Source organism: Natator depressus, chromosome 23, assembly GCF_965152275.1.
Source record: "Natator depressus isolate rNatDep1 chromosome 23, rNatDep2.hap1, whole genome shotgun sequence".
NCBI classification, from domain to species: domain Eukaryota; kingdom Metazoa; phylum Chordata; order Testudines; family Cheloniidae; genus Natator; species Natator depressus.
Window position 1 is genome coordinate 13722383 of NC_134256.1, and position 71015 is coordinate 13793397.

A 71015-nucleotide genomic window follows, 5' to 3' on the forward strand; every position below is an offset into this window, starting at 1 on the left:
AATGCCATGGCTCATGAAGCCGTACACAGGCAGCCTGGACAGCAGTCAGGAGCTGTTCAACTACAGGCTGAGCAAGTGCAGAATGGTGGTAGAATGTGCATTTGGACGTTTAAAGGCGCGCTGGCGCACTTTACTGACTCACTTAGACCTCAGCGAAACCAATATTCCCACTGTTATTACTGTTTGCTGTGTGCTCCACAATATCTGTGAGAGTAAGGGGGAGACGTTTATGGCGGGGTGGGAGGTTGAGGCAAATCGCCTGGCTGCTGGTTATGCGCAGCCAGACACCAGGGCGGTTAGAAGAGCACAGGAGGGTGCGGTACGCATCAGAGAGGCTTTGAAAACCAGTTTCATGACTGGCCAGGCTACGGTGTGAAAGTTCTGTTTGTTTCTCCTTGATGAAACCCCCCGCCCCTTGGTTCACTCTACTTCCTTGTAAGCTAACCACCCTCCCCTCCTCCCTTTGATCACCTCTTGCAGAGGCAATAAAGTCATTGTTGCTTCACATTCATGCATTCTTTATTCATTCATCACACAAATAGGGGGATGACTACCAAGGTAGCCCAGGAGGGGTGGTGGAGGAGGGAAGGAAAATGCCACACAGCACTTTAAAAGTTTACAACTTTAAAATTTATTGAATGCCAGCCTTCTTTTTTTGGGGCAATCCTCTGTGGTGGAGTGGCTGTTTGGCCGGTGGCCCCCCCACCGCGTTCTTGGGCGTCTGGGTGTGGAGGCTATGGAACTTGGGGAGGAGGGCGGTTGGTTACACAGGGGCTGTAGTGGCAGTCTGTGCTCCAGCTGCCTTTGCTGCAGCTCAACCATACACTGGAGCATACTGGTTTGGTCCTCCAGCAGCCTCAGCATTGAATCCTGCCTCCTCTCATCACGCTGTCGCCACATTCGAGCTTCAGCCCTCTCTTCAGCCCGCCACTTACTCTCTTCAGCCCGCCACCTCTCCTCCTGGTCATTTTGTGCTTTCCTGCAGTCTGACATTATTTGCCTCCACGCATTCGTCTGTGCTCTGTCAGTGTGGGAGGACAGCATGAGCTCGGAGAACATTTCATCTCGAGTGCGTTTTTTTTTCTTTCTAATCTTCACTAGCCTCTGGGAAGGAGAAGATCCTGTGATCATTGAAACACATGCAGCTGGTGGAGAAAAGAAAAGGGACAGCGGTATTTAAAAAGACACATTTCATAAAACACTGGCTACACTCTTTCAGGGTAAACCTTGCTGTTAACATTACATACATAGCACATGTGCTTTCGTTACAAGGTCGCATTTTGCCTCCCCCCACCGCGTGGCTACCCCCTCAACCCTCCCCCCTCCCTGTGGCTAACAGCGGGGAACATTTCTGTTCAGCCGCAGGCAAACAGCCCAGCAGGAATGGGCTCCTCTGAGTGTCCCCTGAAGAAAAGCACCCTATTTCAACCAGGTGACCATGGATTATATCTCACTCTCCTGAGGATAACACATGAACGGATGTTGCTTGAACGCCAGCAAACATACACTGCAATGCTTTGTTGTACAATGATTCCCGAGTACGTGTTACTGGCCTGGAGTGGTATAGTGTCCTACCATGAAGGACGCAATAAGTCTGCCCTCCCCAGAAACCTTTTGCAAAGGCTTTGGGAGTATATCCAGGAGAGCCGCGAATGCCAGGGCAGAGTAATCCTTTCACATGCTTGCTTTTAAACCATGTATAGTATTTTAAAAGGTACACTCACCGGAGGTCCCTTCTCCGCCTGCTGGGTCCAGGAGGCAGCCTTGGGTGGGTTCAGGGGGTACTGGCTCCAGGTCCAGGGTGAGAAACAGTTCCTGGCTGTCGGGAAAACCGGTTTCTCCGCTTGCTTGCTGTGAGCTATCTACAACCTCCTCCTCATCATCATCTTCTTCGTCCCCAAAACCTGCTTCCGTATTGCCTCCATCTCCATTGAAGGAGTCAAACAACACGGCTGGGGTAGTGGTGGCTGAACCCCCTAAAATGGCATGCAGCTCATCATAGAAGCGGCATGTTTGGGGCTCTGACCCGGAGCGGCCGTTCGCCTCTCTGGTTTTCTGGTAGGCTTGCCTCAGCTCCTTCAGTTTCACGCGGCACTGCTTCGGGTCCCTGTTATGGCCTCTGTCCTTCATGCCCTGGGAGATCTTGACAAAGGTTTTGGCATTTCGAAAACTGGAACGGAGTTCTGATAGCACAGATTCCTCTCCCCATACAGCGATCAGATCCCGTACCTCCCGTTCGGTCCATGCTGGAGCTCTTTTGCGATTCTGAGACTCCATCATGGTCACCTCTGCTGATGAGCTCTGCATGGTCACCTGCAGCTTGCCACGCTGGCCAAACAGGAAATGAGATTCAAAAGTTCGCGGTTCTTTTCCTGTCTACCTGGCCAGTGCATCTGAGTTGAGAGTGCTGTCCAGAGCGGTCAAAATGGAGCACTCTGGGATAGCTCCCGGAGGCCAATACCGTCGAATTGTGTCCACAGTACCCCAAATTCGACCCAGCAAGGCCGATTTAAGCGCTAATCCGCTTGTCAGGGGTGGAGTAAGGAAATCGATTTTAAGAGCCCTTTAAGTCGAAATAAAGGGCTTCATCGTGTGGACGGGTGCAGGTTTTCATCGATTTAATGCTGCTAAATTCGACCTAAAGTCCTAGTGTAGACCAGGGCTAAGACTGTTGCCAATGTCAGGCAGGAGCGAGTTCCTGGCCCTGGAGTCATGTTGAGCAGACTGAGCTGCTGCTGTGAGACTGAAATACTTGCTCCGGGAGTCACGGGCCTGTTCCTGGCTTGTGGATTGGCGGGAGCCCGGCACAGGAGGGACTCAGGGCCTGACACATGGCTCCAGGGGGCAGTTGGCTCCCGGCCCCGCTGGGCACTGACAGGCTAGGTGCAGGGGGCCAGGCGCAGCACCAGGGAGGACATTGGGGAGGCAGGAGCACTGAGGTGGGGCTGAGCGGGCAGGTGCTGAGGAGCTGCGGCCGGCTGGCCAGCAGGGAGGAGGAGCAGCACCCAGCTGTGGAGGTCCTGGCTGAAGTGGCACTGTGATCTGTTGCAGGCTGGAGCTGGCTCCCCATATCCGAATGCTCTGCAGCGCCGGCGGATTCACATCTAAACCCGGATCTGGCTCCCAATTCACAGCTGGCCCCTCCCCCCGATCTGGAGTGGCTGAGACTCCAGCGCTCTGTGGAAGAGGCCAACAAATGCCAGCTCCTGGGGTGGGCTTCCCCCAGAGACAATCCCATGCTGGGAAGGGAGGTTCCAAGAGCTGGCAGCTCCACCACTCACACTCCCAGCTTCCTGGGAGGAGCCAGGAGCAGAGCTCCGGGTAGCACGCAAAGCCTGGATCAGCACCCCCAGGCCTGCGAGAGACCCGCACTGTCTGGGGGTGTTTGATTTCACAAGAGAGGGGGGTTTCCCACAGACTCTTCAACTCCCTCACCTCTCATGCTTGTTCCCATTTGCCTTTCAGCACCCCCACATGGCCCATGTTGGCCACCAGCTACCTCCTGGTCTGGGCACTTACCTGGCCCCATCATGCCAGTGGCTGAGCACATGGGTGTTGTCGTATTTAGGCTCTCAACCTCCCCTGCAGAGCAGGGACCTGCTCTCTCTAGTTAGCAGGGACCTGCTCTCCCTACTTACTGATATGCCAGGTACCCCAGGACATTATCACCAGCCCGTTCCCAGTCTTGGCATGGCAGTACATTTCCTTCCCAGTCCCCGTCCCCTGGCATTAATCCCGGGACTCCGCACTGGGGATGTGCACCTGGCAGCACGCAGCCTCCTGAGAACACACAGGCCAGGGTGCAGGGCGAGGGCTCCCAGCGAGAAACGGCAGGAGGGCAATGCTGGGAACCCCCAGGCCGTCTTCAGCTCAAGCATGAGGGCACCCCAGCATCCTGGAGAGCATGAATCTAGCTTCAGCTCAGCCTTTATGTCCCCCTGTTCTCTGTGCTAGATGGTTGGTCTCCCGGAGGGACGAAAGTGCCCATCAGGAGTTCCTGGCTTATCCAACGTCAGTTTCCCGCTCTTGTGAAAAAAACGGTGACTTCGCCTACACAAGAGCTGGTGTTCTTCAGACTGGGCTGGGCCTGTACACGTTCCCCTGTAGGGGTGTGTGCACCCAGGGCCCGTGAGTCGCAGACGTTTGCCAACGAACATTTGCCAACAGACGTTTGCCCCCTGCTCTCCCCGTGTGCTCAGGGACCACCAACAAAAGGGCACGTCTGCCACCTCCCTCTCAAGTCCTTCGCACCTGCATACTGCCAGGGGAACCTCCCCATTTCTACTGAGGCCTCAGGGACAGGGTTTATGATGAACCGGCTGGAGTTGATCTCCCCCCCCCCCCCCACGCCGCGTGTTGCACCCCTACGGCTAGCTGGGGATCCAAACTGACGCTCCCCGGTTTGAGCCCCTGCCTAGCCAGGCCCTGTTCCCTCCCCCCAGGCAGTTGTTGGCCCTGATCTCCTGCAGGCAGCCATGACACACAGGTGCTTGGGGGCTTGAGAGAAGGGCTATCACCAGCTGAATGACCCCTCCTGTACGGTGGGGACTGAGGTGCCCCCCAAGTCCTGTGCTATGCTGAGTCTGGGGAGATGGGCAGGTTCAGCCTCATTAGAAGGGATCGGCCAGACAGAAAGGCAGAATCGGGTCCCCGCACAGAGCCCCTCTACTACCTGCCTGTGTCCTAACCACCAGGACAGTGGCCAATCCCACCTTCAGGTCAGGTTCCAGCATCGGGCCCTGTCCATACCCACAGCGTGTGGTACCCAGCATGCGCTGATAGACTCCGGTACATGCAGTAAGTTCACAGACACTAGAAACTGCCTAACACCAGGCTGGGGGCTGGGGATGTGTAGGGTACAGAGCACAGCACCCCCTAAGGCCGGGCAGGAGGGCTGGGAAATGCATATGATACAGAGCACAACGCCCTCTAACACCTGTCAGGGGGGCTGAGAGATGGGGGGTGTAGGGTACAGAGCACAGCACCCCCTAACGCCGGCCAGGGGGCCTGGAAGCTGGGGGAATATGTAGGATCCGGAGCACAGCATCCCCTAACACCAGGCTGGGGGGCAGGGAGAGGGGGGATATGTGGGGTACAGAGCACAGCGCCCCCTCACACCAGGACACGAGGTCTCGTCCGTCTCAGGGCGGAAATGATCACACCCTTCGAATGGGGGATCTGCCACGGGCACTGGCAGGAGCGCGCTGCTTTACATTAAGCTTCTTTGGCTGATGGGCGAACCTCACCCCGCCCTGCGTTTCGAGTGTGAACAGCTGTCGATGGAAACCCAGACGGCAGAGATGGAGCAGGACTAACCGGGATCACTGAGTCTCGCTCTCACCCCGTGTCTACACTGTACAAGGGTGGGAAATAGCAGGTGCCTTTTCTTGCCCGATACGATTTTGGAGATGCCAACGCTAGCGACAGCTTTCTCCCTGTGTGGGTTGTGGGATCCAGGGGAGCCGTCTGTGTGCTCTGTACAGGACAAGGCGGTTAGATCGTTTATACCTCAATGTATCACTGTAAATACAGTCATTTAATATATCAAATAAAAGCAGAACAATACATCAAAAAGCATCAAAATGAAACAGAGGATTGCTATGTACAGGGGGGATTGCTATGTACAGGGGGGATTGCACGTGACTAGTTAACTGCTCGAGAGCTTTCATCACCGTGTACTTTCTGACAGGTTTCCGCGCCCTGTGTAGGGTTTACGTCCCGCCCTCCGTCCCCGTTTCCGGTCGTGTACGTTTTTGGCGCCGTCGGCCCTTTTGAACATTTCTTTTGTATTGTTTTCTGTGTTTGGCTGGGGGAAGGTTGCGTTCTTGTGTTTTGACATATTTAGAGAAAAAGTATGAACAAGTAGAAAGAAAGGCTGTAAGGGGTTCGCGGCTCCCTCCCTGTCCAACAGGGTGGGAGACCACGCCCCTTGCTACGATACTTCCGGGGTACCTTGGTTCAGGGGAAAATTAGCCCAGTGTTAATGGTTCAGGCCTGCAGTCAGGCCGAGCAATGGTAGAGAGTCTGTTTGCCTAGGGCCCTCATTCAGGGCAGGGCTGCAGTCAAGTAGAGGCTCTGGCCTACAGTCAGGCAGGCAGAGCAGCAGATGGTCCATTTGCCTGGCCCTTGATCAGGGTGGGGCAGCAATCAAGCAGGGGGGCTCTGGCCTACAGTCCGGCAGAGCCGTCGCCATCTAGGGGAGGTTAGCTCTCTGGTGGGAGAGTCAGCACAACCATCTGGCGTCCTGATTCAGGCGGGGGTGCCAGACCAATCAGGCCTCCTGACAACCAGGTGGGGAGCCTGCCACTCCTGACGGTGGCGTGGCGGTGGTAGGGGAACCCAGGCCTTCCCGCTCCACTGCGTCCCCACCCAGGGCCCTAAACAGCAGCGGAGTGGTCTGCCACTGGGTCAGCGGGGAAAATCCGATCACAACACGCTGGCCGGCTTGTAGTCAATAACACAGCTGAACCCGATTCGGCTGCCCTGGGCTCCTTCCTACACACCCATTCCGTGGGTACAGGGGTTCCAGGGTTGTTGTTCGCTTCGCTGGGGTAGACGGCTAGTGGCAGCCCCACCAGCTGCTTGGAGTCCCCGGCGTCTGGCAGCTCCGGCAGCCCCTCTGGCTCTCTGTCAGGATAGCGCTCTCCATTAGGGGAGCAGGGAAGAGACGTCCTGCTCCTCCAGCAGCTCTCCCCCAACTCAGCTGGAGGGGCGGCCTTTTATAGTTCCGCTTCCTGTCCCACCCCTCTGCTTCCGGCAGGGTGGCATGCGGTGGGAGACAAGCCTGCTTTCTGCAACCCTCCTGCCCCCAACAACCCACTTCAGCGAGTCCCAAAATCAAATCCACTTACCAGGGGCCTCCTCTCCTCTTTGCGCTTCGCCAACATCCGGGGTAGAAAAGAGCTCCTGGCCGCATGCATCTCTGACCTCCGAGTCATCTTCTGCCTCTGGGTCCCCCTCCACATCCTCCTCCAAGATTTCCTCCTCCTGGCTCAGTCCACTCTCGACTGACACGCGAGCCACCCAAGTATCCACAGTGGTGTTCGCAATGGAGGTGGGGTCGCCGCGGAGTATCATGTCCAGCTCTTTGGAGAACCGCCAGCTCATAGGCGCAGCACCGGAGTGGCGGTTTGCCTCCCGCGCCCTGTGGTCGGCGTTCCGCAGCTCCTTCACTTTGATCCTGAACTGCCGTGTGTCCCAGTCATCGCCCCTTTCTGTCATGCATCGTGAAATCTGTCCGTAGGTGTAATGATGCTGGTTCTGGTGGGACCCAACTGAGAGTGCCAGTTCAGGACAAACTGCTTCAAGCAGGGCAGTTACAGCCGAAGCCTGGGGGTTTTCCACCGCTAAGGCAAACCAAACCAGCCAAACAGAGCAGACTTTGGTATCACCCCACTGGCTCACCACAAGTCACACAAGCAATTCCCTTAGACGCTCCAGTTTCCCAGTATCACCAATTGTTATGGGGACAAATGGTTATGAAAACCAATACCCCAGGAAAAGAAAAAAGGCTCTCTTGATCCCAAAGGACCAAGCCCAAGACCCAGGTCAATATACAAATCAGATCTTGTCCCAAATCACGCTGTTGCCAATCCTTTAGAATCTAAAATCTAAAGGTTTGTTCATAAAAGGAAAAAGCTATAGATGAGAGCTAGAATTGGTGAAATGGAATCAATGACATACAGTCATGGCCAAGTTCTTGGTTCAGGCTTGCGGCAGTGACAGAATAAACTGCAGGTTCAAATCAAGTCTCTGAAGAACATCCTCAGCTGGGATGCATCTTTCAGTTCTTCTTTCAAAGCTTCAGTGTAGCAAAGTCCCTCCAGAGGGATGAAGCAGGACTGAAGACAAGATGGAGGAGCTGCAGCAGCTTTTTATATTCTCTTGCCATGTGGTCTTTCTTTCTTTGTCCCAAGACAAGCTGTCCATCACGTGGCCTGGAAAAACCTCCGAGTTCTGTCCATAGGCAGGTCCCTGCACACCGTGCTGAGTCCCAAGGCTTCTCTGCCTTCTCTCAATGGGTCAACTGTGTAGCTGATGGTCCTTAATCGGCCATCAAGCAGGCTAGGCATTGCATCCGATGAAGTGAGCTGTAGCTCAAGAAAGCTTATGCTCAAATAAATTTGTTAGTCTCTAAGGGCCACAAGTCCTCCTTTTGAACTTGTCTGGGGTGTCACCCAGAAGCATAGTACAAGTTTGAACCACAGACAGTATAGAGTCAATACTTATAACTTAAAATACAAACATGACACAAGCATATAGAGAGCATAATCATAACCAGCAAACCATAACCTTGCCTTAGACACCTTATTTGACCCCCCTTTATAGAAGATTTGGTGCCACTACAGGACCTTGGTTGCAACAATGATCTATATGGTCCCAGTTCAAGTCAATAACGTCACAGGAGGTATCATAATTGCTACGTCCGGAGTGCAGCTGGGACTGTACAGCCTCCTCTCCCCAAATGCTGATGAGGTCCAGCAGCTCAGCAGAGCTCCAAACAGGTGGATCGCCTGGTGCGTGGAGCAGGCCTGGCCACCTGGAAAGATGTGCTGCACGCATCACCGAGCAAACAGGAAGGGGACTTTCAAAATGGCAAAGGAGTTTACGGAGTGGGGATGATGGATGGTCACCTGAGGGCCGGGCAGTAGAGTTCAAACCGATGACCAGAGAGGCGAGAGCAGGCATTGTGGGACACCTCCCGGAGGCCAATCGCAGCGCCGTAATCGACCTCGGTGTCTACACTGGCAACGCAGCCCTGTAGCCCCGGTGCAGAAAGTTTTTTAAACTGGGCAGTGCTTTTTTTAAAGCTCTGCAACTGCCCTGTTTCCGCGCCCTGAGTGGCGTGGCCGTGCGTACACCTCACCAGTTGCAGCGCAGAAAGCTGCTTTACCGCACTGCAACTTGCCAGCGTAGACAGGACCTAAGGAAACAGTGCCATGACTTTAAACCTCCTGTTTACCGGAAAAAAACAAGGATGTGTTTTGGAGTGGAATAAAAATGTACGTTTTAAAAATGCTGTAACAGTTTTAACACACGATGAAAGTTATATTAAGCTTATTAAACATTTTAGATTTTTGTTGCATTATCAGACTGCTTTTGTTCCTAAATGTTTGCAGCCCACGGGCTGAGACATAAATACATGTTTCTGTGTTTGTTTTGGGTCTAGAAGCTGTAGTAAAAGTAATGCTTTATAAAAACAAAAAGGCTTTTTCATTTGTACTTTGTGTTTCTAAGAAGACAAAAAACATTTTAGTAATAAGTTTGACAGGGGCATTTTTGAATTAGCCAGTTTGTTTTCAAAAGATGTCTAGTTACCATTAAGCAAAAGCCAGGGCCGTAACGTTAATTAAAGGAAAGAGGCATGTAGATTTCAAAGCCTCCTGGTTACAGAAATGGGAATGGCCAGATCACCATTTACAAAATCTTTTTATTAACTGTTTAAATAAACTTACTATATAAAAGAATACAAAAAGAGACCCAAACCAAAACAGTTTTACCTTTAAATTGTAAAGAAAGCTTTAAAAATCAGGGTACTGTTAAAACCCTCATGTTGTTAAGGTTTGGATTTAGACAAAAAAGAAGAAAAAGCAGCTGATGTGAAAAAGTTCTGACAGAGATAAGGGGCTTGTTCTGTTCCCAACATACACACACATACGTTCTTCTTCTTTTCTCATGTTTTTTTGAAATGTAAACCAGGACAAACAAGTTTGCTTTAGGCCTGTTATATAAAATCTGCATGAAGCAGGATTTAAAAATAGCTGCCTTCCCCTGTTTAGCTCGCATGTCCTGTGACCAAAGTTGTTTCACTGTAAAGATGGCCAGAACATGTATGAATTTAAAACAAACAAGAACCCACAGCAGATTGCTTTTCAAAAGACACCCTTTGAACTTATTAAGAGTGTAAAATAAAGAAGCATCTCGGGGTTAAAACCACAGGCAGTTTACAAAAGTAATTTGTTAAAGTTAAATTAAGTTTTTATTGACTTAGGGATTTTAGTATGATTGTTTGTTGCATTGTTGCATTATCAGACTGTCTTTGCTTCTAAATGTTTGCAGTCCGTGTGCTGAGACCCAGGTACAAGCTCTTTTTTAACTGTTTAAATGGACTTAATATATCAAAGAATGCAAAAAGAGAAAGTTGGGGTTTTTTTTGTTGTTACCTTGAAATTGTAAAGAAAGCTTTAAAAATCAGGGTACAGTTAAAAACCTCACGTTTTGAAAGTATGGATTTCTACAAAACACAAGAAAAAGCAGCTTATGTGAACCAGTTAGCTTTTTTTTTTAAACCAGAGATAAGGTATTTGTCGCCCCCCTTCCCGCCCCCCCCCCCCCCGCCCGCCCCAAACACATTTTTCTTTTCTAGTGATTTTTTAAGTGTAAACCAAAGGCCAAATTTGACCTATTTGAAGCAGGCCCTTCTGTTTTTAAATTTCTTTTGCAGCAAAGGCAGAGGATCAAAACTAAATGTAAACCTAAAGGGCTGCCAAGTTTTACTGAACACTAGTAAGATCAACACCTGTTTACAGGAACGTTAATGGTAAAGAGAAAGCAATATTACCATTCACAATCTATTTAACACATTTGTAACCCTTGAAATGAACTCCCTTGTTCTGTAGTGAAATAAAGAGGCCCCTTTGTAACACGAACTGGTTTAAACTCTTAAGAAGGTGTCGACACTGCCCACGTTAAATCGCTGCCACGACAACGCTTTAAGGTGGCAGTGTCCTCGCGGCTCCAGCTCAGGAGGGTGTTTTTTCACACCCCTGAGCGGTGCAAGTTTCAGCGCTGTAAGTGGCAGTGTAGACAAGCCCTAATTAAAGTGTGAAATTTTAAAATAGGGAACACTCTCTAAAAACCCCTAAACTTATTTTTGTTGTTTGTCAGCCCCAGTGGGAAAAGTCCCATAAAATTTAAAAGGCCTTAAAGCCAATGGGGTTATCTATCTATCTATCTATCTATCTATCTATCTATCTATCTATCTATCTAGTGGGAAAGGTGCTTGGGGCCTGTTTTTTTAGATAAGAATAAGGCAGTTAAAGGGGTGGGTAGTGAGGGGAGGGGCGGGGAGGGGAGGGAGAGGGCTCTTGTTTAAAAATCTTGGGTTGATAGGATTGGTTCAGGAAAATGCATTCGATGATGCAGCTGTAGAACAGTTTCTGATTGGTCCGCCCGAGAGGCAGAGATAACCATGCTGGGGGCTGTGAGCCTTGGGAGCTCCCTCTTTTCCCGGGGGCAGTCGCAAGGGAAGAATTAGTAGGGGAAGCAAAAGTGGATGGGAACCTGTGAGGCAGTGACCATGAGATGGTCGAGTTCAGGATCCTGACACAAGGATGAAAGGAAAGCAGCAGAATACGGACCCTGGACTTCAGAAAAGCAGACTTTGACTCCCTCAGGGAACTGATGGGCAAGATCCCCTGGAAGAATAACATGAGGGGGAAAGGAGTCCAGGAGAGCTGGCTGTATTTTAAAGAATCCTTATTGAGGCTACAGGGACAAACCGTCCCGATGTGTAGAAAGAATAGTAAATATGGCAGGCGACCAGCTTGGCTTAACAGTGAAATCCTTGCTAATCTTAAATACAAAAAAGAAGCTTACAAGAAGTGGAAGATTGGACAAATGACCATGGAGGAGTATAAAAATATTGCTTGGGCATGCAGGAGTGAAATCAGGAAGGCCAAATCACACCTGGAGTTGCAGCTAGCGAGAGATGTTAAGAGTAACAAGAAGGGTTTCTTCAGATATGTTAGCAACAAGAAGAAAGTCAAGGAAAGTGTGGGCCCCTTACTGCATGAGGGAGGCAACCTAGTGACAGAGGATGTGGAAAAAGCTAATGTACTCAATGCTTTTTTTGCCTCTCTCTTCACGAACAAGGTCAGCTCCTAGACTACTGCACTGGGCAGCACAGCATGGGGAGGAGGTGACCAGCCCTCTGTGGAGAAAGAAGTGGTTCGGGACTATTTAGCAAAGCTGGACGAGCACAAGTCAATGGGGCCGGATGCGTTGCATCCGAGAGTCCTAAAGGAGTTGGCGGATGTGATTGCAGAGCCATTGGCCATTATCTTTGAAAACTCATGGCGATCGGGGGAACTCCTGGACGACAGGAAAAAGACTAATGTAGTGCCCATCTTTAAAAAAGGGAAGAAGGAGGATCCTGGGAACTACAGGCCAGTCAGCCTCACCTCAGTCCCTGGAAAAATCGTGGAGCAGGTCCTCAAGGAATCAATTCTGAAGCACTTAGAGGAGAGGAAAGGAAAGTGATCAGGAACAGTCAGCATGGATTCAGCAAAGGGCAAGTCATGCCTGACTAATCTAATTGCCTTCTATGATGCGATAACTGGCTCTGTGGATGAGGGGAAAGTGGTGGACGTGTTGTTCCTTGACTTTAGCAAAGCTTTTGACACTGTCTCCCACAGTATTGTTGCCAGCAAGTTAAAGAAGTATGGGCTGGATGAATGGACTATAATGTGGATAGAAAGCTGGCTAGATTGTGGGGCTCAACGGGTAGTGCTCAATGGCTCCATGTCTAGTTGGCAGCCGGTGTCAAGTGGAGTGCCCCAAGGGTGGGTCCTGGGGCCGGTTTTGTTCAATATCTTCATAAATGATCTGGAGGATGGTGTGGATTGCACCCTCAGCAAGTTTGCAGATGACACTAAACTGGGAGGAGAGGTAGATACGCTGGAGGGTAGGGATAGGATACAGAGGGCCCTAGACAAATTGGAGGATTGGGCCAAAAGAAATCTGATGAGGTTCAGCAAGGACAAGTGCAGAGTCCTGCACTTAGGATGGAAGAATCCAATGCACCGCTACAGACTAGGGACCAAATGGCTCGGCAGCAGTTCTGCAGAAAAGGACCTAGGGGTTACAGTGGATGAGAAGCTGGATATGAGTCAGCAGTGTGCCCTTGTTGCCAAGAAGGCCAATGGCATTTTGGGATGTATAAGTAGGGGCATTGCCAGCAGATCGAGGGACGTGATCGTTCCCCTCTATTCGACATTGGTGAAGCCTCATCTGGAATAGTGTGTCCAGTTTTGGGCTCCACACTACAAGAAGGATGTGGATAAATTGGAGAGAGTCCAGCGAAGGGCAACAAAAATGATTAGGGGACTGGAACACATGACTTTTGAGGAGAGGCTGAGGGAACTGGGGATGTTTAGTCTACGGAAGAGAAGAATGAGGGGGGATTTGATAGCTGCTTTCAACTACCTGAAAGGGGGTTCCAAAGAGGATGGCTCTAGACTGTTCTCAGTGGTAGCAGATGACAGAACAAGGAGTAATGGTCTCAAGTTGCAGTGGGGGAGATTTAGGTTGGATATTAGGAAAAACTTTTTCACTAGGAGGGTGGTGAAACACTGGAATGTGTTACCTAGGGAGGTGGTGGAATCTCCTTCCTTAGAAGTTTTTAAGGTCAGGTTTGACAAAGCCCTGGCTGGGATGATTTAATTGGGGATCGGTCCTGCTTTGAGCAGGGGGTTGGACTAGATGACCTCCTGAGGTCCCTTCCAACCCTGATATTCTATGATTCTATGAAGGGTACGTTCTCTTTCCCCTCCCCTCCGCTCCCCCTGCAGCTTGCTATACTTTCCTTGCATAATGACAGGTTTCAGAGTAGCAGCTGTGTTAGTCTGTATTCGCAAAAAGAAAAGGAGGACTTGTGGCACCTTAGAGACCAATGTATTTATTTGAGCATAAGCTTTCGTGGGCTACAGCTCACTTCATCGGATGCTCATGAAAGCTTATGCTCAGATAAATTTGTTAGTCTCTAAGGTGCCACAAGGACTCTTTTCTTTATACTTTCCTTGTCTCACTAACCAAAAAGGATCTCTTCCTGTTTTCTATACTCTCCTTCTCTGAGCCCTGGTCTACACTAGGACTTTAGGTCGAATTTAGCAGCATTAAATCAATGTAAACCTGCACCCATCCACACGATGAAGCCCTTTATTTCGACTTAAAGGGCTCTTAAAATTGATTTCCGTACTCCACCCCTGACAAGTGGATTAGCGCTTAAATTGGCCTTGCCGGGTCGAATTTGGGGTACTGTGGACACAATTCGATGGTATTGGCCTCCGGGAGCTATCCCAGAGTGCTCCATTGTGACCGCTCTGGACAGCACTCTCAACTCAGATGCACTGGCCAGGTAGACAGGAAAAGAACTGCGAACTTTTGAATCTCATTTCCTGTTTGGCCAGCGTGGGAAGCTGCAGGTGACCATGCAGAGCTCATCAGCAGAGGTGACCATGATGGAGTCCCAGAATCGCAAAAGAGCTCCAGCATGGACTGAACGGGAGGTACGGGATCTGATCGCTGTATGGGCAGAGGAATCCGTGCTATCAGAACTCCGTTCCAGTTTTCGAAATGCCAAAACCTTTGTCAAAATCTCCCAGGGCATGAAGGACAGAGGCCATAACAGGGACCCGAAGCAGTGCCGTGTGAAACTTAAGGAGCTGAGGCAAGCCTACCAGAAAACCAGAGGGGCGAACGGCCGCTCCGGGTCAGAGCCCCAAACATGCCGCTTCTATGATGAGCTGCATGCCATTTTAGGGGGTTCAGCCACCACTACCCCAGCCGTGTTCTTTGACTCCTTCAATAGAGATGGAGGCAATACGGAAGCAGGTTTTGGGGACGAAGAAGATGATGATGATGATGATGATGATGAGGTTGTAGATAGCCCACAGCAAGCAAGCGGAGAAACCGGTTTTCCTGACAGCCAGGAACTGTTTCTCACTCTGGACCTGGAGCCAGTACCCCCCGAACCCACCCAAGGCTGCCTCCTGGACCCGGCAGGCGGAGAAGGGACCTCCGGTGAGTGTATCTTTTAAAATACTATACATGGTTTAAAAGCAAGCATGTGAAAGGATTAATTTGCCCTGGCATTCGCGGCTCTCCTGGATGTACTCCCAAAGCCTTTGCAAAAGGTTTCTGGGGAAGGCAGCCTTATTGCGTCCTTCATGGTAGGACACTTTACCACTCCAGGCCAGTAACACATACTCGGGAATCATTGTACAACAAAGCATTGCAGTGTATGTTTGCTGGCGTTCAAACAACATCCGTTCTTTATCTCTCTGTGTTATCCTCAGGAGAGTGAGATATCATTCATGGTCACGTGGTTGAAATAGGGTGCTTTTCTTCAGGGGACACTCAGAGGAGCCCGTTCCTGCTGGGCTGTTTGCCTGCTGCTGAACAGAAATGTTCCCCGCTGTTAGCCACGGGGAGGGGGGAGAGTTGAGGGGGTAGCCACACGGTGGGGGGAGGCAAAATGCGACCTTGTAACGAAAGCACATGTGCTATGTATGTAATGTTAACAGCAAGGTTTACCCTGAAAGACTGTAGCCACTGTTTTCTAAAATGTGTCTTTTTGAATACCGCTGTCCCTTTTTTTTTCTCCATGAGCTGCTTGTGTTTCAATGATCACAGGATCTTCTCCTTCCCAGAGGCTAGTGAAGATTAGAAAGAAAAAAAAATCGCACTCATGATGAAATGTTCTCTGAGCTCATGCGGTCCTCCCACACTGACAGAGCACAGACGAATGCGTGGAGGCAAATAATGTCAGAGTGCAGGAAAGCACAAAATGACTGGGAGGAGAGGTGGCAGGCTGAAGAGAGTAAGTGGCAGGCTGAAGAGAGTAAGTGGTTGGCTGAAGACAGGGCTGAAGCTGAAAGGTGGCGGCAGCGTGATGAGAGGAGGCAGGATTCAATGCTGAGGCTGCTGGAGGATCAAACCAGTATGCTCCAGTGTATGGCTGAGCTGCAGCAAAGGCAGCTGGAGCACAGACTGCCACTACAGACCCTGTGCGACCAACCGCCCTCCTCCCCCAGTTCCATAGCCTCCACACCCAGATGCTCAAGAACACGGTGGGGGGGCCACCGGCCAACCAGCCACTCCACCACAGAGGATTGCCCCAAAAAAAGAAGGCTGGCATTCAATAAATTTTAAAGTTGTAAACTTTTAAAGTGCTGTGCCTAAAGTGCTGTGTGGCATTTTCCTTCCCTCCTCCACCACCCCTCCTGGGCTACCTTGGTCGTCATCCCCCTATTTGTGTGATGAATGAATAAAGAATGCATGAATGTGAAGCAACAATGACTTTATTGCCTCTGCAAGCGGTGATCGAAGGGAGGAGGGGAGAGTGGTTAGCTTACAGGGAAGTAGAGTGAACCAAGGGGTGAGGGGTTTCATCAAGGAGAAACAAAGAGAACTTTCACACCGTAGCCTGGCCAGTCATGAAACTGGTTTTCAACGCTTCTCTGATGCGTACCGCGCCCTCCTGTGCTCTTCTAACCGCCCTGGTGTCTGGCTGCGCGTAACCAGCAGCCAGGCAATTTGCCTCAACCTCCCACCCCACCATAAACGTCTCCCCCTTACTCTCACAGATATTGTGGAGCACACAGCAAACAGTAATAACAGTGGGAATATTGGTTTCGCTGAGGTCTAAGTGAGTCAGTAAAGTGCGCCAGCGCGCCTTTAAACGTCCAAATGCACATTCTACCACCATTCTGCACTTGCTCAGCCTGTAGTTGAACAGCTCCTGACTACTGTCCAGGCTGCCTGTGTACGGCTTCATGAGCCATGGCATTAAGGGGTAGGCTGGGTCCCCAAGGATACATATAGTCATTTCAACGTCCCCAACAGTTATTTTCTGGTCTGGGAATAAAGTCCCTTCCTGCAGCTTTTGAAACAGACCAGAGTTCCTGAAGATGCGAGCGTCATGTACCTTTCCCGGCCATCCCACGCTGATGTTGGTGAAATGTCCCTTGTGATCCACCAGAGCTTGCAGCACTATTGAAAAGTACCCCTTGCGGTTTATGTACTCGCCGGCTTGGTGCTCCGGTGCCAAGATAGGGATATGGGTTCCGTCTATGGCCCCACCAAAGTTAGGGAATCCCATTGCAGCAAAGCCATCCACTATGACCTGCACATTTCCCAGGGTCACTACCCTTGATATTAGCAGATCTTTGATTGCGTGGGCTACTTGCATCACAGCAGCCCCCACAGTAGATTTGCCCACTCCAAATTGATTCCCAACTGACCGGTAGCTGTCTGGCGTTGCAAGCTTCCACAGGGCTATCGCCACTCGCTTCTCAACTGTGAGGGCTGCTCTCATCTTGGTATTCATGCGCTTCAGGGCAGGGGAAAGCAAGTCACAAAGTTCCATGAAAGTGCCCTTACGCATGCGAAAGTTTCGCAGCCACTAGGAATCGTCCCAGACCTGCAACACTATGCGGTCCCACCAGTCTGTGCTTGTTTCCTGAGCACAGAATCGGCGTTCCACAGCATGAACCTGCCCCATTAGCACCATGATGCATGCATTGGCAGGGCCCATGCTTTCAGAGAAATCTGTGTCCATGTCCTGATCACTCACGCGACCGTGCTGACGTCGCCTCCTCGCCCGGTATCGCTCTGCCAGGTTCTGGTGCTGCATATAGTGCTGGATAATGCGTGTGGTGTTTAATGTGCTCCTAATTGCCAAAGTGAGCTGAGCGGCCTCCATGCTTGCCTTGGTATGGCGTCCGCACAGAAAAAAGGCGCGGAACAATTGTCTGCCGTTGCTGTGACAGAGGGAGGGGCGACTGACGACACGGCTTACAGGGTTGGCTTCAGGGAGCTAAAATCAGCAAAGGGGATGGCTTTACATCAAGGAGTATTTCAGGCAGGACTTCACGGAGGGTTCCAATAAGAAATGGTGCACCTAAGTTATTGTTCTTATTGGAACAAGGAGGTTAGTCTGGCCTCTGATTGATACATGGCTAGATTTACCTCGCTGCACTGTCTCTGTGAGTGACTGCAGTGTGACCGAGAGGAATGAGTCCCTTATAAAAGGCCGGGCCTCCAGCTCAGATGGGAGAGAGCTGCCAGATGAGCAGCACGTCTCTTCCCCGCTGTGGAAGCACAGACCTAACGGAGAGCGCTAACCTGACAGAGACCCAGAGGGGCTGCCAGATGCCAGGGACACTGAGAAGCTGTTGGGGCTGCCACTCACTGTCCTCCCCCAAAGCTCGCTGTTGCCGGCAGGGAAAGGGCTGGGGGGAGTCCTCCTCTCTGGCCCCTATCCCGGAGCAGCCTGCCTGCACCCCAACTCATCCCCAGTCCTGCCCCACCCCAGAGCCCACACCCCCAGCCAGAGCTTTCACCTCTCCACCACACCCTCAACCCTCGCCCTGAGCCCCTCCAACACCCCAAACACCTTATCCCCAGTCCTAGCCAGAGCCCTCATCCCCCCATACCTCAACCCTCTGCCCCAGCCCTGAGCCCCTTCGAACACCACAAACCCCTCATCTCCAGCCCTAGACAGAGCTCTCATCCCCCCATACCTCAACCCTCTGACCCAGCCCTGAGCCCCCTCCAACACCACAAACCCCTCATCTCCAGCCCTAGACAGAGCCCTCATCCCCCCATACCCCAACCCTCTGCCCCAGTCCTGAGCCCCCTCCAACACCACAAACCCCTCATCTCCAGCCCTAGACAGAGCCCTCATCCCCCCATACCCCAGCCCTCTGCCCCAGCCCTGAGCCCCCTCCAACACCACAAACCCCTCATCTCCAGCCCTAGACAGAGCCCTCATCCCCCCACACCCCAGCCCTCTGCCCCAGCCCTGAACCTCTTCCAACACCACAAACCCCTCATCTCCAGTCCTAGACAGAGCCCTCATTCCCCCCACACCCCAACCCTCTGCCCCAGCCCTGAGCCCCCTCCAACACCACAAACCCCTCATCTCCAGCCCTAGACAGAGCCCTCATCCCCCCACACTCCAACCCTCTGCCCCAGCCCTGAGCCTCTTCCAACACCACAAACCCCTCATCTCCAGCCCTAGACAGAGCCCTCATCTCATAGAATCATAGAATATCAGGGTTGGAAGGGACCTCAGGAGGTCATCTAGTCCAACCCCCTGCTCAAAGCAGGACCAATCCCCAATTAAATCATCCCAGCCAGGGCTTTGTCAAGCCTGACCTTAAAAACTTCTAAGGAAGGAGATTCTACCACCTCCTTAGGTAACACATTCCAGTGTTTCACCACCCTCTTGGTGAAAAAGTTTTTCCTAATATCCAACCTAAACCTCCCCCACTGCAACTTGAGACCATTACTCCTTGTCCTGTCCTCTTCTACCACTGAGAATAGTCTAGAACCATCCTCTCTGGAACCACCTCTCAGGTAGTTGAAAGTAGCTATCAAATCCCCCCTCATTCTTCTCTTCTGCAGACTAAACAATCCCAGTTCCCTCAGCCTCTCCTCATAACTCATGTGTTCCAGACCCCTAATCATTTTTGTTGCCCTTTGCTGGACTCTCTCCAATTTATCCACATCCTTCTTGTAGTGTGGGGCCCAAAACTGGACACAGTACTCCAGATGAGGCCTCACCAATGTCGAATAGAGGGGAACGATCACGTCCCTCGATCTGCTGGCAATGCCCCTACTTATACATCCCAAAATGCCATTGGCCTTCTTGGCAACAAGGGCACACTGCTGACTCATATCCAGCTTCTCGTCCACTGTCACCCCTAGGTCCTTTTCTGCAGAACTGCTGCCTAGCCATTCAGTCCCTAGTCTGTAGCGGTGCATTGGGTTCTTCCTTCCTAAGTGCAGGACCCTGCACTTATCCTTATTGAACCTCATCAGATTTCTTTTGGCCCAATCCTCCAATTTGTCTAGGTCCCTCTGTATCCTATCCCTGCCCTCCAGCATATCTACCACTCCTCCTAGTTTAGTATCATCCGCAAATTTGCTGAGGGTGCAATCCACACCATCCTCCAGATCATTTCTGAAGATATTGAACAAAACCGGCCCCAGGACCGACCCCTGGGGCACTCCACTTGACACCAGCTGCCACTCCCTACATTCCAACCCTCTGCCCCAGCCCTGAGCCTCTCTAACCCCCCAAACTTCCCAGCCCCAAACAGAACCCTCACCCCCTACACCCCGACTCTTGCCCTGAGCCCCTCCCAAACCCCTCATCCCTGCACCCCCTCCCTCTGCACCCCCTCCCATCCCCAAACTCCCTCCCAGAGCCTGCAGCCTGCACCCCAATACTCTGCCTAAGCCTAGGGCCTGCACCCCAGACGTCCTTCCTCACCCAAACTCCCTCCCGGAGCCTTGGGCAGGTGGGGGGCGAAGTAGGGGCGGGTTCTGGGCACCACCAAAATTTCTACAAACCTGCCACCCCTGAACCCATGTACACACGGAATGGCGTGTAGCAAGGAGCCCAGGGCAGCCGAATTGGGTTCAGCTGTGTTATTGACTACAAGCCGGCCAGTGTGTTGCTGTCGGATTTTCCCCACTGACGCAGTGGCGGATCGCTCCACGGCTGTTAGGGCCCTGGGCTGGGATGCAGTGGAGTGAGGGGGCCTGGGTTCCCCTACCACTGCCACCCGACCGTCAGGAGTAGCAGCCTCCCGACTTGGTTGTCAGGAGGCCTGATTGGTCTGGCACCCCCCTGAATCAGGACGCCAGACGGTGGTGCTGACTCTCCCACCAGAGAGCTAACCTCCCCCAGGCTGCGACGGCTCCGCCGGACTGTAGGCCAGAGCCCCCCTACTTGATTGCTGCCCCGCCCTGATGAAGGGCCAGGCAAATGGACCTTCTGCTGCTCTGCCTGCCTGACTGTAGGCCAGAGCCCCTACTCGACAGCAGCTCTGTCCTGAATGAGGACCCCGGGCAAACAGACTCTCTACCGTTGGTCGGCCTGACTGCAGGCCAGAACCATGAACACTGAGCTATTTCCCCTGAACCAAGGTACCCCGGAAGTATCGTAGCGAGGGCCGTGGTCTCCCGCCCAGACGGATGGGGAGGGAGCCGCGAACCCCCTACAGCCTCTCTTTCTACTCGTTCATACTTTTTCTCTAAATATGTCAAAACACAGCACGCTGTTAGGGCCCTGGGCGGGGACGCAGTGGAGCGGGAGGACCTGGGTTCCCCTATCCCCGCCACCCCACTGTCAGGAGTGGCAGCCTCCTTGATCGCTGCCCCGCCCTGATCAAGGGCCAGGCAAATGGACCTTCTGCTGCTCTGCCTGCCTGACTGTAGCACAAGCACGCAACCTTCCCCCGGCCAAACACAGAAAAATAATACAAAATAAATGTTCAGAAGGGCCGATGGTGCCAAAAATGTACACGACCGGAAACGGGGACGGAGGGCGGGATGTAAACTCTACACGGGGCATGGAAACCTGTCAAAAAGTACATGGTGATAAAAGCTATTGAGCGGTTAACTACTCACGTAGCTGGGCAGGGCAGGCGGCCAATGGGGAGGAAGCCATGGTCCGGCACGATGTGTTCCACCCTGCTCCAGGCGGGCTCTGGTGCACCAAACCCCCAGAGTAGGGAGGCTGGCTTTTACTCAGGCAGCTGGGCAGCTTCAATGACTGGGTTCTCCCTTGTATGCATCAGTCTCATCCTGTGCAAGAGTGTCCGTAGGCTGGTGCGGGCTGGACGATGTTTCTTGCAGGCATTGAGGATGAGCATTGTCTGCAAAGCCAGGCACCTGACAGAGGACTTGCTGTCCTGCTGCAAGCCTTTGAGGACTAAGATTGAAAGGAAGGAAATGGAGGTCAGAGCCATGGTGCTCTGGAAAGCCCTGGCACACCAAGCCAGGGCTGTACCTCTCAGCCCGTGACAAGAAGGCAGCAGGCTGGGAGGCAGGATTCAGGGGACTAGCAGGAACAACCACCAACCCTCACTTAACATCCCCACTGCCCTCCATAGCTGGGGGAGCCCCCAGACAAAGGCAAGAAGTCACAATGAACCCCATTCACTCACTATTTCCAGGACTTCCCCGTCCCTGCAGGATCTGATGGCCTCATCCCTGCCTGTATTTACGCTCCCCCTTCCCCCCAGTGCACAGATGGGCACTCAAGCCCAGAGAGGGGGAGATTCACAAAGGGGGCTTGGGCATTGTTAGGCTACGCCTAACTTCCGGTGCCCTGCTGCCCTCCAGGAAGTGCCGAGGAGGGAGCTCAGCCATTCTCTAGCTCTGGTTGGGGCCCAGCTGTGAAACTGCTCTGGGAGTGAGGAGCCTGAGCTATGTCACCCCCCCCCCGTCCCCCTTTTCCCCAACAAATGTGGAGGAGACGCTGCTCCGCCCTGCGCTTGCCCAGGGTTCCGGGCATGCAGCAGGGAGGTAGATGACCGGACGTCACCTCAGTCTCCTTTGGAGCAGTGGCTTGACACCAGGCACCCCACCTGGAGGTGACTGCAACAAACCCTGGGCTAGTGAGTGCAAGGGGGGGAGGCAGGACCCCACCCTTGCTGTGTTGCGGGGGCGGGGGGGGCAATCGTCTGCGAAGGCCAGCCAGCTCAGGCCCAGTTTGGGGATTTGCCAGGCCACAGCTCTGAGGTCAGGGCTAAGTGCCTGGGCACATGCCAACCACCAGACACCACAGGGTGAGGGGGAAGCTGATCGGGGGTTTGGGGATCTACATTTTGCAACCCTTTGTGGCTCTCGCCCAAGATCACATTGCTGGCGTCGGAGATTGAACCCAGCCCGTGGCCCTGGGCCATTCGTCCCTCTAGCGCTCAGTGCTCAAGGCAGATACCACTCACCATTGCAGATGGCCTCTAACTTCTCCTGGCTCTGCTGGTCCAGCTGCCGGGCAGTGAGGCCTACACACACAAACAGCTCATTACATCCCTGCGTCCCCAGAGAGGGTGTCAAAGCCTCTGTCACCCTCCAAGCAGTGGGGCTTTCCCCTGCCCCTTGTTGTCCAGGACGCACTCCTGAGTCCCCAGGGGAAAGGGCGAGTCCCCAGGGATGGCTGTGGGGCTGGTTGCCAAAGGAGAGCATAGCGCCTTGAGGTTCCACTACCATGAGCCCATGGTGGGGTGGGGGTGGGGGGGATGGGGACCGCATGGGGAGCAGTGGGGTTCGAGGGGGCCCATCAGCCGATCAGGGCAGTTTGGGGTGAGCTTGCTCCTGCGGGTTTCTGACACCCCTGAGCCTTCATTCGGCAATCAGGAGCCCAGGGGTTACTTCTCGCTGCCGGCAGGGACTGAGGAGAGCCTGGGACTGGATCCAGCCCCTCTGCTTAAGGGACCCCTCTGCTCTGTGGTTACCTAGAAACCTGATGGCCGCTTCTCGAATGGGATCCTGTGGGTCTTCCAGAAAGGCCATGGCCTGGCAGAGGAAGGTTTCTGCCCTCCCCTTGTAGCACGCCACCTAGGAGCCAGAAGAAGGGAGCACAAGGTTACTAAAGGCCTTTCCATCCTGCAGGCCAGGTTCCAGATCTGTGGAGTGTCCTGCTTTCAGCCCTCTTTCCTGTGCTGGGGGGATCACGCAGAGGGACTACAGCCAGGGCCAGGTGTGGTCCCGGGGCTGGGGCTCGGTGTGGGCACGGAGCCGGGCAATGGAGGGCTCCCTCACCAGGCAGTCACAGCCTCGCCAAAGCTCCTTCTTCTGGACGAGAGCACCGAGCTGGCTCCACCTGAGGAATTCCAGAGCACTCCTGAGGGTGTCCCAACACACCTGCAAAACAAGAGGGGTCGGGGCGAGCCGGCAACGGTTACGGGAGCTGGAAGCCAGGGCCGTCCCTCGGCATATGCGGCTGCATAGGGGACCGTGAAATTTGGGGCACCAAATTGCCCTAAATTTCATGGTGCACCTAGGCGGCTGCATGCTGCACATGCAGCAGCACCAGCCCCAGCGACCCGCCCTATACCTCGGCCAGCCCCGCCGCGGGCTGCGCCCACTACAAAGGGCAGGGCCGTCCCTGGGGGTGCCTGGACAACTCCCTCCGCCCTGCCTCTTCCCCTTCCCCCCTGCTCCGTCCCCAGCCCGCCCCCATTCCACCTCTTCTCCGCAAGCCTCTTCCCCCAGCAACCCCACACTCACCGGCAGTGGCAGGAAGTGGAGCAACCCGGTCCCAGCCCGCTCTACTCCAAAGGATTGCCCCCCGCACTCACCGGCGGTGGGAAGCGGAGTGCCGCGGCTGGGAGCTGGCAGAGTAGAGCGGACTGGGGCCAGGCTGCTCCGCTTCCCGCTGCTGTCAGTGAGTGTGTGTGTGGGAGGGATCCCTTTCCCCAAAGCCCCTCCCTCGAGCGACACAGCTGGAGCCGGGGCGAGGGAAGCAGAGCGGGCTACTCCCAGCTCTCCGCTAATCCCCCAGGCCACTCTGGGCCTCTGGGCCCCCCAAGAGTGGCCCCACACAGCTCCTGCCTCCCAGACCCTGGTGGGGGGGAGGGGGAGGCCTGGGACCCCACACAGCCCCATTGCGGGGTGGCTGGATAGGGCACCCGAATGGCTAGGGACGGCCTGGCTGAAAGCCACTAGCCTAGTTACCGGAGGCCGTGTGTGCGGAACGGTTCCCGGCCCGTGGCTGCTCGCGGAAGGGCGGAGGTGTGGCTAAGGCAATGGCTGGAGACCTGACTCAATTCCCAGCTCTTCCTGCAGGAACTCAGGCAAGTTGCTTCGGCCCAGGGCTACAAAGAGATTTAGGTGCTTAATGCCCATGGGCATTCAATACTTCTGAGGCGCTAGGCCTCACGCTGTGCCTTAGTTCCCCACCTCCTGGGGGGTAGGAGGGTGAATTCATTACTGCTGGGGGCATTTGGCTCCCAAGTGATGGGGGCCATGAGAGCGAGCGTGTGCACAGGCACCTGGGGCGGGGCGGAGGGGGGCTTGGGCATGTCATGGCTAGTAAGAGCTGTCCGGGCTGCTTGGCCAAGGGTACATTGGGTCTTGGGCACCATCCAGAGGCTGGGTAGCTCTGCTCCGGGTAGGGACCATGGCCAGGGTTGTGCTCTTCCCACCAGCACAGCCAGGGGAATGTGCAGAGGCCAGTGGCTGTAGGAGTGGTGAGCTGACCCCTCCGCCCACCCATTCTCTCAGCCTGGCTGCAGGGGGGGAGTGTTGGCCTCAGAAGAGGCAGGGAAGACTCAGCAGTTGGGTGGGGCGCCATGGTCATGGCGCTACTGGACTCAACGTTCAAGTGATTTTGAGCACCTGATTGTCACAGCACTGAGCACCTGCCCTCTGCCGGCCAGACCCTTGAAAGAGGGGTGTCACATGTTGGCCCCCCCAACAAATTACTGGTCACTCTGTAATGATCTCAGCTGCAGGCTCCAGCTCGTGGCCTCACCTGGGACACATTGGGACGCTCATCATGCAGGAGGAGGAGCAGCGGGACCAGGCTCCGGAGGACGAGCTCCTTCATCTTCCTCCTGCTGGGCCCCCTTACAAGCTCCAGCAGGTGTTTAAAGAGGGCGATGGAGAGCACCCGGAGTTTGCTGGACTCCTGCAAGAGAGGATGTGGGGAGGAGACGCTGTGATGGTCGTGCTCACTCAGCGGGGTGAGCGCTCACTGTGACAGAGATGTCTGCCCTGCAGGGGGTATTGCTAACTCACCCCCAGTCATACAGGCAGAGCTGGGGGCCAGAGTCTCATGAGCATAGCACCACTGAAGGCAAAAGAGATGCAGGTTTCCACCAGCTGAGGGGCTGGCATGGTATCTTCTTGGCCAGAAAACCTGTTCTGTTCCCCCCGGGCCCCACAGGGTTTTGGTTTAAAGGCTCACCCCAGGGCGAGATCCTGCATCTTCGGTCTGGGCTGCCCTGTCCCTTCGGTCAGCTGGGGATCCAGGAGACCCTGGGAACAGCTTTAGCTGGGCCTGTGCCACTGCTAAATAAAGAGTGGCTGGGTCCCAGCAGAGTTGGGGAGGGCTGAGGGTAGAATTTAGCGTTGTGAGAGCTGGGGAGGTGGGTGGTCCCTCCAGGAGCCCCCACTGGGGCGTTACCCCTGGAAGACAGTAATGGATGGGTCCCTTTCTCCCGCCCACTTTGCTGGCTCTCGCCGTGCAGTGGGGGACTGAACATCAGTCTGGTGAACACGCTGGCGGGGGCTCGTTTGTGGTTCCAAAAGGCCTGGGGAGAACTAGCCCCTCCTTTGATGCTGCCCTGCCATGAGAACGAAGGGGAGAGGAAAGGGCGGTAGCTGCAGAACCTACAGATGGAGCCGTTTCCTTATGGAGCTGACAGGCCAGCTGTGGGATTCCTGGCCAGGGAGGGGAGGAGCAGGATTTTCACCAGGGTACCATCACTTGTTACCCTGGAAGCCAGCAGGAGCATTGCGGCACCCTGTGCTGCAGAGGCCCCCTCGCTGCATGCAGGCTCAGGAATGCATGTCGTTCCCTCAAGGGGAGCCTCGTCCCCAGGCTGCCCTGATCCTTGTCAGCAGGCCTGCAGGACACCAGGGTTCCCACCCTTACTGCCATATGCTCTGATGGAGAATGGGCTAGCAGAAGAAGGCGGGAATGGGTTCATGTCATTTACGACAATGCTTTTTCTGGCTAGGGCCATAGCATAGGTCCCGCTAGCCCACCCGCCAGCCCCCATTCATACGTCTGTGGCTTAAAGGGTCTCCCGCGGGCCGCCAGGCCTTACATCATGAAGGAAAGGCAGGAGTTTCTCAGCCAATTGCACAGCCACGGGGCTGGCGCTCTGCCTGTCCATGCCAGCGAGGATGTCTCTCAGCACCGTGATGGCATTGGAGATGATGTCCCTGTCTGCCTCGTGTAGCCGCTCCACGACGACTGGGAGTTGGCGCTGGAGTTTCCCTATCTGTGTGAAAGGAGGAGCTGCTTTACGAAACACCCTCCGGTGACCCAACAAGACATTTCCAAAACAACGTCTGCCTCCCCTGCAGACAGAGCCACGGGAACTAGGAGTGCAGGGCGTGCTGCAGCACTCCAAGGTTTTACGCGGGGCTCTGCTCCTGGCCCCACACACAAGGTCCCAGCTGCCGGCCCTGCGCCAACTCCCAGCTGTGGCCCCAGCCTCGGCCCCCTTGCTCCATCCATCTCCCGCCCCCCTGGAGCCATGGCCCTGCTCCTGACCCCAGCTCTAGGGGTGGTGGGGTGTGTGCACAGGTGTAAGGGGGTGCTCAGCACCTACACTATCAAAAGTCTTCTAGCGCCCCGCCTCCAGATGACATGTTAGAGCCTCAAAGCCCTTGCACAGCCCCAGCTAGGATCGCAGGCAGCGGGGCCGGCTACCTGCAACATAAGCAGCTGCTTCCTTGTACCCCCGATCTCAGGGGGTGGTATTTATTAGCAGGTATCATCTGTGGAAACTTCTCTGCACAACACCTTGACCCCAAACAAATCAAGTGTATTCTTCTTATAAGGGTTAGAATAGTACCTCCAGCGCCTATCTGCAATCAGGGCGTGTGCTGGGGCCTTTCCAGGCACAGAAAGAGACATTCCCTGGCCTAGAGCTTACAGGCTAGACACACAAAGGAAGGATTTCTATCCCCATTGTACAGACATGGAACTCAGGCACAGAGAGGCGACGTGACTCACCCATGGTCACCCAGGGAGTCTGGCAGAGCCCGAAACTGAACTTGGGTTCTCCTGAGTCCCGGGCCTTACAGCCCAGCCTCGGCGAGGGAGCCGATTTTGTACACGAGTTCTAGGCTTGGTCTGTTACTAAAAGCCAGATTCAATCATTTCTGTATTTGGCTTTTGAACTGTTGAAAGACAGCCCCACAAAACCTCAGCCGGGATCAGGGGGAAAAGTGTCTAATACAGGCTTACCGATTCCGGAAGGAAAAATAAAACACAAGCAAGTGAAAACCAGGCTGAGGACATGGAACAATGGGAATGGTGGATAACAAAGAGAATTACAGTCATGCCCTCTCCATGTCTGATCGATTCATCGTCCGGCTTTAATAAACCGGACTGACCTGCTATTCTCAGGGGAAGTAAATTATCATTAGGGAGAGTTGCCTTCAGATTGTCTCCTCTTTGACCAGGCTGCCAGATCTGTGTATTTAAGTCCCAAGGGTTTTCTCTGCCTTCACTATACTGTGTCTATCACACTTGGTATGAGGTCTGAGCAGCAAAAGGCCCTTCTCGAGCTCTTCAGAGGAGCGAGTGCTGCGGGACAGAGCTGTGACGTCAACAGTTAAAACCTACGGGGCTCAAAAAGGGGATTCGTAGGAAAAAATGGTTCCAATTGAAGCAAAATGGCTCTGTCCGGGCGTCCCGGATCACTGGTGTCACCAGCAATCCCTGGAGCTCTAGAGTCCACAGCTCTGCTGCTACTCTAGTGCTAGGGTTCTTTGGATCACACACCCAGAGACGCACCCTGCAGGAGCCAGGCCCTGCCCTGCAGAACAACAGACAAAAGCCAGGCAGGGACTTGCCCAAGGTCACCCAGCAGGTCAGTGGCAGAGCCAGGACTAGAAACCAGGGCTCCTGACTCCAGGCCACGGCCAGGTCCCCTGGGAAGCTTTCAATGACCCCAGCCCTGCATCAGCTCCCTGATGAAGGAGTTGCCAAGACTTTGAAGGAAAGAGCTCAAATTCAGAGGGATCATGGTAAATTGGAGGACTGGGCTATAGACAACAAAATGAAACTCACCCAAGACAAAAGTGAGGTGCTACATTTAGAGAAGAAAAAGCAAATGCACAGAAACAGAATGGGGGATAACCGGTTGTACTGCTGAGAAGGATCTGGGAGCTGCGGTGGATCACAGCCTCAGCATGAGTCAGCAAAGCGATGCTGTTGCAAAAAAAAAAAAAAGCAAATGCAATTTTAGGTTGCATTAGCAGAGGTATAGCCTGCAAGTCATGGGAGGTGATAGTACCACTCTACTCAGTGCTGGTTAGGCCTCAGCTGGAGTACGGTGTCCAGTTTTGGTCACCAATGTCTACAAAAGATGTGGAGAAACTGTAATGGATCCAGAGGCGAGTGACAAAGATGATCAGAGGGATGGAACACAAGCCATACGAGCAAAGATTGAAGGAACTGGCTATGTTTAGTTTGGAAAAGAGGAGATTAAGGGGGGACGTGCTAATGGTCTTCAGATTCTTCGAAGGCTGCCAAAAAAAAGATGGCGAAAAGTTGTTCTCTCTTGCCACAGAGGGCAGGACAAGAGGGGATGGGTTCAAAAGACAGCACTGCAGATTTAGATTAAATCTCAGGAAAACCTTCCTAACTGTAAGAAGAGTAGGACAATGGGACAGACGACTAGGGAGCTTGTGGAAGCCCCTTTGCTGGAGGTTTATAGAAGGAGGCTGGAGCCATCTGTCTCGGCTGGGATAGACACAACAAATCCTGCATCTTGGCAGGGGGCTGGACAAGCTGACCTTGCGATCCCTTCTCACCCTGCGGTTCTATGAGAGCTGTCCCAGAGCACCAGGAGAGGGTTTTGGAGTGTTCTGCCTCGACTATAGCGCTGGCTAGAGTCACGCTCTCTCTCTTCGGCCCAATGGCGATACCCAGTGGGAGACTGAGAGACACCCTGAGGCCGTGGAGGGGAAACACGGCGCTCCTTCCCTTGCTGCAGGGGCTGGAACTTACGGCCAAGGGGGCGACGCCAACCTCTTGCTGAGAGACGTCGTGATGCTGGGGCAGCGGCCATTCCTGCAGCCTGTCGAGCAGCTCCCGTAGGACCTTTCCTGCGGTCTTGGGGTGGGATGTCAGCACCCTCCACATCTCCACAGCAACGCTGCAAAGAGAGAGAGCCGATTTCACCTGGCCAGAGCCCCGCCAGCCTCCTGCACCCACCGCCACCCGCACCTTGCTGGGTCTCCCGCCACCGGCCGGCCCTTTGTTGCCCTCCTGCTGCAGCAAGGGCCCCCACTGCCGGGGGCAGGCTGCATGGGGGCCGGGTCTGAGTGTCAGCCCCGGGGGAGGCCGAGGGCTGCCATCTGGGGTTTTGCAGGCTGGCCTGTCTCCACGGAATGTCAGCCTGCAAAACCCTCCAGAAGAAGCAGAAGCTCTGCAGGGAGCAGAAGGTCTCTGGAAGGTTCTGCACGCTCCTGACCCTGGCAGCGGGACCAGTCCGGGGACCTGGAGTGCAAGCGGCAGCAGCCCCAGCCCCGTACCTGTCACATGACAGCGAGCAGCCCAGCAGGGTTGTGACCACCTCCTCGCTGTACTGGTGGCCCAGCACGACAAGGGCCTTGAGCAGCTGCTGCTGGGCCAGCGGCTCGCTGATGGAGTCCAGGTTGTGGTATATGCTCGTCACAGCCTCCGACACCTGGAAGAGAAATGGGGAGATGGGGGCTTTGGCTTCCTCGCGCTGCTATTGATCTGGGGTGCCAGGGAGCTGCCGTACCTGAGAGCCATCTGCCCTCCCACATCCTCTTCTCCAGCTCCAGGCCTAGAACACAGGGCCAATTCCCGGCCTATCGATTCATAGACTGCGAGACCACAAGTGGCCATGGAGATCACCTAGACTGACCCCCCGCATTGCACAGGACCTGCCCCCCAGTAATGCCGAGCGCCCAGAGACAGAGTCTCCCACGGATGGCCTCCCCCAGCAGGCTGTTCTCACTGCAGCTCTTACCCTCTCCAAGCTTGGGCTGGGGACCCACAGGATCACATGCAGCATGTGCCTGGCCGCCACCGAGTCATGGACGCTGGTGTCTCTCATGCCCTCGATAGCAGTGAGGAGGAAGTCCATGCGCTCGGATGGGTTGAAGTACTTCCCAAACATCTGAAAGAAACCTGCCAGTGAAACCCCTTTTGCTGCCCAGTGCGGTTCCAGTCGGACCGAGCAGCCAGGAGTGCAGGCAAAGCCCGCTCTGCCGGGACAGGGCTGGGTTACTGCACCTGGGATGCACAGTACCCAAGCAGCAATCAGGAGCTGTCGTACATGGCAGAGGCCGGCGTGGCAGTGCACGGGGGCACAATACTGCACAGCACGGATACAGGGGCTGGCACTGGTGCGTGGACGCAATGATGACTTGGAGAGCATTAATCTCTGGGGAAGCTCCCACCACACCTGACAAGGAGCTGGGATCAGGTTTGGATGAGACCCAGTGCATCTTGGGATGTGGCACGGAAGGAGGCATATTGGCCCGCCATAGTAGAAGCCTTGCCAGCAGATCGAGGGAAGTGATTATTCCCCTCTATTCGGCACTGGTGAGGTCACATCTGGCCCCCCACAAGAGAAAAGATGTGGACAAATCGGAGAGAGTCCAGCAGAGGGTAACGAAAATGATTAGGGGGCTGAAGCTCATGAATTATGAGGAGAGACTGAGGGAAGTGGGCTTATTTAGTCTGCAGAAGAGAAGAGTGAGGGGGGATTTGATAGCAGCCTTCAACTACCTGCTGGGGTCGGGGGGCAGGGGGGCGGGTTCCAAAGAGGCTGGAGCTCGGCTGTTCTCAGTGGTGGCAGGTGACAGAACAAACATCAATGGTCTCAAGTTGCAGTGGGGGAGGTCCAGGTTGGATATGAGGAAACACTATTTCACTAGGAGGGTGGTGAAGCACTGGAAAGGGTTACCTAAGGAGGTGGGGAATCTCCATCCTTCGAGATTTTTAAGGTCAGGCTTGACAAAGCCCTGGCTGGGATGATTTAGTTGGGGTTGGTCCTGCTATGAGAAGGGGGTTGGATTAGATACCTCCTGAGGTCTATGATTCTGTGAGGTGGAGTGGGCCATAGGCAGGGCTCCGGCCCAGCTGGATGGGGTCAGTCACACGCCTGGGTCTGTCCCTTCCCCCTGACTCCTAGGGTGTTAATTTCTCTCTCCTGAGAACTCTGGGCACAACAAACCCCGGAAGCATTGAAAGTAGTTACCATGGCGATATTGCTGGTGTTGGTGAACCAGGTGACCCAGAAGGTGTTCTCCGCTCGCCACTCCCTGAAGACCTGCAGATACTCTGCACTCTGCTTTGCCAGCGTGGTGCCTGAACCAGGGAGGGGAAACAGACAGCAGGCAATAGAAATCAGAGGTTAGCTTTGGAAACGGGAGTTTTGCAAGGACGTTTACAGACAAGTACATCTAAGAAACATACTGTAAATTCAGGCCAATAAACTCCCCCCACCCCCGAACAAAACTAAACAAACTAACCCCCCTGGAAGAGTCAAAATAAACCAGGCAGAAGTGCAGCAGCAGTGTGAGGCTCTCCAGTGGATTGCACTGAATGCAGCATGTAGGATTACCAGTCCTGTGGGCAGGTAGCACATCTGGGCATTTGGCCCAAGGAGCTACTGCCCTCGGAGACCAGGAGGCCAGAGGATCTGAACTGGTGGAGCCAAGGGAGACAGCGAGGTACATAGAGGAGACTTTTAGGGATGCAGTAGAGTGGTCCCACCCCCAGTCTGACAGCCTCTGTGCTGCTGAGGAGGGTGAAAGTTTCTGGGAAGGAGAACATCGAGCTGGAGCAGAGGGAGATGATCCCATAGTTGGGACCCACCTGCCAGATGAAGTCAGGATATCCTCTCACACTGAGGCTGCCCCTCCTGAGGCGGGAAGCCCAGTTACAAAGAAAAGCCAGATAATAGTAATGGGGGATTCAATCAATAGACATATAAGCAGTTGGGTTTGTGATGAGTGGGAGAACCGCATGTTAAATTGCCTGCCTGGTGCAAAGGTTGCAGCTCTCACGAGACATCCAAACAAACTTCTGTGCAGTGCTGTGGTATGTTTAATGCTAATGTTTAAATCGGCCTCTGTACGAGATAGCGAATGTGACAGTGAATTTTATAAAAGTCTCCAGATGTGATCCCTGGCAAGCCTGACTTCAGCACCAGGCAAATTGTTGAAATGATAGGAAAGAAGAGAATTATCAGACACATAGGTGAACACAATTTGTTGGGGCAGAGTCAACATGGCTTTTGTAAAGGGAAGTCATGCCTCACCAATCCAACCAAAGTAAGCTGTCATGGGATAAGAGGGAAGGTTCTCTCATGGGTCAGTGGTTAAAAGATAGGAAGCAAACAAGAGGGATAAATGGTCAGTTTTCACAGTGGAGAGAGGTAAAGAGCGGGGCACCCCAAGGATCTGTGTTGACACCAGTGTAGTACAACATAGTCATCAGTGATCCAGAAAAAGGGGTAACCAGTGAGGTAGCAAAATTAGCAGATGATACAAAATGACTCAAGATAGTTAAATCCAAAGCAGACTGCGAAGAGCTACAAAGGGATCTCACAAAACTAGGGGACTGGGCAACAAAATGGCAGATGACATTCAATATTGATAAATGCAAACTGGACACCACAATCCCAACTATACATACACAATTATGGGGTTTAAATTACCACTCAAGAAAGAGATTTTGGAGTCATCGTAAAGAGTTCTCGGAAAACATCCACTCACCGTGCAGTGGCAGTTAAAAAAGCCAAGAGAATGTTGGGAACCATTAGGAAAGGGATAGATAATAAACCCGAAAAATGTCAGAATGCCTCGATACAAATCCAATGTGCACGCCCACACCTTGAATACCGCGTGTAGTTCTGGTCGCCCCATCTCAAAACAGATATACCAGAATTGTAAAAGGTGCAGAGAAGGGCGACAAAAATGATTAGGGGTATGGAAGAGCTTCCATTTGAGGAAAGATTAAAAAGACTGGGGGCAAGTCTACACTTAAACCACTCTATCGCCATAGCTGCACCGGCGCTGTAGCGTTGAAGAGAAGATGGTCCTCTGCCAACAAGCTCTGAATCCACCTCCCGGAGAGGCGCTAGCTATGTCAGTGGGAGGGGTGCTTCTGCCAACAGGGGTGTGGATTTTTCACAGCCCTGAGCAATGGAGTGATAACAATATAGGTCTGCAGTGTAGACCTGGGACCATTTAGTTTAGAACAGAGCTGACTAAGGGGGGAGATGACAGAGGTCTATAAAATCATGACTGGTGTGGAGAAAGTGAATAGGGAAGTGTTATTTACCCCTGCACATAACACGGGAACTAGGGGTCACTTTCTGAAATTAATAGGCAGCAAGTTAAAAGCAAAGAAAAGAAGGTATCTCTGCACACAATGCACAGGCAACCTGTGGAAATTGTTGCCGTGGGATGTTGTGAAGCCTAAAAGGATAATTGGGTTCAAGATAATTAGGCCATGCAACCCCAGACTCTGCATGTCCCTAAACCTCTGACTACCAGAAGCTGGGACTGGATGAGAGGGGATGGATCACTCCAAATTTCCCTTTTCAGTTCATTCTCTCTGAAGCATGAGGCACTGGTCGTTATCAGAAGACCCAATACTGGGCTAGATGAACTGAGCTGAGTCAGTATGTCCATTCTTATGTGAGTTATGAAGAGTAGAATATGGACAGGGGAAGCTAAAGACATCAGGGGAAACTCCATGGCTTGAAGGACTATGGATACTAAGGAGGTTTTTTCAAAAAGTGTATTAGGAACAAAAGAAATCCTAGCAATGGTGTAGACTCATTACTAGATGGAGACTGTTTAAAAGGATGCAGAAAAGGCAGAAGTGTTCAATAAATATGTTTCCCATGTTTGGAAACCCCATGTCAATGTATTTAGGAAGGACAAGGGTCTCCAGTGCTCTTACGTTTTTGCCACAGCAGGAAGGCGTAGAGGTGGTGAAGTCCCTCCATAGCCGATCGGCAGATCTCCGGCTCCTGCTCAGCACAGCGCAGAGTGAGACAGCCCACCAGCCGGCCCAGGACTCTGAACTCCTCCAGTCCCTGACGGAGAGAGGGAGCAAGGGGAGTCACTCGCCCCTGCAGGCCCAGCGCAGCATGTCCCCCTGGCATTGCACTAGCAAGGGGCTAGAACCGGGCGAGGCAGAGCCCAGCGCAGAGAGACTGGGGACAATGAGAGCAGGAGGAGCCATGGGGCCCATCACCAGGGACTGAGGGAAGCTAAGCAGGGACGGGAAGTCTGGGTAGCAAAGTCAGCAAACGTTGCCCTCAGGTGGGGACCTGGGTAAGGAATGAACTAACGTCCAGTCTCCATCTCAAGGGCAAGCTCCTAATCCCAGCCCCTTCTCCCATCCCCCTCCCTCCACTGACCTCAGGTCCAGGAGCGTGAGGTCACCTTGGACTCCTCTTCTCTGCATTCCGCCTCTCTCACTCCATCCTGGAGCTCCCCACAGCCCCCACTTTCTGCGCCGCACCCAGCCTGCCGGCTCTCTCCTGCCGGTTCTCTCCTGCAGCCTCCCCCTCTAGCCTCCCCCTCCTGCCAGACCTTCCCTTGCCCCTCCTGCAGCCCCTGCGCTCGCTCCCTGCTCTTCCCCACGTCGTCGCACCAAGCCCCTTGCCCTCCTCTCCTGGGGTCTGCACGGCCTCCCCTGACCCACTCCCCATTGCTCTGGCTCCTTTGGCCCCTCCCATCCCTTTCACTGTGTCCCCTTCCACCTCCCTCCTTCTCTTCTGCTGCCCCAGCCTCTGGGGGCATATCATCCAAGCGCCCCCCTCCAGCTGCTGGAGGGGAGGCCCTGCCACAGGGGGGATGGAGCAGCTGGAGCAGCTCAATGGCCCTGAGCACCCAGAGCAGGGGGTGTTCATCTGGCAGCCTGGCAGGAGCTGATGCCAAAGCATCCCGGGGGCAACTGACAAAGGGGCTGAACAGACACCTGGGTTCAGAGGGTGCTCTCAGGGCGATCCTGTGTAAATCCGCTGACCCTGCGGAGCAGACTTTGGTCCTAGGGGAACAGCGGGGAGGGTCCTTGGAGATAGAATTATGGGGCTCCACCCAAGGCCCACTGGAGTCAGAGGACAGACCGTCCACATCAGGGCTCATTAGATTGGACTCCTACCGAGGATCTTGCTGAGTCACTATTCCAGGCCCGGGTTTTCCCTGCCAGGGAGCGCTGCACCGCTAGGCTGCTCAGTGCAGTTAGGAGACGGCCAGAGTCACAGGCTGCTCACCTTGAATTGGAGTTGACCAGAGATGAATTTGGTCAGCCAGGTGATTCTTCCCACTGCCCTCAGCCGCACATGCACCTCCTTGGATGCGGTCCAGGGGAGCAGGACCTGAGAGAAACAGATTGGGACAAATTGCGAAGGAGAAGTACCAAAAAATAGCACAAGCACACAGAGTGAAAATCAGAAAGGCTAAGGCAAAAATGAGTTCTAACTGGCAAGAGACATCTGAGTATCTGAATATCTGAATATACTGATACTGAGTATCTGAATATACTGAATATTCAGAATATTCAGTATCTGAATATTCAGTAGACTGAATATCTGCCGAGGACATTTCCCTCTTTTTGGAGCACAAACCACCCACAGAATCGACTTCCTGTGGCCCCAGAACTAGAACATTGGGGGAATCTAGCTCTGGGCTGTGGCCAGTATTGGTGGGGCCCATGGTGAACACAAATGAATCCCGGGCTCAGATGAGGCTCAGTGGAGAACACGGCAGATCCCGCACTCCTCCACTTCCGCCCCATGCAGACGTTTTTCAGATATAGCGGGGGCACTTGGTCCTCCAGCCCAAGAACCTTTTTATAGAACATACTCTGAGGAGCAGAAGTCCCATGCTTGGGATTAAATGGAGCCTTGGTCCCAGAGCCCCACCCCAGCTACAGGACTCGTCCCCTTCCTGCCCCCATGCCTCCACACCTCCACGATGTTTTGCAGCACCACAAGGTTGGGCTTCTCATCCTCACACACCAAGGCCTTCAGCAGCTCATCCATGGTGTTCAGAGTCTGTGTACAGAGCAGAGGAGAAACCACAGCAAGTGGCGTTATCCAGCCAGGCCACGAACCAATGCCCTGGCGTGTGACACACCCCAGGCCACGACAGCCCCTGCTATTCCAGCTCACCCACTCACTTGTACCTGCAGGGGACCTACTGCAAACTCCTCCTGGCAACAGGACCCCACCCGCTTTTGCTGTCCCCAGGGAGGACACTGCACACAGTCTAACGCATTAGAAGAGTCAGGAAGGACTCCGCATTTGAGGGGGAGGGGAGATTTCCAGCCAAGCTTCACTTCCCCTGGCCTGTGTGCATCTCAAGCAGCCGATCTCAGGCCTGTGCCCCCAGCCATGCACTGGGGATGAATGTGCTTGGGAAGGGAGTGTCTCTTCCCCACTAACTGCCGGTGCCTGTGAAGGATAAATGCCTACTACTGCTACCCTATGAGGGAGTTACTCCTTTATCTGCGGCGGTGGGGCTTGTGCTTTGGTATTGCAGGTCCTGAGCTGAAGCGCTGCCAAGGAGCTGTGATCATTACACTCTTATGCCAGCGCCAGGTAACCCAGGGGGCAGGGACACAAGTGACTTGCAGGATTCCCCCTCGGTTTGGGGCAGCTCCTCATGGCTAGTTTGGGGCTTACGTTGTTGTATAGAGCAGCCTCCACGCCCTGGTTGGTCTCTGCTGGAGGCAGGGAGAAGGTGCTGGAAAAGCAGAGGTTGAGCAGGCTGGATAGCTCCATTCCCCACAGCAGTGGCTTCACTTTGCTAAGAGAAGAGACACGCGCGGATTGGAGGGCTGAGGCGAGACTGATGCACTGATGTTGGCCTCAGGCTCCCAGGACATGCTGGGCAGGCTTCGGGGAAGCTGAGAGCAGGGTGCCAGCGGCACTGAGAGAGAGCCCCCCATGGCGCAGGCTGTGCCACGAGCCAGGGCTCAGCCTGCCCAGCCTCTGAGCCACAGGGAGTCGCTGAGCTGCCGGTGTGATGCAGCTTGCACAGCTGGCGGCGACTCCGGTGGCGCCGCTCCAGCAGTGCCCAACTGCCCCTCTCCCCCCGGAGCCATCGCCTGCGGGTCCCAGAGGGGACCGGTCCAACCCCCTCGCTCCCTCCCCCACATCTTCACACGGCCACTTGGAGAGGTCGCCATGCACCGAAGGATCCTCCACCACCAACCCATTGGTGCCAGCGCACATGCACCAGCACCATGGCCTGGTGCCACGTCCCCGGGGGAATCAGAAGACGGGGAGGAGCAGAGGGGGGAATGCCCTGGAGAACTGGCCATGCCAAGAGGCTGGCGTGTCTGGCTGCACACAGCACTAGCTGGGGCTGCGCGGGCAGGCCGGGTACCTCAGCTCCATGATGGCGAGCATCGCTTGCTGACGCACCCCGCTGGTCAGGGAGTCGACGGACTCAAGATCAATCAGCTCCTGGGGAGACAATGTGGGGAAGTGCCAGCCGGGCTCCGAGCTCCCGTAAGGCTCCGACTGGGGAGCAAAGCGCAGGGCCTGCAACACGTGGCCTCGGCAGACAGGTCGTCCTACTGTGGGCTTGACGGTGTGCAGGGCTCCAGCTGGGGAGCGCAGTGCAGGGCCTGTGATCAGTGCCCCAGCATCACGCGCCAGTGCACTGCAAAGGCTCCATCAGCATTAGCACCCAGGGACTCCACCTGAGATCAGGCTCCTTGTGCCAGGTGCTGCACACACACAGTGAGAGCCAGTCCCTGCCCCAGAGAACTCACGAGCGAACTGGATGAGACAAGGCATGGGAGGGAAACTGAGGCACAGAGGGGGAAGTGATTTGCCCAAAGGTCTCACTGAGGAACTGAGCCCCAGCCCACTGGACCACCCACCAGCACACGCTGTCCCACGTTCAGGGAAGGGAGGTAAGCTCCGGAAAGCTTTCTGCAGCGCCGCAGAGCAAAGACTTTCCAAATCTACGGAGCAGATTTGTTGCTAGTTCCCTAGTGGGCACTGACTGCGCAGTGTTGGGGCTCTGTGCAGGGAGACTGGTGTATACAGAGCGACCCGGTGACTTGGGAAGCTGCGTGCAAGGCAACAATCTACGTTTCAATACAGTGACATGTTCAGGACCAAAGAACGCAGGCCACACTCACAGCATGGGGGGCTCTAACCTGGGAAGCGGTGACTCTGGAAAAGACTTGGCAGGCATGGTAATCAGTTGACCAGGAGCGCCCAGTGCGAGGCTGGGGCCAAAAGGGCTTATGCCATCCTGGGCTGTACAAACAGGGCAATCTCCAGTTGTTAGAGAGGTTATTTTCCCTCGGTATTTGGCACTGGTGCGACCTCTGCTGGGATCCTCTGTCCAGGTCTGGTGCCCACAATTCAAGGAGAATGTTGATAAATTGGAGAGGGGTCAGAGAAGAGCCACAAGAGTGACTGAAGGACTGGGAAACATGCCTTATAGTGAGAGACTCCAGAAATCAATCAGTTCAGCTTCACAAAGAGAAGGTTACAGGGTGCCTTGATGACAGTCTGTAAGTACCTACACAGGGAGCAAATGCTTGATAATGGGCTCTTCAGGCTAACAGACAAACATCCAACACGATCCAGCGATTGGCAGTTGAAGGTAGACAAATCTGCAGAGCTCTCCAGGCCAATCATTAAACCCGCCAAGTAACATAGCCCGAGTGTGCGTTTTACTCACCTTTATCTTCTCCACAAGGAGGGCTTTGCCGAGAAAAGCTGCCAGGTTTCTCTCTGGGTGCCTCGTGAGGGCGGCCCTGCTGATGGTGATAACACGATCGAAGAATTCAAGTTTCTTGGCCTCCTCCTATGCCCCGCAGAGATTAGACAAAAACAGGAAACTTAGCGTGGAAAGGAGCTGCCAGTGGGAGAGATGTCAGAAAGCTTCCCCCCAGCGCTGCTCAGGCTTTGATATGCCGAAGGCCAGAAGGCCATTCATCTCCCAACAGGAGTGACTATGCGGGGAGGGCAGGGCAGCTCTGTGTGAAACCAGACCAGAGAGGGAGCAGATCTCAAGGGGTAGGTGTCCAAAGAGGAACTGCAACATGGGGGCGAAGCAGCCAGACAGTCTTACTGGGGGGCTTGATAGAGTGGGAGGAACATCTGGGTGTGACACCCTGACACCCCAATATTCACCACTGTCATATAATTAGGATATGTTTGGTACCAAGTATGTCTTGTAAGATATCAGTCTAAAAGTCTTTATCTGCTAGACATTAATGTCTCATTGGATTGCATGTGCTATCGTTGGATGTGACGTTCTGAAGTTCAGCTGTGTATGTGTTCCTGAAAAACACTGTGAGCTTCAAAACAGCCTTTCAGGTAGAACAGCAAAAAAGCCAAACACTGGCTCCTGGAGGAAATGCACAAGCATTAGGGCTACCCCAGGAACTGCGTGCAATAGAAACCTCCCTGAGATAACGCGACACAACGGGACCTGTTGGACCCAGGTCACAGCAAAAGAGTTTTCCAGCAGGTGGGAAGAAAAGATAAAAGGGGAACAATGACGTCGCGGGCGGGGACGGGACGGGACCTCAGACTCCCTGCAATAAGATACCTGGAAACACCTGAGAGACAAAGATTGAACCATGAGAAGTGATGGTCCCAGGCTAGAGAGAGAGATTCCTAGCCTGTGCAAGAAAACCTGGGAAATCCAAGCTGCAAAACCAAGGCAGCTTCTGCCTTAAGAATCTGCCAACCTGTTTATCACTCAGGGAGAATTTGCTAATGTATATCCTATCTATCTGGTGTGTAAAGCTTCGTTTGTGTGTTTTCTTTATTTACTACGGTAATCTGCTTTGTTCTGTTTGCTATCTCTTATAACCGCTTAAAATCTACCTCTTGTAGTTCATCATCTTGTTTCTTGTTTACACCACAACCCAGTTTGTAGTATAAATTAGTAAGTGGGAGGAGGGGCAAAGAGTTGTTCATACCTCTCTCCACATCGAGGGAGGGGGCGAATGTCATAAAACCTTTGGGTCTGTACTCCAAAGGAGGTGGGCACCAGAGTACTGGGACAAGGCCCTTCAGCTGAGTCTTCCCAGAGCTGATCTCAGTGTCTGTGTCTTTCTGCAGCTGGGTGTGGCCCTGCCTGTGTGTATGGCTGGAAGAGGCTTGTGAGCCGAGCCCAACAAGACAAGATAATGGGGGCCCAGGCTGGCAGAACAGGTGGGCGCAGTGATAAGCCAGTACATCAGGTGGCACCTCAAAGGGGGGCAACCCATCACGCCGGGGACTGGCCAAATCCAGTGGGCACAAGTGGGCAAGGGGCATGGTGGGTGCCTTTTGTAACTCAAGACAGGATGTTTTTAAGATGCTGTAGTTTAAACAGGAATTATTTGGGGGCAGGTCTCTGGCCTGTGTTATACAGGAGGTCACAGTGGTCCCGTCTGGCCTTAGAATCCATGCCTCATCCGGAGAAAGACGGATGGTGCATGTGGACAGGGCAGTAGCTGAGAGATCAGAGGAGGGCTCTTGGTACCTGTTCATTGCCCTTGAGAAAGGCGTTGATGTAGTCTAGGGTCTCTTTCTCCTGCGAGTCTGGCCCCATAAAGCAGGAGGCATTCCCCCGTGATGGTGAATCTGATCAAAGACAGAGCAGTGGTAATACCTGAGGCTGCCAAGCTGCAGGCTGGGTGAGAGAGATCTTAGCAGAAACCCTTGCCCCCCGCTCTCACCCCAGCAGGGTAGCAGCCCCGATGCACAACAAGGTCTGGCACAGCCATCCCTGGTTTCCCCAACTCTTTGCTGCTCAGCCCAGCAAAGATCCGGTCAGAGCCCTGGTTCCCAGCGGCCACCCCACTTCCCCGCCACACCCAGCATGCAGGCTGAGCCTAGGGACTTGGGGAGCGCCACACCTGGAAGGAGGCATGATGTCAGGCTATGAGTGGTGTCCCCGCTCTCCGGGCCATTGCTGGAGGGGGCAGAGGGACTGGCAGTGAATTGGTCTGCTCCCAACTGCGGGAGAGGGAGGAGCTACCCAGTCTGCACAGGATACGGGGACCCAGGGCCTCCCCGTTCTGCTTCCTCTGACTGCCTCTCCTGCCATCCACAGCCACGGGGTGTAACCTGGGCAAGCCCTGGGCTCCCATCAACAACCCCGCCACCCAAATGCCCTGTGCTGTGCCATGCGTCACCCCCCTGCAAAGGAGCCAGCAGATGGGGCTGCAACATCAGGGGGCATCTCATGCTTTGGCCGGCGCCCTGCAATCCTAGGCTGAACAACCCACCGTGCACAGAGCATCCCCTTCGACCATTGGAAAATATCTTCCGACCCTGCAGTGTGATGGATGGGGGTGAGCAATTCAGTCAGTCTCCACCTGATGCTTCTGCTGCCGCCCCTAATGCCCCGATCAGATGTAGGGGCTGCAGCTGCTGCCAGCAGGAGGGGCCATTCCCCCCTGCCTGGGTTTTCCTGTCTCTCCATCTCATGGCAGTCCAGAGCTGTACAAAGGTGATGGAGTCTTCTCGCGCCACTGACACCCTGGTCTTGCAACCCCAACCCCCAGAGGGGCCAAGCCCCACCGCAATGCAGGGCCATGGCCTCTGCCATTTTTGCAGCCCCCTCCGCCCACCCAGGAGGCACCCACTCACCAGCATGGAAGGGCTGAGGCACACACAGCTCCTGCTGCTGCTGTGGGTTCTTCTGTGGACTCTTCCCTGGAGGAGGTCTCGTCTCCTCCCAGGCAAGGATGGGCTTCAAGGGGACCTTGCGGACTGCCTCAGCCATCCTGCAAGAAGCCAGGACAAGGCATTGCTTGTGAGGGGTGAGAGGCGACTGCCCCGTTCAGCATCAGGGCCAGTCCACGTACTGCCGTTCCACCAGCGCCTACAGCTGCCAGCTGAGATCAGGGCCCTGTTGCCCCAGGTGCTGCAGACAATCCCTGGGCCGTAGGGCTCAGACTCTAATTAGCCAAGGCAGCCAGCAGGGAAACAAGCCAGTGGATGGCCTCAAAGTCACCCAGGCAGTCAGCAGTACAGGCAGGATTAGAACCCAGGTCTCCAGACTCCCAGGCCCATCCCGCAGGCCAAACGGCCTCCCCCGGCTCACTCCCGCCTCTCCTTCTGCTGGTTCACAAACTGCCCAGCAGACAGGCTGCATCCAACCACTCAGGATTCTTCCTGCCCAGGGAAATTACCCTGATCCCTTCCCCCAGGAATATTGGGGCTGTGGCAGGTCCCAGGTGGGGGAGGCAAGCGGGGTGGGGGAGCGGGGGGCGGGTTGGTGAGCAGCAGGAGTTGCTCTGACACCACCGTGAAGGGGAAGGAGCAGAAGGCGGGAGAGCGGCAGGCAGGCAGGCTGTGCCGGGGCAGAGCTTTGTGGCGAATTCGCAGCTCCTCTCTCCAAGGCCTGTGTGGGAGCAGCCGCTGCAGAGAATCCCAGGCCTGATTCCCCCCACGCTGGGTCTCCTGAATGGCCCCTGCCCTGGGGGGCTCCATTCCTCACCCAGTGTCTCCTGCTGACTCGCCAGCAGCTGCACGGCAGGCATCCTAAGGCACCTCTAGTCCTCTCCAGAGCTCAGGGGGACTGTCCTGGCATCGGACTGTCCTGGTGAATGGAACAATGGCTCCAGGCAGTCGGAGAATGCCTGTTCCCCTGGCAAACTCAGTGCCATTCCCTCTGGAAGTGATGGTGTCAGCGAAGGTGCTGGAGGTGGTCAGGCCTCGTGGTTGGAGCTGGACTCAGGAGGCCAGGGCGTGGGTGGAGCAAGGCTGGAGCGAGAGCAGGGCTGGAGTAGGACGAGGGGCAGGGCCACCAGCTACCTCCAGGTCTGGGCACTTACCTGGCCCCCCATGCCAGTGGCTGAGCACACACGTCTTGTGGTATTTAGGCTCTCAACCCCTCCGCAGAGCAAGGACCTGCTCTCCCTCATCTGATCTCACACAGAAGACTTACAGAGGAGCGGGGAACTGAACACAGCTCTCCTGGGTCCCAGCCCAATGCCTCATCTAATAACCTGTGCCACCTTCCCGTGCCCTCCCACCAGCCCTGCCAAACCCTCCTCCTTGTTTTCGTCCCCTCCGGGCTCGACTGGTGCGACCCCTTCTGTTGAGCCGCCCCGGGCTCCCTCCTGTGCGCATGCTGCTGCCCACTTCCTCACTGGCACCAGGCTAGATGGCCGGCACCGGGGCACTTGGCAGATGTGCGCCGCCCAGCCAGGAGCTCGGGGAAGGCTCGGTGTGGTTGGCGATGCAATGGAAAAGCAGAGGTGGGCACTAGAAGATTCTCCTACCTGGAGTCAGGAGTGGGCAGAAGCCTGCGTGTAAATGGGCCACCCACTTTCTGCTGCCGGTGGCGGAGCTGGAACTGCTGGCTCAGCGTTCCCCAGCGGCACGTGCCAGCTCTCGGTCTGCCAGAGCCAAGCCTGGCAGTGAGGGGATGAGGCTGTGCCAGCCAGCAGGGGCGTGTCACAATGGGCAGGCCAGTCACAGACCAGCCAATGTGTGGCTCCCCAGCCATGGGATGCCTCAGCACAGACTTGCTCTGGCCTCGCCAAGGCTTTAGAGCCTGTCCTTCCTCACCGGGGTCATGGGAGGGACCTTCCGCTCCCCACAGTCACAGACGTTAGGCCAGAAGGGACCGCTGGGCTCCTGCAGACCCCAGGCCAGAGCCCCTCTCTGCGTCCATGCTATTGGAGCCAGGGGGTCTCTGGATCCCCAAGTGGGAGAATCAGTTCCATCCCGGTTCCTCCTTCTCGTAACAGTGCAGAAAGGGATTCATGAACTCTCCCCACCCATAGCTCCCAGCCCACAGGGGAGGCTCTTTCCACTTTCCCAAGCTGCCGGGTGCTTTGGCCATGGGGTGTAAAATGGTCCCATCTCTGCTTCCTCTCCCACCGCTGCAACGACGCAGAAGCTGCTTTAATAGCAGCCCCCCCCCCACCCAACTGAGTCTCAGATCTTGCTAACGCTCAGTGCCATGACAGCCCCAGGAGATGATTGCTGTGGCATGTGATGAAGTGGGATTGTTCTTAATGTTTCCTCTGAATAGTGTGGGGGTGCCTCAGTTTCCCCTAGGCAGTTCTTAAGTCTCTAGGTGGTGGGGTAAGGGTGTATGATCATTGCAGAGCCCTAGAGGGCAGGTATGTGCAGGGGTCTGGACACAGAGAATGGCCGACACCCTGTTTCCTGGGTGCTGATGGCCTGGCCCTTCCCCCCTGCAAGGTGAGAGCTAAAAGGGTTGGAGAACAAAGGAATCAGGTGACCTCCTGGCCCAGGAAAGGGACAAAGCCCAGAGGAGGAGGGGCTGGAGAGAGTTTCAGTTGAGGCTGCCTGGGAACATGGAGTGAAGTACAGACTTGGTTGTCTGGCTCACTACCTCCCAAAATGGACTCAGCTGAGGGGTCCTGTTCTCTGCACCTACATGCTCTGTGTTAGACCATGTTCCTGTCGTCTAATAAACCTTCTGTTTTACTGGCTGGCTGAGAGTCACGTCTGACGGCGGAGTTGGGGTGCAGGACTCTCTGGCTTCCCCAGGAGCCTGCCTGGGCGGACTCGCTGTGGGAAGCTCACGGAGGGGCAGAGGATGCTGAATGCTCCGAGGTCAGACCCAGGAAGGTGGAAGCTGTGTGAGCTGTTTGCCCTGCAGACAGGCTGCTCACAGAAAGGAGACTTCCCCAGAGTCCTGACTGACTTCATAGGGAGCAGTTCCAGAGCATTGCCCGGGGACTCCGTGACACGGGGGTCTCGGCCCAGGGGGAGGCAATGACTCCTAGAAGAAGGGAGAGCAGCAGCACCGTAGATCAGGGAGGTCTGGCAATGCCAGTGGCTGCCTGGGGTCTGGCAGCCCAGGCACTCAGAGCAGATTGTCAAAGGCCAAACCCCTCTCACCACCGGCTCTGTAGCTCCCCCTTGCTTTCGGTCTGTCTTAGGCACCATCCTGGCCCTCATCCCCCTGGCATCCGAGCACTACCCAACCTCACTAGCATTTATTCTAACTGCCCCCTGCAGGGCAGGGCCTGGCTGCTACCCCCACTGTACAGACAGGGAACTACAGCACAGAGGGAAGAAGGGACTTGCTCGAAGACAAACAGAGCATCTGTGGCAGAGTTGGGAAATGAACATGGGTCTCCTGGGTTCAAGGATGGCACCTGCTCTTTCAACCTCCTGCCCCCTTCGTCCCTGATTCAGTGGGAGCTGTGGGAGCTCTCTGGGGCACAGGAGCTGGCTGGTGCCCAGATGGAGCTACGTTGCCTATTGCACAGATCTCGCTCTTCCCGAACATTGAAAATGCTGCTCCAACCATACCAGGACCTGCCAGGATCCTTGCAGCTGGTCCGTGCTAAATTGTGAACTGTGCCCTGGCCTCAAAGAGTGGGGCAATGGGAGAGGGTGGGTCTGGCCCAAGGCCCTGCTGGATTGCGGCTCACGCGTACGGGGTCCCAGTGCTACAGAGCTCTGTGCCGGGGCAGCGCTTTGTGGGGGTTTCACAGCTCCTCTCTCCAAGGCCTGTGTGGGAGCAGCCGCTGCAGAGAATCCCAGGCCTGATTCCCCCCACGCTGGGTCTCCTGAATGGCCCCTGTCCTGGGGGGCTCCATTCCTCACCCAGTGTCTCCTGCTGACTCGCCAGCAGCTGCATGGCGGGCGTCCTAAGGCACCTCTAGTCCTCTCCGGAGTTCAGGGGGACTGGCCTGGCATCGGACTGTCCTGGTGAATGGAACAATGGCTCCAGGCAACCGGAGAATGCCTGTTCCCCCGGCAACCTCAGTGTCTGGGCACTTACCTGGCCCAATCATGCCAGTGGCTTAGCACACGGGTGTTGTGGTATTTAGGCTCTCAACGCCCCCTCCGCAGAGCAGGGACGTGCTCTCCCTCGTTAGCTGAGGCCCGGAGCGACTCACCTGATATCACACACAAGACTTACAGAGGAGCGGGGAACTGAACACAGCTCTCCTGGGTCCCAGCCCAATGCCTCATCTAACCACCTGTGCCGCCTTCCCGTGCCGTGCCACCAGCCCTGCCAAACCCTCCTGCTTGTCTCCGTCCCCTCCGGGCTCGACTGGTGCGACCCCTTCTGTCGAGCCGCCCCAGTCTGCCTCCTGTGCGCATGCCGCTGCCCACTTCCTCACTGGCACCAGGCTAGATGGCCAGCACCGGGGCACTTGGCAGACGTGCGCCACCCAGCCAGGAGCTCGGGGAAGGCTTGGGGTGGTTGGCGATGCAATGGAAAAGCAGAGGTGGACACTAGAAGATTCTCCTACCTGGAGCCAGGAGTGGGCAGAAGCCTGCGTGTAAATGGGCCACCCACTTTCTGCTGCCAATGGCGGAGCTGGAACTGCTGGCTCAGTGTTCCCCAGCAGCACGTGCCAGCTCTCGGTCTGCCAGAGCCAAGCCTGGCAGTGAGGGGATGAGGCTGTGCCAGCCAGCAGGGGCGTGTCACAATGGGCAGGCAGACGAGTCACAGACCAGCCAGTTTGTGACTCCCCAGCCATGGAATGCCCCAGCCCAGACTTGCTCTGGCCTCGCCAAGGCTTTAGAGCCTGTCCTTCCCCACCGGGGTCATGGGAGGGACCTTCCGCTGTTATACCAATAAAATAAAAACCAGCAGGATCTCATTAAAGGGAAAAAGGCAAAATACCACATTTATTGTGAATACAGAAAGAATCATAGTAAGCAGTTAGTTATAGCTATAACATTCCATTCAATCTCATATTCATTTACACATTCATTCCTACAAACACACACACACAGGTTCTGCAAGGTTGTTATCATAGTTACCAGCCTTAGAGTTGCTCATGCCAAGCCACTGGCCAGGTGGCCTGGACATGAGGAGGGAGCAGGGCCTTGTCAGATGCTCATCTGATGCTCCTGGAAGTTGGTTTGCAGAATCAGACCCCAAAGTTCTCACTTTTTAGAGTCTATTTTTATTGGAATTTCTTCCTATGCCAGTCTGTGGGAATTGCTTCATCATGCTGTTGCTGAATCAATCAGCAGATAGCACATTCCTGACCCGTGCTGCTAGATGTTATCTTGTTCTTTGGTTCTCCCATTCTTGAGGCTGTTGGGTGGATTCCAGTCTGCCCTCCGGGGGTCCTCTGGTTCCATCCCGGTTCCTCCTTCTTGTAACAGTGCAGAACGGGGATTCATGAACTCTCCCCACCCCCAGCTCCCAGCCCACAGGGGAGGCTCTTTCCACTTTCCCAAGCTGCCGGGTGCTTTGGCCATGGGGTGTAAAATGGTCCCATCTCTGCTTCCTCTCCCATCGCTGCAACGACGCAGAAGCTGCTTTAATAGGAGATGCTGCCAGCTGCAGGGTGAGAGGGGGGAATGGCTGTGGGGAGACAGATGGGTCTCCCTCAGCTGCGGACGCTTCTATATGTGCTGTTCCCCTCCCCACACACCCTGCTGTGGGGCAGATTGGAGAGGGGCTGCTCAAGGACCGGCCTAGAACAGGACACCTCCTCCCAGTTCTGAACATAGGAGAAGCCCGGCCCACTGGACTCAGTGCCAGGGTCCCAGGGATGCCGATGGGCTGTGGGTCAGGGAATCAGGGTGAGATTCTCGAGAGCTCAGACCCAATGTGATCTCAGTGTGCTGAGCGCTGGGAGAATTAGGCCTGAACACAGTCACTCATAGGGTTGCCAGGCATCCGGTTTTCTCTTTCGAAAAGAGACCCTGGCGGCTCCGGTCAGCACTGCCAACTGGGCCATTAAAAGTCTGGTTGGCGGCAGGGGGATGAGGAGGGGGCCTGCAGCAGCTCTCTCTGTGGAGCTCGGGGGCGGTGCGAGCCCCCGCTGGCAGGGGGTGGATCCCAGCGGAGGGGCTGGGAAAGGCATTCGGCTGCAGGCTGGGGCCGGAAGGGTTAACCCCCAGCAGCAGCCTCTGCGGTGGCCAGGGGTTCCCTGCAGAGCGGGCACTGTGGCCTTTAGGAAGTGTCTTCAGCCCCCTCCCTACCCGGCCCACTGCTCCCCAGCTGTTGGGAGCTGAGAGAGGAGGGGTCAGCCACCTGTCCTGGGTCCCACAACCTGCGCCCTGTGGGGCTACTGTGCTGGGTTCAACTCGGGACCATGCGGCCAGCAGGTAAGGGGCTGTGGGCAGGTCACTCTCCTCCCGGGGATGAATGGGCTGCGTGGAAGCATGGGGTAAAATTGGGCTGCTCTGCTTGGGAACTGGTCCGAACAGAGTCGGGCAGCAGCTGAGTGTGGAGGCCCCAGTCAGCAGCCGGGCTGTGGGGGAGAATGAAGGAGAGGGGTTGGGGGTCACTGCAAATGGCAGGAGGAGGAGGGGGGGCCTGCATCAGCTCTCTCCCTAGAGCTGCTGTGATTTGCACTATGCTGGGGGAGCAGCGAGCCAGGGGCAGCAGTGGGGTGGGTGTGTCACTAGCGGGGAATTCTCTCCCCCCCCCCCGCACTCCAGAGAACAGGAAAAACTTTTGTCCTCACCGAGCCAGGTGTCCAGGATTCATGGCTGTTAGAGCAGCCTCTGACACCCGGGAAATGCCAGGGCAGTGCTGGTGTGGCTGCTATTTAAGGGGCCACCTGACATCAATGCCTCCCAGACCCCCACAAACCACACCAGCCAGAGCCACCCAGAGCCTGCACTCCAAGCCCCCTCCCAGGCCCCAACCCCCTGCAACAACTCAGAGCCCCCTCACACACCCATACTCCCTCCTGGAGCCTGCACCCCACATTCCCTCCCACACCCGAATTCCTTCCAGGACTCCACACCCCTCTCCCACACTCCGAACCCCTTGGCCCCAACCTAGAGCCCCCTCATACACCCCAAGCCCTTCATACGCAGCCCCACCCCAGACCCCGCACCCCAGCTGGAGCCCTCATCTTTCCCCCCACACCGCAACCCCCTGCCCCAGCCCAGAGCTCCCTCCTGCACTCCGAACCCCTTGGCCCCAGGCTGGAGCACCCTCCTATACCCTGAGCCCCTCATCCCTAGCCCCACCCCAGAGCCCACACCTCCAGCCGGATCCCTCACTCCCCCACAAATGCCAATCCCCTGCCCCAGCCCTGGTGAAAGTGAGCGAGGGTGGGGAAGAGTGAGAGACAGAGGAGGGGGGATGGAGTGAGTGGGGGTGGGGCCGTGGGGAAGGGATGGGGGAGGGGGAGGGGCTTTGGGGCAGCGGCGGGGCAAGGATGTTCAATTTTCTGAAACTAGAAAGTTGGCAACCCTAGTCACTCACCTTCCTGAGACGGTGGATCCTCAGGGCTGGGGCCGGTGCTCGGGATCAGCTTCTGGCCTGGGCAAAAAACACAGACAACATCAGGGACGTTCAGCGGTTCAGTGGCCAGCCAAGCAGAGATCATCCCAGAGATGCAGCTGCTACAAATCCCTAGACCATGTCTCTCCAAAGGAGCCTCAGACACACTGGGCCAAATCCCAGCTGGGGTAAATTGGTCCCACTCTACTGGAGTCAATGGGCCAGATCTCCAGCTGGTGCAGATCAGCCCTGCTCCATTGACATCAGTGGGCCAGATTCCCAGCTGGTGTAATAATAATTAATAATCATAATGCACTAGCACCTGACAGTCAAATCCAGGTCAGGTCTCATTGAGCTGGTAGCTTTACAGACAAGATAAATGTCAATCCCTGCCCACAACGATCATGAGTGGATGAGAAAGAGAAACTGGCCAAGAGGTGGGGTTGGAAAATGGAGTTAGAAATCTAATAAGAACATAAAAACAGCCAGACTTGATCAGACCAATGGTCCATCTAGCCCAGTATCCTGTCTTCTGACCGGGGCCAATGCCGGGTGCTTCAGACGGAATGAGCAGAACAGGACAATTAATGAGTGATCCATCCCCCGTCATCCTCTCCCAGCTACTGGCAGTCAGAGGTTTAGAAACACCCAGATCATGGCTAATAGCCATTGATGGACCTAACCTCCAGGAACTTATCTCATACTTTTTTCAACCCAGTTATCCTTTTGGCCTTCACAACATCCACACGTTCCATGGCAGGAGCCCACACAATTATAAAATGCCTGACACCATCCAGCTGTTCCCTTCCCCCTCCTCACATTGTGTTGGGGTCCAACAACTCACCTGGTACATTCAGTGTCTGGGGGAGACTGAGACGAGAATTTTTCACCTGCTTCTGGTCGCTCCTGTACTGGTACATACATCGAAACTGGCCTGAGCTCCGCACAGAGATGTCATGTTGATACAGTGACCGGCCTGGCATGACCTTTTGGCTTGATATTTCTTTACCATCCTGACAGAAAATAACTAAAGCAGCTAAAATCTTGAGACGAAGGTGACACTGAGCTGAAATGGAGTCCCCGACCTGAGCTGAAGAGGTGCTCAGAGACAATTTAGGAGAAGGGAAGTCACCTGCAACAAGAAAGAGAGACCAAGGGTACATCTACATGGCAAAAACCCAACGTGACAGCAAGTCTCAGAGGACAGGGCAACTGACTCAGACTCATAGAGTCACGCAAGGGGGCTAAAATTGAAGTGTAGACACTCTCGCTGTAGTGTGGACACAGGCTAGCACCACTTGAGTACCACGAGTACCACTAGTCCTCCAGTGCCTTCCCACAGTTCCCGTCGTGTGCCCAGAAACGCCAGACTGGCAAAGAATTCATAGCACATCTCAGTTTTCTGCAGCTCTCCGAGCCGTGGGCCGTGCCCCAAGAAGCTGTACGTAGCCCCACACTCGAGGGAGAGCAGAATCAGTGTGGACACAGCAGGGTGCCTGTTCTCGCACGAGCTCGGCTAACTCGAGAGGAGTCACTGTGTGCGGATAACTCGAGTTAGCTCTGCAGTGAAGGCAGAGCCAGACAGGGAACGAAGCATTAGTGATGGATCAGTGAGAAGTACGCTTGGCTGATTGAAAGAGCCGTTTCTCTTCACATTGGAATTAAAATAAATACAGTGCAACACAGGAGATTTAAGACAAATTCATTCTAACAGGTTTCAGAGTAACAGCCGTGTTAGTCTGTATTCGTCTCTAAGGTGCCACAAGAACTCCTTTTCTTTTTGCAAATTCATTCTAGTGCAGTGCCCTGGTCTCATCAATACACTCCTCTATTAGCACCAACTCTGCCAAGATTTACACATGGAAAGTTAGTTAAACATGTATCTCAGTGACACTGGGCCAGATCCCTGGCTCATGTAAATCAGCCCTGCTCCACTGGAGTCAACAGAGGTATTCTGATTTATGCCTGCTGAGGATTTGGCCAAGATGTATTTCACTTCCAGTAAAGTTTATGGTCTGTCACTGTGGGAAGTTCCATTTACAGTGCGATTACCAGGATTTCAGGCAGGAATCGTGCAAGAGGCATTGCCCACCCACCCGCCTCCTACACCTCCCCAGCCGCCCTCCCGTTGCCATTGTCTGGGGGTTTCAGTCCTTTCTATGTCTCCCCTTCTTCCACGTCTCTTGTGCTCTCACTCACCTGGGGAGCTGCAGGGCTCCTGGCCTGTGACCCCAGCACCTGCACCAGACAGGAGAGGGGGTGAGTGGCAGACACAGCAGCTCTAACTATATTAATTTCACCCCAGCTACACTAGGGTGACATTAATATTAATAATTAAGCCAAGACAAGCCAGAAAATCCCAACTCAGGATCATGTTGCAAGAGCCATACACCCCGATCCCACAATTGGATCCATCTGTGGGCCCTGGGTCTCACCATGGCTATCGATGGAAAGCCCCAAGTGGGAATCTTACAAAGTTTGAATATTTGCAAGGCAGGATTAAAGTTTCCATTAACGTCTAAGAAATTTGTCCTAATAGTAAAACACTCCTCACCATGTAACCTGCTGAAAACAAAGAACACGAACATTCATGATCTTCAAAACATTTTCTCACTGTCTTTACTTTCCTAATCAGCTTCAACTCTTTGTCCTCGTCCCTGAAATGAGCCCCGCACAGCCAGTCCTAACCCTGTCATTTCCAGGTTTGTAACCTCAATATCATCCTTTTGATTCATGTCCATTCTATGTACTATTAAAGATCTGCTCACCGGCTCAGACTTTCAGAGCTGTATAGGTGATTTGGATGCTCAGTTGCCATGAATTTGAATAAAATGTCCAAATCCCGTCGGCAGCTTTGAAAATCTCAGCCATAGGTTGTAATATATATGTGAGTACAATACACACACACAGGGACATTAGATATTAAATAAAATAGCTAGATATCAAAACAATGTTCTGAGCATTAAATATTCTCTCAGAAATTGGTAAGAAACTTTGGCCATGAATTTCAAACCAGTTTTTAAACCCAACATGAAATAACTGCTTAGAGCTCAGTATAACATCAACGTGCAGCTGTTCGTTTAAACCATTTTTACCATAACTTCCCCTCCAGGCTGTTCCCCATGTCCCCCCAGCACAGGCAGACCTATAAACCTGCCTGCCCCTAAACCGCTGGGCAGAGAGCTCACTGCAAACTCACAGAGCAGTCACAGCAGGATCATGGGGTGATCGAGAGCCGGCGACTCAGCCTGAATATCCCACAGCAGCATCAAGTCTACATCTCTGATGAGCAGCCATTGGGGCTCTCTGCCCCAGGTCCCTCCTTCTCCCTTCCTTCTTCCGGCCCGTACAGGCTCTGGGCTCTTGTGGCATGTCTCAGGGAGGCCCTGATGTGTCTGTGGCCAGAGGGGCCCTCCCTCATGAGATGAGAATGGAAACATTTTTCACCACCCCCCACACACACACATCTGGTCTCTGCATCGGGGAGAGCTAGACCCCCTGGTTTCCCATTGGAACCTCCCTGTGACAGGCTCAGTCCTGCTGAGCCAAAACTAGTGAATTTCTAAATCCATTCCCAGGAAAAGGGCAAATTCCTCTTGACAATTTCCACAATTTTACCACTAGCTCCAGCTGTCCCCTGAGACGGGAGACACCAGGGCATGTTGTTGGTGTGAGCTGGTGTCCGTCTCGGCGTCTCCACCCTCCACAGCCTGCCGCACGCACCACTGCCAGGGCGGGCGTTGTGTGTGGGGGTGAATTTATCACAAAATGATGCACAGGGGTCATTAACATCTGTTCTGAGCTCCCAGCCTGCTCTGGCAGTGTGAGCTCTCACTCCACTGGCCTCTTCACTGCGCCCCCTCAGCCCTGCCCCCAGGGGCCGTGTGTCCCTGTCACACTGACCCAGGCCTGCCCGGCCCAGGCATAGGGCTCGGGCAGACACTGTGCCTGTAGAACAACCAGCCATGGAGAGGGAAGGAATGAAAACCCAGCGTGCCCCAGGTGTTCGTGTGAAGGGGACCTGAGACACTGGCATCACATGGAAAACGGGGACCACGCCGGTAACACCAGGACGTGGTCTGTGGACAGCACTCCCTTTGGTTGGGGGTGATACAAAGGCCGGGAATTGGCTGGCCACAGGACCTTAGCATTGGAAAGCTAATGTGCCAATATATAAAAAGGGTAAACGGGATGACCCAGATAACTGTAGCGCTGTCAGTCTGAGGTGGCTTCCCGGCAAGATAATGGAGTGGCTAGAATTAAAGGAGGGTAAGATAAGAATGTAAGAACGGCCATACTGGGTCAGATGGTCCATCTAGCCCAGTATCCTGTCATCTGACAGTGGCTGGTGCCAGATCCTTCAGAGGGAATGAACAAAACAGGGAAATTATCAAGTGATCCATCCTCAGTCTTCCAGTCCCAGCATCCGGCAGTCAGGGACTTAAAGACTCCCAGAACATGGGGTTGTGTCACAGGCTATCTTGGCTAATAGCCATTAACAGACCTGTCCTCCAGGAACTTATCTAAGTGTTTTCTGAACCCCATTATACTTTTGGCTTTCACAACATCCCCTGGCAATGAGTTCCACAGGTTGATGGTGCATTGTGTGAAGAAGTATTTCCTTTTGTTTCTTTTATACCTGACAACAATACATTTCATTGGCTTCTTGTGTTATGTGAATGGGGAAATAACACTTCCCTATTCACTTTCTCCACACCATTAATGATTGTATACCCCTGTATCGTATCCCCCATAGTCATCTCTTTTCTAAACTGAACAGTCCAAGTCTTTAATTTCTGCTCATCTGGAAGCTATCCCATACCCCTACTCATTTTTGTTGTCCTTCTGTATCCTTTTCCCAATACTAATACATCTTTTTGACATAAAATAACCAGAACTCCATGCCGTATTTAAGATGTGGGCGTACCATGGATCAATAAAGTGATATTTTTGAGTTTCCATGTCCTTGAGGGTTCCATATTATTTATTATATTTATATAGTGGCTTTGTGATCATTTCTGTCTTATTATCTATCCCTTTCCTAATTGTTCCTAATATTTTGTTAGCTTTTTTGACTGCCACTGCACACTGAGCAGATGTTTTCAGAGAACTTGTATTGATTCCAAGATCTCTTTCTTGAGTGGTAACAGCTAATTTTGATCCCATCATTTTGCACATGTCGTTGAGATGATGTTTTCTAATGTCTATTACTTTGCATTTATTCATGTTGAATTTCATTTACCATTTTGTTGCCCATTCACCCATATTTGTGAGATCCCTTTGTAACTCTTTGCAGTCTGCTTTGGATTTAACTATCTTGACAAATGTTGTATCATACACAAACTTTGCCACCTCAGAGTTTACCCCCTTTTCCAGATCATTTCTGAATATGCTGAACAGTACTTGTCCCCATACCGATCCCTGGGGAACACCTCTATTTATGTCTCTCCATTCTGAAACCTGACCATTTATTCCTACTGTTTGTTTCCTATCTTTTCACCAGTGAGATCCATGAGAGGCCCTTCCCTCTTATCCCATGACCACTTACTTTGCTTAGTAGACTTTGGTGTGGGACCTTGTGAAAGGCTTTCTGAAACTCCAAGTACACTATATCTACTGGATTACCTTTGTCCACATGTTTGTTGACCTGCCTCAAAGAATTCTAATAGATTGGTGAGGCATGATTTCCCTTTACAAATCCCATGTTGACACTTTCTCAACAATTCATGTTCATCTACATTCCTTATAATTCCGTTCTTTACTGTAGTTTCAACCTACTTCTCTGGTACTGAAGCTAGGTTTTCCAGCCTGTAATTGCCAGTATCACCTTTGAAGTCTTTTTTAAAAATCGGAGTTACATTAACTAACCTCCAATCATCTGGTACAGAGTCTGATTTAAGCAACAGGTTACATACCACAGTTAGTAGTTCTGCAATTTCACATTTGAGTTCCTTCAGAACTCCTGTATCAAGTGGGAGTGTTTCCAGTGGGGTCCACAGGGATCACTTCTTGGCTGTAAACTATTTACCATTTTCATTAACACCCAGAAAAAAACATAAAATCATCACTGAAAAAATAGGGTGAGGTGTAAATAATCACGAGCACAGGTCACAGACACAAAGCACATTCTGAATGGCTAGAGATAGAACCACCGAATCTCAGGGTTGGAAGGGACCTCAGCAGGTCATCTATTCCAACCCCCTGCTCAAAGCAGGACCAATCCCCAACTAAATCATCCCAGCCAGGGTTTTGTCAAGCCTGACCTTAAAAACCTCAAAGGAAGGAGATTCCACCACCTCCCTAGGTAACGCATTCCAGTGCTTCACCACCCTCCTAGTGAAAAAGTTTTTCCTAATATCCAACCTAAACCTCCCCCACTGCAACTTGAGACCATTACGCCTTGTTCTGTCATCTGCCACCACTGAGAACAGACTAGATCCATCCTCTTTGCAACTCCCTTTCAGGTAGTTGAAAGCAGCTATCAAATCCCCCCTCATTCTTCTCTTCTGCAGACTAAACAATCCCAGTTCCCTCAGCCTCTCCTCATAAGTCATGTGTTCCAGTCCCCTCATCATTTTTGTTGCCTTCCACTGGATGCTTTCCCATTTGTTCACATCCTTCTTGTAGTGTGGGGCCCAAAACTAGACACAGTACTCCACATGAGGCCTCACCAATGTCAAATAGAGGGGAACGATCATGTCCCTCGATCTGCTAGCAATGCCCCTACTTATACAGCCCAAAATGCCGTTAGCCTTCTTGGCAACAGCGACACACTGTTGACTCATACCCAGCTTCTCGTCGACTGTAACCGCAAGGTCCTTTTCTGCAGAACTGCTGCCTAGCCATTCGGTCCCTAGTCTGTAGCGGTGCATGGGATTCTTCTGTCCTAAGTGCAGGACTCTGCACTTGTCCTTCTTGAACCTCATCAAGTTTCTTTTTGGCCCAATCCTCTAATTTGTCCAGGTCGCTCTGTATCCTATCCCTACCCTCCAGCATATCTACCACTCCTCCCAGTTTAGTGTCATCTGCAAACTTGCATCCTCCCACCGCACTCTCCTGCTGGTAATAGCTTATCTAAAGTGATCACTCTCCTTACAATGTGTACGATAATCAAGGTGGGCCATTTCCAGCACAAATCCAGGGTTTAACAAGAACGTCTGAGGAACAGTGGGGGTGGGGGGGGAAGGAATAAACAAGGGGAAATAGGTTACTTTTTATAATGAATCAACCATTCCCATTCTCTATTCAAGCCTAAGTTAATTGTATCCAATTTGCAAATTAATTCCAATTCAGCAATCTCTCTTTGGAGTCTGTTTCTGAAGTTTTTCTGTTGTAATATCGCAACTTTCATGTCTGTAATTGCGTGACCAGGGAGATTGAAGTGTTCTCCGACTGGTTTATGAATGTTATAATTCTTGACATCTGATTTGTGTCCATTTATTTTTTTATGTAGAGACTGTCCAGTTTGACCAAAGAGAGATTGCTGAATTGGAATTAATTTGCAAATTGGATACAATTAACTTAGGCTTGAATAGAGACTGGGAATGGTTGATTCATTGTAAAAAGTAACCTATTTCCCCTTGTTTATTCCTCCCCCCCCCGCCCCCACTGTTCCTCAGACGTTCTTGTTAAACCCTGGATTTGTGCTGGAAATGGCCCACCTTGATTATCGTACACATTGTAAGGAGAGTGATCACTTTAGATAAGCTATTACCAGCAGGAGAGTGGGGTGGGGGGAGAGAAAACCTTTTGTACTGATAAACACCCATTTTTTCATGGTCTGTGTGTATAAAAACATCTTCTGTATTTTCCACAGTATGCATCCGATGAAGTGGGCTGTAGCTCACGAAAGCTTAAGCTCAAATAAATTGGTTAGTCTCTAAGGTGCCACGAGTACTCCTTTTCTTTTTGCGAACTTTTAGGTCTGTAATCAAGTGACCAAAGAGATTGAAGTGTTCTCCGACTGGTTATTGAATGTTATAATTCTTGACGTCTGATTTGTTCTGATATGTTCTGTTTGCAGTCATGTAACCCAGAAAGATGAGTTTTAGTACTGATGACAGCAGGATTTCTGCAGCATTTATATTTTTATATTAACTTAGATTATTTTCATTCATTGTAAGTCTAGTTTGAGCAGAGCGAGCGCGTGTCCATCTCCCCGTGCTGGGAAGCTCTTGCCCAGCTGCAGTGTAGATGGACCCAGTGAGATGATACAGTCTCAGCTCACCAGCAGCCTCCCCATTGTCAGGTCTATTGTAGGCAGCGTGACAATGGAGAGTTTCACGGCAGGCTCTGGAGGATACTGAGGTAGCTTTGTGGATGTTTATGGGGATTCTTCCCAAGTGTAGGGACAAGAGAGGGGTTATTGGGAGAGTTAATGAGTGTTTGTACTGCGAGGGGAAAGAACCAGAAGGGAGTGAGAGATGAAGCGGAAGAGGGAGGGAGGGGATGAGCGATGAGAAGCTGGGATGAGATGAGTAGATGAGAAACTTCTGTGTTTGTGAAAGGGAGAAGAAGGAGAGAGGTGTAGGATGTGGGGAGGAAGGAAGCAGTGGGAAGGTCACATCATATTGTGCCAGCTTTCCCTCTAAATACCTTAGTGAGACCCTGTGCAGAGAGAAGAGGAGGCGGGAGTGGGAAAATCTGAGGAGGGTGACTAAAGGGCTGGGGTTGTGGGCGTGGCTGTTGATCTGAGAGGAGAGGTGCAGGTGCTTGACTAGGAAGACGGCAGAACTGATGGAGGACAGAACAAATTTGTAGTGGAGGAAACCTGCCTGGGGACGAGATTGCCACCAGAGACGCTCGGCAGCGCGAGACCAGGAGGACGCCCCGTGTGCTCATTACCATAATGGCAAAAGCTCCATGTATTTTAAATTTGTGTAGTTCTGATAAGCTCCCAACTGACCTGGCTGCACTAACGATGGGAATTTATATTTTATTGCACAGGGGCAATAAAATATAAATCAGGAAGTCAGGAAATCTGCCGCTCTCCCGGTGAGTGTCGGTGCCGTGTAACAACGTTAATTATAGAACAGAGGGGCCCGATCCTCAGGCACACTAAGGCCTCTTAATAGCACTTGGGCAGTGTAAGGAGGCTAACAGAGGGTGTAAATTCACACTCACTTTACCCGTGGATGGGGCTTTAGTGTAAATGAGAAGCAGGCCCTGTGTGTCCGGCGGGTGGGGCAGAGCACCAGGAATCAGGTCTCATGGGGGACACTTTGGATATTGCCACTGACTGTAAAAAAGCCTGGTGCTGATTCATTGGGCCCGACTCCTTGTGACTTCAGTGGGAGAAGAGTCAAACCCACGGGATGAGTGCGGGGGCCCCAAATCCAATGGGAGTGTAAATGGCAGCACACGGGATCGGGTGTAAATTGATCTGAAAATAGATGAAAGGTTGTACGCGGCAGAGCAGTGGAATTTGCACCAATTTGGCATCAGGTGAGGACCAAGTTCGGCCACTGGCATAATGGGAGCAATTCCCACTGAACTCAAGTGGAGTTCCACATGCTTCAGTAATGCCCTGCTTGGTGCGTACATGCCGCACTCCGGGCCTGGTCCACAGAGGGTGTGAGTGTGTCAGAGCCTCACTCACTTATGCTTCCAGCTCTGGAAGTCCTGGGGGTTCTGGCCATGACAACGGGTGTGTAAATGAGGGTTCAGCTGGGTTTCAGACCCAGAGTTCCTTGGAACGCAGGGCATGAGTTTTTATATCTTAAGCTGAAGCTCAAGTCACAGACCCTCCGCCCTCTGTGGAATGGCCCAGAGAGGACACACACACCCCAGAGGGTCCCACAAGTCCTCTGATAAGAACAAACTTCTCCTGAGCATTGGAGGCCCCCAGCAGTTTGACTCCCAGATGAGCCCCACTTTCAAGATGGACACCACCTTGGTCAACACACCAGGGGCTGAGCTCATCTCTCTCACCCATTTTACAAATGGCAATGACCTCACTCGAGGCGTGTCCCCCCTGCAATCAGAGGTGTGATTAGAGCATGTGTAGACACACCTGGGCTAGTTCAGATAACAACAGCAGTAACAACACGGCAGCCTGAGACACTGGGTTCACCCTCGAGCAGCGACCCCATTCTGCCGTGGCTTCACTCCTATGGCTACTCAAGCTAGTGCGACCAAAGCCAACGCGAGTCTGCTCCACGTACTGCAGCCACAACTTGGGATTGCAATGTGCAAAGTGCCAGGCAGGGAGAACCAGACCCCAGGGACACGGCTGCCGGTGGGGATAAGTCATCAAGCGAAGGCTAGTGACTCCACCCAGCTGCTTTCCCAGGTTGTGTCCTGCCAGTCCCCTTCCTTAGGTGAAGGCTCTGGAGTAAACAGGCGTAGCCCTGTTGGAGTCAGGGCAGCTTTGCCAATTTACCCCCAATGAGGAGCTGGCCCAAGAGGGATAGAAGCAGAAGAGCTGGAGGGAGCTGACGGGGCTGTAAAGCAGGAGGGGGCAGCTCCCCCTGAGTTACGTGGGGCATCTGGGTTTGAATTTACAAATCCGGCTCATGAGAGTGAGACCCTTCTTCCCCATGGCAGAAAGTCCCAGGCTGAGGTGAGCCCAGTCCAGGGTGACACACAAGGGCTTGGCTAGTCTCTGCCATAATTCAAATGTCAGCTCCATGAGAGAGGAGCCGTTTCACCAAATAATGTTTCCTCCCCATGAAGGTGACCTCCCTGCCCCGACACTGATCCTGAACAAGGGCCCTACCCCCCAAGGGGACACCATCATACTGCTGTGCTTCGTCCCTATGGACACCTCAGTGATGCGCATCATCTTCTGTAAGGACGGCAAGGAAATTTTAATGCTGCCCAAGGACAGAAACAAATTCATCTTTGAGTCAGCCCAGCCCGTGTCTCCAGAGAGCCCAGGGGAGTATTTCTGCCGCTAGCAGCACAAGGACGACAGGAACCAAGAGAAGACTTCTCTCCCCAGTGCCCGCCGGTACCTGAGTGCGCCAGGGAACCCGCTGAACGAAGGGAGGCTGCTTAGCATGCAGGGGGCAGCCAGCAGGGCACAGTGGGAGCAGCCAGTGGCAACTAGAGTAAAAGTTTCAAAACTTCCATCTCTTGTGCTGAAGTCTCCATTCCTGAAGTCCAGCTCAACGCTAATTGTTTTGTTTTATTTTATTTAATGGTTGAACAAGATTCCACCAGCCCTTTCTGAGTTTTATGCAGGTGAAGAACAGGTTTAACCTCTTCAAAAAATTGATCAATCCTTAAATGAGAAATTTGTCAGGTGCATTGTCAGGAATGTCCATATGGACTTTGCTTGAAGTTCAGAGCAGATGGGGGTAAACTAACCGGGTGGTGACCATTTGAAAAACACCCCGGGCACATGCACAGCAGGAAATGATGCTAAATTATAAACTACTTGTGGCTGCATCTCTAAGTTCTGGGCACACATTATCCAGACCCATATTCTGCAATTCTCCCCTATCTAATGACCTTGGTCAAAACCCTGAGTTAAAATCCCTTCCATCTTTTCTTGGCGCTGGGAAAGAGGAAGTTCAAAATCTGCCTTTGAATATTGCAGCTCTGGCCCATCTCTCTCGTTTATGTTCTGGGGCTTATTTCATTAGAGACTCCATGGTAAGGGAACAGGTGCTCAGGCAGGGAACTCATTTAATATGTGGTGGATTCTCCATGGCTTGAAGTCTCTAAAGCAAGACTCGATGTCTCTTTCTAAAAGACATGTTCTAGCACAACAGAAGTTGCGGGCTTGAGATACAGAAATCGCTTCTGTTATGCAGGAGGTCAAATCATCAAGTCCCTTCTGGCCTTTAATGTCTATGAATCTATTAATAGATAGAGCTAAAATATTTTAGTCCTAGTACCAACTAGATCCTAACTCCTTTGAATGCAAGAGAAAAGCTTCCATTGATTTCAGTGAGAGCAGAGTTAGCCCCTTATATATATGTCTCTGCCCAGTATCATGTGGAAGAAATTTAGGTTTTGTATATTTTACTTTGTGAGGCTGGGCACAAGGTGAAAAAGGCATATCAATTACTCAGAGTCTGATCCAAAGCCCACTGAAGTCAATAGGAGTTTTGGGACCCAGTTCAGTAGGGTTCCAATTAGTATCTGTTTTCCGGACAATGTATTCCTAATGTCCAGTTCACACCACCAGTTGCATAGCCTGTGAATTCAGCACATTAGGGTTTCTCAAATCAGCTTCAATTTTTCAGTGACTCCCTTAGTTTACCAGTGGTTTTCCTGGTCACATGCTTGAAAGCTTAAAGGACTAATCAAGCAAGGTGCTGAGCAGCTGCAAATCTCAGTAGGCCCAACTGGAGCTGGGGGAAACCAGCACCTCATGCGGATTTGGGCTCTGAGTTCATCTTTCCTCGCCTGGACTTTGGTGGATCTCTACAGATTCAGACCAACTGAGAAGCTGGTCCGTTTTCTACTTTCTGAGTAACAGTAAAGCGTTAAAGTAGAGCTGCTAGAGCCCTCTGGTCTGCATGTGGCACAAGACGTTCTTTTATTTATTTGATCATTGATTTTTTTGGTGTCCCCATATGATGATTTCAAACAGTCACATGTGATGACTCTACAATTTGTGGGATCCTGGGAGAATTTAAAATCCCACCTTTGTGTTGAGATAAAGAAAGCTCTTTTGCCTGTAAAAGTGGTGTTTTAACAACTCTTTTGATTTTTACTCAGGTCAGTGGAAAATAAGGGAAATTAATTTACTGATTACAAAGAGATCTTTGGGGGTGGAAGGAAAGCTCAGTGGTTTGAGCATTGGCCTCCTAAACCCAGGGTTGTGAGTTCAATCCTTGAGGGGGCCATTTAGGGATCTGGGGCAAATTTGGGGATTGGTCCTGCTTTGAGCAGGGGATTGGACTAGATGACTTCCTGAGATTCTATGATCTCAGAAAAGATATATTGGACTTAGTTCAGAAAAGGGCAACAAAAATGATTAGGGGTATGGAACAGCTTCCGTATGAGGAGAGATTAATAAGACTGGGACTTTTCAGCTTGGAAAATGGACGACTAAAGGGGGATATGATTGAGGTGTATACAATCATGACTGATGTAAGGAAAGTAGATAAGGAAGTGTTATTTATTCCTTCTCATAACACAACAAGTAGGGACCACCAAATGAAATTAATAGGCAGCAGGTTTAAAACAAACAAAAGGAGTACTTTTTTGGGGGAGGGATAGCTCAGTGGTTTGAGCATTGGCCTGCTAAACCCAGAGTTGTGAGTTCAATCCTTGAGGGGGCCATTTAAGAATCTGGGGCAAAAATTGGGGATTGGTCCTGCTTTGAGCAGGGGGTTGGACTAGATGACCTCCTGAGGTCCCTTCCAACCTTGAGATTCTATGATTCTTTGTTTGTTTGCTTGCCCTAAACTGGAGGACGTAAACCTTTTTGGTGTAAAATGGCAGATTGGGTGCTTCAATGTGTGTGTTAATAATTAAGCTGCAGAATTCAGCTCTAGCTCTGAATTTTTTTACATATTTGTGGTTTTCAAATTTTAATAGATTTTTAGCTTAGACCTTTTATCAAGTGCTCAACAATTTTGTTGTTTAACCATTTACTCCATTCATGATCAGAAGATCTTACGATCATTTTCCTCAAAGTGACATGATCCATGGAGGCTGATTGATATTTTGGGACTTCCAGTAGACAGCCAGCAATGTACAGTTATAGATTGAATGATTCTTCTGGATTTCTTCCAATTTCTTCATGACATTTACTATATTGAGTAAATAATCTGTCATAAAAAGATGACCTAATCAATCCTGATTGGACAAAACTCCATGGACAGTGCCGTGGAATTGTCAAAGTACTCCAGAGGAAGCGGGGCCATGAATCTTTAGAAATGGAGGCAGATGGTGTCCCTGCCTAAACCATCAACTCCAGAAGCCATGTGACATCTGCCCTATGCTTCCTCCCCTACTGACTGGCCATCAAATGGGCGATTGCCCCGTGATGTTACCAGCATATACATAGAGAAGTTAAATAAAAACATCAGTCCTCTTGTTGGAAGGTTAAAGCATAATAGGATGATTATTTCTTAGAATTCAGAATGACACCACCAAACCCAGAGAGAGACAAAGCAGGCTGCTCCCTAAGGAAGCGAGACACTCCTCATACAACTTTACTCTGGGCTGGCTCTTACAATCCAGACTGTCACAAATCGTATGACTTCCCTCGGAACCCACAAGCCCACAAGCAGTACTAGGAACTAGCTCACAAATTAAAGTGATAGACCTCAATTCTGCCACAGTTTTCAATACACCTCAGAACCCAACATCTAAGACATGTCATAGATAAGGCTGTGAGATTGTCATGGAGGTCACGGAAGTTACCGCCGTGACTTCTGCAGCGCCCAGTGTGGGTGGCTCCAGGGCTGCCTGAGCAGCTCAGGCAGCCCCTGGGTCAGACACAACAGCTGCTGCTGGGGCAGTCTTGGGTCACTGCCCCCCGAGCCCCGCAGCAGCAGGAGTTTGGGTGTGGAGGGGGCTCAGGGTTGGGGCATAGGAGAGGGGAAGGGCTCCGGGCTTACCTTGTGGGGGCTCCCCAGAAGCGACAACATGTCCCTCCCTCTCTCAGCGCCTAGCTCTGTGCTCTACCTCCGCCCGCAGGCGCCGCCTCCACAGCTCCTATTAACTGTAGTTCCCGGCCAATGGGAGCTGCGGAGCTGGTAGCATGCGGAGCTAGGAGCTTAGGGAGGGACATGTCACCACTTCCAAGAAGCCGGGTAGGGAGCCTGTCACCCCGCCAATCCCCCCCACATCACCAGCGGGGGTCCCGGGCTGCTCCCACCTGAGCACCTGTGGTGCCCCCACAGACCAGCCCCCCAGCTCTCATGGCACCCCCTGGGCTGCCCCTCAGCACTTGCAGTGCCCCCCAGGCCATCCTCCCCAGTACCTCCCTCCCCCCTGCACATCCAGGGGGAATATGTTTATATAGCATTATCTTAGCTGTTAGGTTTATTACATTGACATGACACAAAGTTTCAGGGGTTTTTTGGGAGGCGGGGGCATATACACCTGAAATTTTGTGTGATGTCAATGTTCCTTAAGTCAGACATTGAGGAATAGAATCTAAGATTTATGGGGTGATTTTACGAAGCCTGTGTCCTAGAAAGAAACCCCAGTCTATTGCTTTCACGCCCACGTACTTCTGTGGTAATTTCTGACATTTTGCTTCTGATTTATATACGGGTTTCAGATTATTAAAGGGAACCATAATCTGTACATCTACCCTACAGATATACTTGGGGCCAGCAACTCTGGAGGGGAAGCTTCTGCCAAAGGTAACCAGTTTTCTTTAGTTCTGTGTGATTTCTCTGTAAGAAGGGGGAAGCCTTGCACTGAGATTAGACAATTTTGGCCTGTCCTAATTGGGAGCAGCCCCAGGGCGACAGCCTAACCCAGTGGTGAGTGTGTTACAAGTTTCTCTCACTGCCTAGCCACAGAGGCTGTGGCTTGTTACAGCCGACGATGTCAGAGGCTTGGTTCTTTAGTTCATGAAATGGCAGCTGATGTTTTCAGCTCTGGAGGTCCCCAGTTCAGTCCCCAATGTATCAGCCCAGATTCCAGTTTCCAGCACGTCTCAGAAAGGGCCCCAAGGGTGCAGAGCAGCGGGCTGACACCAGCTGACCAGGTACTAGGGCTGGATACCAGGGGGCAAAGAGGAAGCAGTGAGGAAGATCCTCGCAGGAGCGGGGCCAGGCAGGATTACATGAGGTCTCTAACCAGTAAGACCAGGGTCAGTCAAAGGCCTCCCCCTGGCTTGTCCAGGATGTGTCATTGCTGGGTGAAATTCCCCAACACATGCCCAGAGTGTGTGGTGTGGGGGGGAAGCACTCAACAAAGACCCCTCCAGCCAGGCAGGGAGTGAGGCTTGTCTTGTGCATTTGTCCCCATACTCAGCCCCATGGCACGTGACCTCTCACCCTGCTCTCTCCCATGTTCCAGCACCTGCTGTTCAGCTCTGGGTCTGGATCCTGCACTCCACCCTGGTCCTGCTCCTCGTGACGTCTGCCCCGATCATCACCTGCATCATGGAGAAAAGAGCTGTCGCTCAGCCTGACCTGGAGCGACAGGAGAGGCCTGCGGGGAAGGGCAGGGGAGAGCCCCCATATATTGAGGGGAATGGTGGGGAGGAGGAGAAAGAAGAGGAGGCTGGAGGTTCTGGGGGCCTGTGATGGTCCCTGGGGGGACCCGGGGCAGTGAGGCACTTCACTACCAGCTGCCCCTGGCATGAGGAAGCCTTGTCTGTACCCGTCAGGGATCAGCTCTCCGATTCCCCCGGCTACAGGCCACACAAGCCGTGCCCTCTAGGCCTTGCAGGGTGATCTCTCTCCAGGTTGGCAATAGGCACACTCCAGCCCCCAGCCCTCCAAGCGTCCTGCTGCAGCACCCAGCCCAGCCCCTGTCCCGCAGGGCACTCACAGCAGTCACAAATCCGCTGCTCCCAAAGGAACAGGGCCCCCAGCTGACCAGCTCCAACTCCAGTCACTGCCCTGATCAACACACAGCCCTAGATCCCTTCATAGTGACACCAAGGACAAGTGATTTCACAGAGTGTAGAGATTCGAGGGGTAGCAAGGAGAAGGGTTGGAAAAAAATGGTTCCATGGCCAATAAAATCAAACCACCTTGACTACAGCCTAGACTCACTGAACGAGATTCTTTTCTGTCTGGTAGAGCAAAGCTCACCCCACAGTCCTTCCAGGGTTTTACTCCAGGCTTGGCTGTGATCTCCTGTTCCTGAGACAAACACTGTCAGCCGCCTCCTGGGTGAAAGGGAGCTCTTGTCCCCTCTCCTCTTTCTTTTTAGGTACAGACCATTGTCTCTTCCCAGAGGAGGTCTCTTTTCGGAGACTTATCCTGGGGGTCCTTTGTCCTAGGCTTGATCTACACTATCAGTGTATGTGAGTCTAACTACATCGATCAAGGGTGTGGAAAATCCACATCCCTGAGCTACGCAGTTATACTGACCTATCCCACAGTGCAGACAGCGCTGTGTCGACAGGAGGGCTTCTCCCATTGGCCTAGCTACCACCTCTCATGGAGGTGGAGTACCTACGCTGAGAAACTCTCTCATAGGTAGTGTCTTCTCTAAGCAGCACTGTAAGTGTAGCCAAGCCACTGTAAGTGTAGCTGGCAGGAGGGATAGCTCAGTGGTTTGAGCACTGGCCTGCTAAACCCAGCGTTGTGAGTTCAATCCTTGAGGGGGCCATTTAGGAATCTGAGGCAAAAATTGGGGATTGGTCCAGCTTTGAGCAGGGTGTTGGACTAGATGACCTCCTGAGGTCCCTTCCAACCCCGCTATTCTATGATCTACAAGCCCTTTGTAGATTCTCAGGCCCGCACCTGGCCCAGACAGTGCATATAACCTGTCTCCACAGCTGTGCTTTGTTCTGTGTAATGATTGGCTCAGCTGAAGGGATTGCCATGGCGCAGGAGACAAGCTTTTCTTCAAAACTTCTGGAGCCTAATCTCTTACTTTTCACATCTCTCCTAAGCTATGTCCCATACAAACACCTTGCAGCAATGATGATGCCCAGTGGGCTACGGGCTCTTGGTAGAGACCTCTCAGGCCACCCTTTGGTGAGCTATTGTGCATATATCTCACCCAGGGGATCCCATAAAACTCTCTGCACCCCTCTGCCCTCGGTCAGTTGGCACCAAGGAGTTCCTGGGTCACCGGGGCAGACCAGAGGGCGGCTGGGATTAGAGAAGGGTCTGTGGGCTGTGTAATTGTGCAGCGATGTGTCCATGAGACTCGGGGCCGGGGGAGTAACTCACTAATGAGAATAGATGGGGGGGGTAACTGATAAACATGGGGCAACAAGAAGTAGCTCCAAGAAGCAGCCCGCAGGCGCTCCTCTGTGGTGAGATCTGAACTTGATCTGAGGGCGTGTCTTCACTGGCAACGTTAAAGCGCTCTAAAAAACCCACCTCCGTGAGGGGAATAGCACAGAGGAGCACGGCTCCCAGCGCTGGTGCACTGTCTACACTGGCACTTTACAGCGCTGAAACTTGCAGTGCTCAGGGGGGTGTTTTTTCACACCCCTGAGGGAGACAGTTGCAGCGCTGTAAAGTGCCAGTGTAGACAAGCCCTTAAAGACAGAGCCCTGAACGGTGAGTGTGACTGAGTGCCTTTCTTAAAGGGACAGTGCACTGTTTCTGAGATTTCCCCAGCAGCCAGCTCACATTGTCTGTCTCTCTCTCTCTCTCTCTCACACACACACAGTCCTTTCACACTCACCTCCCAACACATACTCGTATTATTGTTGTTGTTACTTCTTCGTACTTCCTGTAATGCACATATATTCTCTGTAATTTTATTCGTTCAAAGTATGTGATTTTAGTGTTTTGACTGGTTTGTGCATTTCATATTTTTCATTTCTCTTACACTTAAATTTAATTCTTTGAGTAGTGAGTTCTAAAATGCCTAAGCTGTCCTGGCTGGAGTAATTATCCCTATGGTAACTTTTTAAAAATATATATTATATCTAGTTGTTTTGTTTCTACTGATGGCACACATAGGCACATAACTCGGTGCACATAACAAAATTTATTCTGCACATGGATGGAAAAAATTAGAGGGAACATTGCTATGGCAGCTCCCGCTCTCTGTGCCCATGTCCTGGAGAGACTGCGAGGAGACTATGTAAAATGGCCCTCCCGCACACACCCCAGTCCCTGCTCTTCAGTCACACTGCTCTGTGTGTGTGTGTAACTACAGAGGAACCCCACGGCTTGCAGCAGTGTCATTCTGGGATCATGCTCCTGTCCCCAGGACAGAGTCCGGCCCCGTGTGTGAGCAGTGACACATTCACTTCAAAAGGGTTTAATTTTCATTCCTGCAGGGCCTGGCCTGGGGAGAGGGAGCCGGATCCAGCAGGAGAGAGCTGTGGGCCTGTCCCAGAGGGTGCTGTTTGCTTGCCCTCCCTGGGGCTGTGTGTCTATAAATGCTGCCAGGGCCGAGGGGATGGGGTTGGGTTTGGGGGAGGAGACACTCCTGTGCTGGGAACAGGGACCACAGCCTGCAACCACAGCCCACGCTCCGTGCTCATCTCAAGCACAGCGCGGGGCTCTGTTTAGAACTAGGCTTGGATGGATGAGATTGTTATTAGTAAATATCAGTAAACATCAAGTTCCCTGCATGCACACAAACCCACAAGAAAATATTTCCATCGATAATAATCATACATTTGCAGATAAGCAAAGTAAGAGAAATGCTGTTTGAGACATTGTTAGAGGTTGATTTTGGGATATTTACTGTATATTTTGACATGTGATTATGCCAATTTGTGTCTTAATGGTTAGAAAGCTTTAACTTTTTGTATCTCAACATCTACTGCCATTAAATAATTATTGTCTGACCCCCCCTTTAATTCCCTCCACTGTGAAATATAAATCAATAAATATAAAAACGTTGCGAAAACCCATGATTTTAACCAATAGTGGACATTTAAACCGATAACAAAAATTTAAAAACCCTTAAAAATCAACATTGACATTGTCAAAATTATAAAGAAAAAAAATTAAAAACTGAGTTCTACGAAGCCTACTTATAACCCAGGGCTGGGACCTGCGGGAGCCACCCTGGGGCATCCTCCAGAAACAGACACAGCACATGTTATGGGGTCAGTCATGTGACTCAGCCACACACACACCCCAACTGATGTCCCAGCACTTCCATTGTGATCTGCCCATGTGATTTCAAACACCACATTTATCTCTGGCCTTTCCTCCTTGTTCTGGTGGCAGCAGCTAGGGAGCAATTGCCATAGCATGTCTTTCACCCGCCAGGACTCACAACCACCTCTCGAGAATGGGAATCTTGCAGGAGGCTTCCCCAACACTAGCATGATTACAGGCTTCAGCACTGTCTTCAGCAGATCAAAGGACAGCTGGTGACACCAGAGCCCTTTTAACTGATGGCCTGGCTGACTGGTTAAGGCGATGGACTGCTAATCCGTTGTGCTCTGTATGGCTGCATTCGAACCCCCCTTGTGGTCATTGGCCTTTGCTTCTTATCTCGGCCATGGCCGGGTTATTCCTCCATTGCTCTTCCGGTCCTTCCTGCCAAAGCAACTCTTACAATAAACAGCAGAAGAAAAACTTCCAACAAAACGGATGCCGTAGCATGGCTTGTACTAAGTGGAACTTGAATCCTGCTTGAAAGACTGGGACTGTCAAGGCTGATTCCCCACTCTGGCACAAGGTGGGGGCCCGCTAGGATTCAAAAAATTAATACTGGCCACTCCAGGCTTGTATTAAACTCCCAAGGTTCCAGCTTCTCTCTGACCTTGGATGGATAGATGCTGCCACCACCCAAGTGCAGAAGCCCGTTGAGAGCCCAGGAAGGCGCACTTGTGAATTCCTTCCTGTGGGTACCCTCGAGCCCTTTCACCCCACCCACTCCGGAGAAGAGCTGAGAAAGAAAACAAAGGAAATTAGTTGTTGCCCCCAGCTAATTAAACAACCTGCACAAACCTCTTAGGACACCAAGAACTCAATCCTGCTCTTAAAAAAGGTAAATTTTATTAGAAACCAAAAGAAAGAAAATACACCTGGAACTTAGGCTTTTGCTAGATTTTAAAAGAGCAATTCCAAAAAGTAAGCACCCAAAATAGCTTTCTTGGGGGTTCAGCTTAAAGGTTACAAGCAAACAAAAGCACCTGGGGTTAGCACAGAGGAGTCCACTAGCCATAAGAAATTAACAGAAATAAACCTAATTGTGTCTTTCTAAACATTCCTGATCTACTTACACATCTGGGGGTTCCAGATAAGTTGTTCTAGGTATGATCTGATGCTCTATGATCATATCTGGCTTAAAGCTTCTCATAGCATAACTGCTCCCCATCCCCCTCTTTCCTGGAGAACAACATCAGATGTTTTTTCCCCATTTTAAAAAGTTCTAGCCTTCCCATTGGCTCTTTTGGTCAGGTGCCCACTCCCTTTCCTTTCCCTGGGGGACTTTTTAAGCCTTTACAGGTAAAGCAAGCAGAGAACAGCCACCAAGGGGGACTTTATAGTTAACTGGCTGGCTGGGTGTCCATAAAAAGGAGCTCCCCCCACCTTCATTTATCACAGGGACTCTTACTAGATATCTCTGCACCACTGCAGGCTTTAACGGCCATGTCTTCTATTCCTGACTTTGGCTGATCAAAGGACAGCTGATGGCAATGGGGTCCTTTCGCATGATGAGTTAGCCAAGTCATTAAAGCAATGGACTGGTAATCTCGTGTGTTCTGAATGTGTGGGTACAAATCTGTCCTTTGTTTTGACTCCATGTTTTGGCTGTGATGGCTATTGGGTCCTTCCTCCATTCCTCTTCTGCCCCTTCCTGCCAAAGCAACTCTTACAGTGACCAAACGAAGAACAGCTCCCAACAAAGTGGTTGTTTTTTTTGTCAGTGGGGACTCATGCGTGAATCCTCTACACCCTGCCGTGTCTCGTAATGTGCATTTGCCTCCCCCAGGTATTTCCCCAGAACCCCATGTAACTTTGTTTGTCTGGCGAGCTGTTTGAAATAGTCCTTTGAAGCTCATAATGCTTCTGGAGGTTTACACTGGCCACGCC

The 71015-nt window shown here is 52.8% G+C and overlaps 1 protein-coding gene across 1 annotated transcript; it reads right to left on the bottom strand.

Annotated features, from left to right (window-relative positions):
* Positions 1 to 23482: 23482 nt before the first annotated feature.
* LOC141976828 (maestro heat-like repeat-containing protein family member 7) lies at positions 23483 to 50369 on the bottom strand. The gene is made up of 6 exons (XM_074937994.1): positions 50294 to 50369; positions 31506 to 31615; positions 30270 to 30419; positions 29806 to 29960; positions 29300 to 29426; positions 23483 to 23524 (listed from the first exon to the last, which is right to left on the bottom strand). The coding sequence occupies exons 1-6, from the start codon at positions 50367 to 50369 to the stop codon at positions 23483 to 23485; spliced, it is 660 nt and encodes a 219-aa protein (XP_074794095.1).
* Between the last annotated feature and the right edge of the window lie 20646 nt (positions 50370 to 71015).

Coding starts and splice junctions, on each gene's coding strand:
- LOC141976828 (XM_074937994.1), bottom strand. CDS start 50,369: ATGTACCAGTACAGGAGCGACCAGAAGCAGGTGAAAAATTCTCGTCTC. Junction 29,427..29,805: donor TGCTCGCTGTCATGTGACAG/GTACGGGGCTGG, acceptor CTCTCTTTGCAG/CGTTGCTGTGGAGATGTGGA. Junction 23,525..29,299: donor ACGACGTCTCTCAGCAAGAG/GTTGGCGTCGCC, acceptor TCCCCTATGCAG/CCGCATATGCCGAGGGACGG.